The sequence below is a fragment of the Amblyomma mixtum genome, chromosome 1 (assembly GCF_055824585.1).
Source record: "Amblyomma mixtum isolate Tamu chromosome 1, ASM5582458v1, whole genome shotgun sequence".
Taxonomy (NCBI): Eukaryota; Metazoa; Arthropoda; class Arachnida; order Ixodida; family Ixodidae; genus Amblyomma; species Amblyomma mixtum.
In genome coordinates, this window is record NC_143012.1 from 95,139,319 (window position 1) to 95,210,822 (window position 71,504).

At 47.4% G+C, this 71,504-nt stretch overlaps 2 protein-coding genes and 1 pseudogene across 7 annotated transcripts; 1 reads left to right on the forward strand and 2 right to left on the reverse strand.

Moving 5' to 3' along the window:
* Positions 1-2,207: 2,207 nt before the first annotated feature.
* LOC149367255 (uncharacterized) lies at positions 2,208-10,352 on the forward strand. Of its 5 annotated transcripts, XM_089554789.1 has the most exons (12): positions 2,208-2,707; positions 3,511-3,573; positions 3,637-3,705; positions 4,329-4,379; positions 4,465-4,521; positions 4,713-4,766; positions 4,834-4,893; positions 4,974-5,033; positions 5,105-5,149; positions 5,239-5,283; positions 5,347-6,103; positions 6,179-10,352. In XM_089554789.1, exons 1-12 carry the CDS (start codon positions 2,390-2,392, stop codon positions 6,394-6,396), a joined length of 1,797 nt encoding a protein of 598 aa, XP_089410915.1. In that variant the 5' UTR covers positions 2,208-2,389; the 3' UTR covers positions 6,397-10,352. The 5 variants fall into 5 exon arrangements, with proteins under 5 accessions (XP_089410915.1, XP_089410912.1, XP_089410934.1 ...); XM_089554786.1 differs by having other exon boundaries at positions 5,347-10,352; XM_089554808.1 differs by lacking the exon at positions 6,179-10,352 and having other exon boundaries at positions 5,239-5,483.
* On the reverse strand, positions 3,495-9,035 carry LOC149367256 (uncharacterized; annotated as a pseudogene). The gene is made up of 3 exons (XR_016284597.1): positions 8,298-9,035; positions 7,969-8,081; positions 3,495-3,949 (listed from the first exon to the last, which is right to left on the reverse strand). The product of XR_016284597.1 is annotated as an uncharacterized LOC149367256 (transcript).
* Positions 6,564-7,600, reverse strand: LOC149367257 (uncharacterized). The gene has a single exon (XM_089554824.1). The coding sequence runs from the start codon at positions 7,296-7,298 to the stop codon at positions 6,579-6,581; it is 720 nt and encodes a 239-aa protein (XP_089410950.1). The 5' UTR covers positions 7,299-7,600; the 3' UTR covers positions 6,564-6,578.
* Positions 10,353-71,504: the final 61,152 nt, after the last annotated feature.

The following is a 71,504-nucleotide window of genomic DNA, read 5'->3' on the forward strand; positions in this document are numbered from 1 at the left end:
ACAGCTACGTAGTCTGGCGGAAAGCTGCGTCAGCACCGCCTCTATAACCCTGTCTCAAAAAGAGCTGACCTATTTGCGCATGCGTGAAAAATAGCCACGTCTGTGCAGAATGTTTATAAGAGTGAATACTTTCACAATAAAAGCTGTTGTAAGTTCAGCGCACGTCCTTGTCGTCTCGTCTTCTTCTATGTCTTTTTGCGCGGCTTTTTCTGAGGAGCATAGCGGATATCTTTTTTTTTAATTTGGGGTTTTCATCAATGGGGGGATCAATAAAAGCAGACGAAAAGAAATTCAGGGGGGCACTTTGTTGAACTAAAGTGCGGGGAGGCGGAAGCCTTTAGCGCGGTGGTGCGGCTTGTGTCAATAGCCTCGTATACATGATTTTAGTTTCGATACCTGGGCGCCGCCATGTTTGTTTTACTCGAGCGCCGCCTACCGCCGACGCCATCTTGGACTGATAATTTGCAGCCGATGGGCTGCAGACGAAGCAGCGTGCGATCTCTGGAAGTGTCATTCGCCCGTTTTATTCCTGCCAAGCCTAGAAATTTTTGGTAGGCGTTCGCCTCGTGTCCATCCTCGTGTGTGCGATGCCATTAGCACCTGCATTAACCAACTGGGAGCAGGCGACCATTCCTCGACGCAGCGAGCGATCAGCATCGGTGAGTGCCATGCTCGCAGTTCACGCGTGCTTTTTTGTCGCCGGTTGCCTGTAGGGCGAATGCGGCACGGTGTTGCATGTTAGAAAAACGAAAGCAAAATGTGTTGAAACACAAGATCGCAAAGAGCAATGAATATCTAGTTTTTCGTGGAGCGCAGTTTTTCATGAACGCTTTCGCTGCCTGCTTGGACATGGCGAGTGTGACAGTTTAGATGCTTAGCTTGCGACAGAGTACCCCGTTTACAAACTGAACATTTTGGAAACAGCGAGTACATGACCGAAACGAATCCACTTCTGATGATTAGAATGTTTGTTTGCGGAGATACGCGCGATGAAATTGAAATTCGGCCCCTCCTGCCGCTTGCGTATAGGGCTGTTCGTACTACGAGCGATACAAGCCAGTTGACTGAAAGCAATTCGCGTTCTCACCTCCGCTCCCGCCAGTACTCACTGGTGCACGAATACCAGAAAATGTGCAATTACACGATCTGATAGGTTGGTACGCTAATGGAACGCTATTACCACTTACTGACAGACAGAATCGCCGCACCTGTGTTGAGAATTCCAATCTCAATCGGGTCGGGGCACTGCTCAAGTCGCTGCGTTTGTTGTATCTCTGGCACGGTTATGCATAGTGTGGATTTTTTTTTACAGTGCATTCGATGCGATTTCAGTCGAATAATTTATTACAATGCGTGGCAGAGTTTATTACCGTCCTGTGCATGCCGTGTATTTTTCATCTTACGTTGCCATGGCTGCATTTTTCCCCACTTTGCAGTTGGGTAAAAGTTCATGTCGCCGCTTCTATTCATGCCATACTGTGCAAATTAAATTAGTATTTTTGCACTAACGACATGTTTATTTTTTTCAGGTGGCGATCCCCACAGCCTCCCGATATTGACGATCATGTGGGACGGCGAAACGAAGTTGTGGCCACATTTGTGAAGTCCTCACATAAAGTACTGCTGAATTAAAAGAACCCTGCCAAGGCCGTCCAAATACTTGATCTCTTAAAATTGTGCACAGATTATAGTTTGGTAACCCAGGCGCTGCGCTTCGTTCCGCGCCCGATATTAGGCACAGGCAGTGGGTTTGTTTCTGTCTGCATTTCGTTCACAAAGTGCGCTAACGTTTAAGCTTTTTGTTGGCGCAAGTATTTTTTGTTCCACAACTACGCCCACTGCCAATGAAACTCGGGACCGGCGGAAAAGCGGTGAATAAATGGACACCGCAGACGTGCTGAGACCTTCACATAACATGGTGCGCGTACATACTGGCGGCGTTTGTTTTTTTCTACTTTCGTCGACTATTTCCGCAACTGACAATAAAACAATGATGTCTAGAAGACGTTGGTGTTTCGTACAACATTGCTGTTTTTGTTGTACAGACCCAAAGACGCGCTTGACCGGTAGCTAAGCAGCCGCGGCCGTTGCTCCGCGCGCCGGATTATCAGCCCAGGGGAGGACGGCAACAGTGGGGTGTCGCGCAGCGCACGTGTTTGAGAGTATTTCTCCCTCTCCTGCCCGCTCCTCGTAAAATGGTGTATACACCATTTTCCGGGGAGCAGACGGGAGAGAGAGGAATACTCTCGAACACCTGCGTACGCGCGACGCCCCACTGTTGCCATCCTCCCCTGGACTGATAATCCGGCGCGCGGAACAACGTTCTGCCGGTCGTCCGTTTGTTTACTGTGGTGAAATACGTGTTTTCTGTCTTGTGGTGAATGGTAAAATGTCGTACGCAACACCAACTTCATCTGGCCAGCACTGCGCGGTCGTGGGCTGCGGCAATACGCAGCGTAAACGAAAAAACATTGCCAACAGCGTCTGCGCACAGCATGCCACGCCGAAGTCTCAGTGCGGCTGCGATATGTTTATGTTACACCGTTTTCCTGCCGACCCGGACTTGAATCGACAGTGGACAGCACTGGTAAACAGGAAAAGCTTTGTGCCAAAACCGAGCTCACGCGTATGCTCGGTTCACTTCGTGGATGGGAAGCGGACGGAAAGGAACCCGCTGCCTATGCTCAGCCTAGGATACGAACGAAAGGTACGCGCTAGGTTCCCACAATTGCTTTGCTATTTTCCGCGGTAAATCGATGTTGTCGGTGCTTAGACTAATGCACAAATGAGATAGATAGTAGCATGTTAAATGTTAACCATTTCTACAACATCAAGAAGTGTCTGAGCGTGGGACTGATCGTTCACATTATCACATTACCAGCAGTTTATTTCTTAAGCTGCATCTTGGCGCCAACTTTGCAGAGCCTTCGTCTCGTCATCTGGCAGTATCTGCCTGACCGGCTACAAACAGATGGCTAGGCGCGGTTCCTGCGACTCTGGCACACGCACTTCTGTGTTGTGAGGGAGGGTAGGCTCGAGATGCCGCTCGTGCTAGGCCCCTCCCGCAAATTTATCTTGGAGTGAAGTGTGTGAGACCGTGCCCTAGTTTTCAAACGGGTTCAGAGAAAACCCATCTCGACTGTCATATGTACCCCCGCCCCTTTATTTTGCCCTGCCCCCCCCCCACCCCCCCCAAGATTTATTTAAAGGGCCCAGAAGGATGCCTTTACTTGGTGCTAATGTTGCAGAGGAAGCACAAGTAGCCCCCCCCCCCCCCCCCCCCTGCACTGTTGTACCATTGTTGTACATGGCTCAGCATTGTTTGGTTCTGTTTGTGTGATCCCTTAGGGGATATGTATTTTGATGGTACACAGTAAATTTTTCTTTGGTTGTTATTGCGAGGGCTTTTGCACTAATGCATGCCCGTGACTGCTTGACTTTGCCAATGCCTGTTGACTGAAAGCTTGCCTTTTATGGATCGCTTATGACAATGTTTTCATGTGTTTTCAGGTGATCCACGGACGCAGGCGTCTAATGCGCGATGATGGAAATCCACCAGCAGCGAAACGGAAGGTCAGCATATGAAGCATGCAGATGAAAACTTTGTGACTCAAATGAGCTTTATTTCCATTTCAGAAACAACACATGACCAGTGATGCTCAAAATAAAGCATGCGACACAGCGCAGCAAACGCCTCCACATAATGTAAGAATTGTTTGGTTTTATGGTGTTTAGTGTTGCAAAACGGCTCAGGCTATGAGGGACGCTATAGCGGAGTTCTCTGGATAAATTCGACCACCTGTGGTTCTTTAATGTACGCCAGCATCGCACAGTACACACACCTCCAGCATTTCGCCTCCATCGAAATGCGACCTCCGAGGCCAGGATTGAACCCATCCCTTTCGGGTCAGTATCCGAGCACCATAACTACTCAGCCACTGCAACGGCCCTGTAAAGAATTGTATCTAGAGTGCAAAACATGGAGAAAAAGATAGGACAGATATCCTTGTTGCAAATTAGGCTGTGTTACCTAGATAAACATCTTGAGTTAATAAAGCTTGGTCACATAAATCACACCAAAGCCTCCCGCTCTTTGCACGCAAACATTAACATTCTAATTTTGGTGATTTTTCCATACATGTACTGCATTCTAGCTTGCTGGCATGCTACATGCTCATAAAGCAGGCTCATTGTTCTTGCCTTTTGTAAGTTAGCAAGCTGTTCCTCTCTCCCTTCTTTCACTCCTTTCTCAGCACGGTGCAGGTGCCAACCAAGATTAAGGTAGTTACTGTGCCTATCTTTCCCTCATACCCAATTTTTATTTTCAGGAAGCTGCTGGCACTGAGCACCTGACATCCGGCGTGGCCTCCAGTAGTAATGTATGTGCAAGTGCAGGGTGTGCTTGTTGTATTCACATGCAACCATATTATGCTATCTCACTCTTGTTGCATTGCCCTTTTACAGATGTCCTCCAACAGCGAGGACACTGCAGCACATTTGCACTTGATATCTGAGCAAAACGTAAGCATGCATGCTGCTCAATAACCTTGATACACTACAGTGTCTAGTCAAGCTCAAAACTGCGTTGTACGTGTTTCGGCAGGCTGAATTTTGCATGGAAGATTCTTGCAGTCCTGCTCCTATCTGCAATGGAAATGTGTGTGATCATATGCCTTTAAAAGTTTGTCAAGTTGTGTGTTATTTCTTCCCAGGTGACTGAAACACTAAGTGCCTCGAGTACTATCTGTACGAACAGTGAGCCACACGTAAGTATGCACTGATGAAAGCCTTAAGCTAAGTCCACTGACAAGTTTTGTTTATCTTGGCTGACAGGTTGCTGCGTTATGCACTGAAAATGCCAGCCTTGGCCTGCCTGTTAGAAATGCATTGGATGTAAGTGTCCTTACAAACACTGGGCCTGCCAGCATACTGCAAATTAGAAGCCTGGATTCACTGTTTTGCTTTTTCCTTAGGAGGTTCTTCCTTTTCATCAAAATGTTTCAAGTGGCACACTTCTAAGCACTGAACTGAATGTAAGCTCGCATTTTTTTCCTAGCTGCTTGCAGATGAAAGGAAGCTCACTGTTGCTTTTCTCCCATAAAAGGTTGATGATGCTTCTGCTGGCATGCTGCCTTCATGTGAAGATGACGTAAGTGTGCATGCACGTATGTTTATTGAACTTCCCCGCATTCAGGAGGCATCACACTGTATTTTATTATTTTGCTTCTCTGAAAACAGGTGGTTGACCAAGAAAATGATATGTTAATTCCCCATAGAAAGAAGGTACTGCTTTTTTGGAAAAATGGCTTTGAGAATGTGATTTTGACTTAATGTTTTTCATTGCAGGTTGAGACAAAGGACAGCTACACACAGTGGGAGCAGACACCAACAGATCACACATACGCAGTCACACATCACTCAAACACTTCTCCTGCATTGCGATTTACTCACTCCCAATACCTCACGCCACAAGACATACTTTTTTACACAGGGATCCCTGTTCAAGTTTTTAGCAGCCTCGTTTCGAAGCTAAAAGAAATGGAAGCAGAAGTATCAAGTGTTTTAAGCCTCGAAGAACAACTGCTCCTGACTCTAATGAGGCTCAGACTCGGCCTCCTCTGCGCAGACCTTGCAAGAAGGTTCGAGGTATCAGTAGCAAGCGTATCTAAAATATTTGCAAAAATGCTTTGCAACCTGGAAAAAATAATGGAAGACGTTGTCGTTTGGTTGCCACGGACAGCTGTGTATGACAGCATGCCCCGAAGCTTCGTGAAGAGTGGCCACGGTCAAACAACGTGCATCTTCGATTGCACTGAGGCTCAACTGCAAAGACCTAAAAAGCTTCTCGCAAGAGCACAAAGCTACAGTCCTTACAAGGGGTCAAATACTGTAAAATTTCTTACAGTAATAGCTCCCAACGGCCTAATAATGTACGTGTCCGACGTGTATGGTGGCAGGGCCTCGGACAAGTACATCGTTAGAACATGTGGCATAGAGGACTACCTTCTTCCAGGTGATAACATTCTGGCAGACAGAGGCTTCAAGCTAGAACCTCACCTGGCAGCACAAGGCATAAATATGAATACACCAGCCTTCACCAGAGGTGAGCGTTTTTCACTACAGTACAGCATGGCTGCTCTTGTTCTAGAGTACTCAAAAGCATTCTTTTCACTTTTAGGAAAGACTCAACTGTCAGAAGAAGATGTCACAATGACTAGGAGAATCGCATCAGTCCGAATACATGTTGAAAGGGCCATAAATCGTATAAAGACTTATAGGATCTTCAAGCACGCACTGGCGATTAAGTCCAAAAAACATATAAACAGAATTGTCTTTGTATGTGCTGGGCTATGCAACTTGAAAGGTCCTCTAATCAAAAAGAAGTGTGAAGAATAAACGCTTAACTACAGCAGATATATTGCAGTTGTCTGACTTGTATTCAAAGTAAAACATTCAACTTTGAGGTGTGAGAATACATGACCAAGCACATCATACGCAAGATACCTTCAATTGTTTACTTGTAGACTGGCAATTCCCTACTGCCATCACCATGTGCTGCATAACTAGCCAAGCTCCAATCACAGCCGAGGCAGCACTATTTTTGTGAAGAAACTTTCTAGGGCATTTACGTGAGTGTCCATAAAGGCCTCTTCCTTCTCTACTGTAATCATCATCCCTCCCTTGTCTACGTGCAAGTACAGGTAGCACATAGTGCTGCCCACCAGGTTCAAGTGCAGTTGTGCTTGAACCTGGTAGTAGTACTTGTGCGTAACCTTCAATGATCCTGTGGCATCCAAGCAAAAGTCTGCCTTTGCTTGCCCTGCTCTCACCAAATCATCTGGCTGCACATCACGGAGTGTGTACAGACACTTGACCTCGAGCAGCGCTGGAGGATGGCAGTCACAATGAAATGACCCATCTGGACTGCAGCCAAGATACGGATATTTTGGCAGTATCATCAAGCCGCAGTCATCTAGCCTGCCATTTATGTGCTGTGTTTTAAAGGCAGCAAGTGCACGAGCCTTTGCCAGCTCTTCAAACTCTATGCCATACCGGATGGCCGGACTGTTAATTGTTGCAGTATTGAATATTTTAGCCAGCAATGATGAACAATTAAGCTGCTTTGATCGGCACACGTCCTTGAATATAGAAGCAGTTATTCTGCCTTTACGATGAAGAGACCAGGCAGTGCATTCTCTTTGTTTTTTTGTAGCTGCTTCAATATTCAAGGAGGTGGCCATTGTGATTTTTAGCTTTGAAAGCACTTCCGGCTGATTTTCTTTTCCGGCTTTGATCATGTCAGCCAGGTTGAGGTGACAAAGAGGTCTTCCCAGGGTTATTTCAAATTCTGAAACCTGGCGCTCCGGCAAATCTTCTACAGTCCCAGCAGAGGCTGATGCTGGGGCAACCTAAACAGACAAACAAATCACCTTGAATAAACCTCAGTGTGAAAGGGAAGAAAACAGTTTTAAACATGCAAGAAATTACAGAAAGGAACACAAATACTGAGGTTGCTTGCCAATCACTTGTTCAAAATAAAGAGCGCCTGTGTGGCTTTGCTAAGAAGCAGCTAAGCTAAACTCGGCTCAGAAGTGGTTGCTACATTTCGTGCTGCTGCTAACCACCTGTAGCATGTTTTGCAACTTTCCAGCAAGAAACACAGGCAATGTTCACAGAAGCTACAAATTTTCTGCAGCCACTGCAGTATTGGCAACTACTTTGCAGCTAGTCATTTAGCATGACTGAGTCAACTTGTTAATCACCATACCGCAAAATATGAAGCAAGCTTACCTGTGCACTGTAACTCTCTCGAACTATTGGCAATAATGCACTTTACAACTCTTTTTCAGTATTGTTATGCCCTTACTTTTTTGACAGCTAAAACTAAACTGAATTTCCCTCACATCCTTTTTCCCACATGGGCCAGATACAGCTCAAGTAAAAGCCTGTAAATTACTGTTGTTTTACCTTTTCTGCTGGACGTTCAATCTCCTGAGACAGGGTGTCTCCATTTGTCTGGGTGGCCCGCTGGTCCTCCATCTTCCTCCTTGTAGCATGTAATGTAGCTTCAAGGAGGGTGCCTGCATGACACAATAAAACTATGTTACCTGAACATCTACATTGCTTGATTATGTATTCAAGATGTTATTTTCACGTGTAATTCCGTACTGAACAATACTTCACATCAAGTTGCGTCAGTGGGTATCAGCATGCAATTCTATTAACACAAGCTAACATTTCAGTTTTTTGAGGCGACAATGGGCCAGCTCAGCAGAATGCTCCACCTGGGTACCTACCAGGTATGTTGAACAGGTCCCGGAAAGGAGACTTGTTTACATACTCTAAGAGATCCTTTCTGCTGCCAAAATGTTTTATCTTGCGTGTTGGTCATGGCTTTTTTGTGCTGTCAAGATGCTCGGCAGTGCATTGAAGCTTGAACCCAATGTCATCAATGAGGGCAGGCTCCACATTCCTTTTTGTGCCTCTGTTCCAGGCTGCCGCCTCATCTGTGCATGAGCTCCCTGTCAGGCCGCGCTGTACAGCAATCTCCGCCTTCCATAGAAGTGCACCCACATGGCTGCATACACGTGCCTTGCCTGCCATGCAGTTGCAGCCAGCAGTCAGCACTTGTCCGCTTTTCCTGATGCAGGCCCAAGCTTTCCACGGTGCCTTGTTAATGGCCTGAGAGGGCCGCACCTCTGCCTTGAGACACACGATATCCTGGTTCATCTTGTGGCACAATACTTGGCCTACCCAGCCACTCTGCACATAATTGTAAGAGTCTAGGCTCTTGTATGCTTCAGCTTGCTTGAGGTCACAAGCTTTTGTCTTCAGTAAATAACACACAATATGTGCACTTGACAAATCTGGCCAGAGCTTCATGTCGTCTATCCACTGAGTCATCAGCATGGGGTGCACGTAGGTGCCGCCATCTGAAAGAAAAAGGAGTAATAGTAGGGTGACTTGTTAAAAATCCATTTCACCAAAGAGCGAGAAAAAAAACACCGAAGAAATGACGACACAGGCCAGCATTTGCCCACTCTGTGTCATCGTTTCTTTAGTCATTATATTTTTTCCCGCAGTTTGTTGCAATAAAAAGGGACATTCACAGAACATAAAAATAGGAAAATATGCACAGTACGGCATGCATGCAAGCTATGAGTCTTCTGGCTTGTTTCTTTAGGGCCCTTCACATCCAGCACATGCAACAACTAGCAACTAGCCCTGCTGTCTGCCATACATGGTATACATGATTTCGTTTTCGGCACATCAAATGCAATATAAACAGCTTGATCAGCTACAATGCGCACACTACACATAGCAAATGTTACGACGACTCCAGCAGTGCCTTTGCCTTAGATTCTAAAGCGCAACACTGACTCAGCAGCTTGGTTTCTTTTTTACGTTGTAATAACATACCTTTGGCGTATCAATCAACCTCTGATTTTAGTTAATTCAAACTACATTGGTCTTCAAACGATTGGTGCTGGCAACGGCGCAGTAGCTGAGAAGGCAAGTAGTTTTCAATAAAATTAACGTCTCAAAACGACTCGGGCTATGAGCGACGCCGTAGTGAAGGGCTCCGGAAATTTCGACCACCTGGGGTTCTACAACGTGCACTGACATCACACAGTACACGAGCCTCTAGAATTTCGCATCCATCGAAATTCGACCGCCGCGGCCGGGATCGAGTCCGAGTCTTTCAGGTCTGCATCCGAGCACCATAGCGTTACACCGAGCCACCGCGGCGGCCTACTCTCAATAAATTCGCTCGTAGCGGGAGCACTCAAGACGCAAGCAGCAGAAGCGACTGAATTTCATCCGTTTCAACGCGCGTACAACAGCAAACGCCGACATAGCAATGAGTGGCAGCAGTTTCGGCTCGCTGTAGTCGCTCGAGCGTCAGTTTACGAACGAATTTAGTCCATTTTAAATGATGTTTTCGGTTTCTGAACCCTAGCTCTTGGATCGCATTTGCCACTTTCGTTGTCAGCGTACGGCGTGTCACATTTACTATTAAGAAAACCGGCTACAAAAACTACACACGTGAACTGGGAGCACAACACTTACCGATGCTGATTGTTGGCTCCGTCGATGCCTGATCGTCGGCTCCTTGTCGATTGCTGCGGGCACTTGCGGTCGCTAGCGCCATATCACCCACGCAGATGCAATCAATGAATACTCCAAAGGCGTGCAGCGAGCGGATATCGATGAGTAAACAATTCGTTGCTCCGCGAGTATCTCACACACCTGCAGCGACGGTAGAGCGACGGCAGCGTTTATCAGTCCAAAATGGCGTCGGCACTAGACGGCGCTAGGGTCGGGAAAAATGGCGGCGCCCATGTATCGAAACTAAAACCATGTATACATGGAGCCCAACGTTGCGGGTCGGGTCGGGGTGCGCCAGATGTCGGGCTGACCAGCCCGACCCTACCGCGTTTACATGAACCGGTTTTCTGTCGGGCAGAGACCGTCGCTACCCCTAGCGTCGAGCACGCAAACTACACGCATGCTAGAGGAGGAAAGGTGCCCAGACGAAAAGTTCCCTTTCCCGCTGCTGCTCTTTCTGGCCGGTTGGTTCGCCCGTTCACGTGCGCGCTGTCTTCGAGGCCGGCAGCGGCTCGCTTTGATTTCTAATGGGTGTCTCCGCTGCCGGAAAAAAAAATCTCCCAGCACGGCCGGTCTCGACGCGGCCGGTCTCGACGCGCGCGCTTTGTCGCTCTCTTCATACGGCCTGAGCAGGCGCCGAGAGAACAAAGCATGGTGAAAACCACTATCCAAAGCCGGGGTTTCTAGTGATTCCGACGTTTTTTTTTTTGAAAAGGCGGTCAGGTATCTCCCACGATCGAAATTCTCGAAGTCTTGTAACTAATCGTTGAACCACATCTAGAAGATTCACCCATCCTATGCTGCCCGGAATGGGTTGACAGAAGCCACACCAAATGCTTAACACACCTCATTTCTGGGAAGTTTCTCCGAATTCTTCTCGTCAACTACACAAAGAAATTGACAAACCAAAATGACAAGCCGTCTGGTTTCATCCACAAGCCAACGCGAAAGCATTTAAGGCTGTAACTGACATCCCTTGAACTGCGAGCCGCACAACAATGTTGTATAGGTCACTACAAGCAGCGCCTGTTATTGTTTTCAGTCCTTCTAAGTATGTGAAACGATATCGGAGTTCCAAAGAGCAAAGGATCTTTCTGATCTGGTGTGTTTCACGCAGTGAGAACAGATGGCACAGATACTTCGAATGTTTTCAAACGGCAAGTGCTATTATTTTATTCATACATTTCCAAGTATCAACAGAGACTGTGCCAGCCCTGAAGATGAAAATAAATGTTTTCCTAATCGTGGCTTCGCCCTGTAATATCTTGCCTCACTTTTATTCCTGCTAGACGCAAATGATACAGCCCTATTCGCTAATACTATGCGCCATCATTGCATGCCGACTTCAATGTTTTGAGATCCATCTACTAGTTCCCTGCTTTGCGTGCCGATAGCAGTGGCTGCATAAGATATGGTCGTCAAGTTCTTCTTCAGTACTCGGAGCAGCCGTTCAGTAATATGTGCAAAGTAACCGAACCAGCCCCCGGACAGTTGCAGCGATAGATAGCAACTGCCCCTCATGCACAGGCCGTTAAAGGGACCATGAAAAGAATTAAAAGCCGCTTGTAAATGTTAGAAGTGATGCTCAGAAGCATTGACACCAAGTATGAATCTTCGGAACTGAGCCGGCAATTTATTATGAATTTTTAAAAATCGTGTTTTTTAAAATTCGCGGGCCGCTTGGTGTCTTCGTAGGGAGCAATTCTGAAACCAAAATCGGGAAAACAGACGTCACTAGTCCCATGACGTCGCCAGGCCACCACACGCTGTCATTCGCTAGAGCCGCGGCAGCTTCGACGTCACGGGCACACTTCCGGTAGCGGTGAACATCGTCTGCTCGAGCGGCCGCGCGACCCCCTCGGGCAAGCGCGAGCGAGGGCATTGCCTTCGCGCATATGGTTTTAATTTACCTCTGCCGCCTCTTTCTGTCGCGAGTTCGGGAGCCAAGAAAGCGCAGAGACCGGAGAGACGCTGCCGACACACGCTGCTCCTCGGGAGTGGGACAACCGGAAGTCGTAAACCGAACGTCAGCGAATGACGTGTTCATGGGCGGAGCCCAGTCCCGGAGCTGTTTTCTTTATTTTTTTATGGTACCCCGCGCGTACGAGTTGAGGGGGGAGAGGAGGAGCGTGATTTTTAATCGCCTATAACTTCGTTGTTATTGATGCTAGCTCAAAAATTCTTGCGCTGGAGTGACGAGTGATGGATTGCCTATCTTTACGTAATGTCAATAAATTTGTTTCATAGTCCCTTTAAGAAAGCGCGCGCGCCGAGTGCTCCGAGTTCCTGCACAGCGCCAGCCAGACCGGAGAGGAGGCGCTAAGCCTATGCGGCAGCGTATACATGCTCCTTCCAGCCGGGTCGGGCAGAGCCAACCCACCCCCTGCAGTCGGGCTGGCCCAGCTCGACTCGACGGTCCCTTTCCTCGACCCCCTAGCGTATACATGAGCCCGACAACCGGTTCTCGGCCCGACAGCCTGCTTAACCCGACTTTTGTCGGGCTCATGTAAACGCCCAGAATGATGTGTGGTAAAGATGTTAATTAAGTACACAATTGTTTGCGAATCTTAAATGCCGGAGACACTGGTGGGTGTTTGGGAGGCATCCGTCTGATTCGACGTTTTTCTGCAGACACTCTCCAGCGTCCTATAGACAAGGAGAACTACATATGCGTTGAAGAAGTTGTATCCTTTTTCCAGAATCTATCCCAACTGAAGAAGTTGGAATAATCTCTGGAAGCGACGATAGCTGTAGCCATGTAAATAGTCACATATGTTATAATGCACTGTATTCCCACGCCTTTGAAGGCAATAAAGAAAAAAAAAGTTGGCTGGAAGTAGCGTAGCCACTAGCACGCTCGGCTGCGGAACGGAAGGATGGTGGTCCGATCATATCGTGCACGAAGATTTTTTTCTTCCGGTCTGACAAGAAAAGCGTGACACATCTGCTGACAACCTTCTGTCGACAACGATGAGGCATTACAGGCTCTCGCCTTGAAACAATCGCATGCCGCCGATGGGATCGAAAACGACGACCTCCTTAGAGCACCGGACGCGTAATTCAGAGGACGTGGGTTCGGAGCTCATCAGCGGCATGTGGTAGTTTTTTTATTCTGCTTTTATTGATCTCCCATGATCAAAACCACAAGAAACTGAGCGTGCGAGCTAAGCATGGGGCATATGCGCACGAGCCGCCATTCTGTTCTAATGGAGCAATAAACGCCAGGTTCGTTCCTAATGTCTCACAGCTGTCTTCCGAAAGCCTGGAACACTGACTTAACATTTTGTCGACGAGGACTGTTGCAACTGAAGGAAGGCTGGAAAGGAAAGTGCGCGGGCCTGCCCACTGGCTCTAGCTGAGCCACAATCGCTGCCACGTGCAGAAGGAGATCTGTAAGATGTGACTGGAAGAAAAAATTCAGGGGGGTGCTTTGTTGACCTAAGGTGCTGTGAGGCGAAAGCCTTTAGCGCGGTGTTGCTGCTTGTTTCACTGATGTGTGGTTAAGATGTTCAGCTTCGCCTCTAAGAGTGGAACGCGACAGCGTCTTGCAACGCTGCCAGGGAGTCCATAGAACGCCATCGAGCAAGGCGTAGAGCCGAATGGCCCGTTCGGCCATCGCCCGTTCGGCTCTACGCCTTGCTCGACGGCAATAGACGATATGCGAAATTGCTTGGCGGTCTGGCAACACCGCGCCAACAACTTCCGGTTTCCATCTTGGCTCGGTCGAGCTCGTCGAGCTGGTGCATCGTTTGCTATGCGTACTTTCTTCTTGCGAGTGGAATTTCAACAGGCAAGCTTCAGCTGCTGCGTTGTTTTCACAGCTGATCTTTGACCAAATGTAGGTGCTTTCAGTAAGCGCCAGCTTACTCCTACCGCGTCCTCAGCTTCGCTTGAAGTCTTGCCGCTAATGATCGCAATAATCGGCACTCGAAAGTGGATTGGAAAGTCGAACCGTGACCGTGTGCTGTTGTCGTTTTAATTCTCGCATTAAAGCACCAGTTCAAGCATCACGCATTATCATGGCTATATTCCCAGGTGGACGCGAATTCATCTGGTAGGGTAGCGAGCGGTTATTTTGCGATGAGTGCGCACGTGTGTTGAGAAACTTCTGTGACAGTGCGAACTTTCGTTCGCGCCGACGCCAGGAGCTTCGTGCATTGCAGTGTAATCACACAAGACCCTCGACCAGCTGCGTAATTCGATTCCTTTACTGTAATGTGCAATGCGCATCCGCGGTTTTCAACGTCACCGTTTCAGAGCCCGGCGTCGGTTGATTTTCGCCACAATTCGTTGAAACCGCGTCCTGCTTAAGACGCAGTCAGTCGAAATTAACAAGAGGAAAGTAGGCATGCACACATAATTCAAAATATTGTAAGCAAAGACGCAGCTTTTTTTTTTTTTTTTCAGATAAGCACTGAGCCACCGCGGCGGCTTGATTCGAGAAAGATGCTACAGCTGTAGGTGCATGCACGGACTCGATACGCTGGTCAAGCTGTGTGTGCAGGGGCGAAATTAGCATGTTCGGTTGCTTCCGGAGCTTAATTAGCTTACTCCCAAACTTGGACAAATGGCTTTGTTGCGAAGCAAGCTGTTGGAGCTTGCCACAACGATAATAAAATCTGATGGCCTGAAGCGTTTTCAGAACACTGTTGCACGTACTTTCTAGCTTAGAAATGTGTCCCTCCTTCATAATAAAGTAGCTATATTATTCGCTTCTTTTTTTTAGATTTTCGTCGCTGCAGATATCGAAGGTATAGGAATCCTCAAGAAATACGAGGGGGTACCCAAAAGAAACCGGACTAAATTTTTGGGTCGGCAAAGCTTCTGTGGTACCGCGTTTTGCCACTAGGAGAGCATAGAACGAACATTCCAGAGTCAGTAAGCCGAGTGCCGTCGTTGAAGGAGGTCAGACTAGTTTAGGAAGAGTTTTAGAGTGACGACTGTTTTGTGTGAACGTCGTTTTTGCAATGGCTGATTTTCGTGAACAGCGTGCGCCGGTGAAATTCTGATTTTTGCTCGGAAAAAGTAGAATGGAAACTCTTGAAATATTAAGAAAGACGTACAAGGACGATGCTATGGGGACAACTCAAGTGTTCCTGAATCGAATCCTGAATCCAAGCAACAATCATGCCAATGGAAAACTTCAAATTCACCTCGCCTCAAGAAAGCTCGTCAGGTGAAGCCAAACCTCAAAACAATGCTGATTTGTGTTTTCGACGTGAGAGGAGTCGTCCATTGAGAATTTGTTCCGCAGGGTCAGACAGTTAGCCAGGCTTTCTACTTGGATGTTTTGAAAAGATTGGGCAACAGTGTGCGGTGGAAGCGGCCAGATTTGTGGCGGTCGGGTGACTGGTTTTTCCATCATTGCAAGTGGGGAATCATTGCAAGTGGGGAATACTTTGAAGGGGATTGAAGGTCAGTGCTTAAAATGTGAGCAAATAAGTTCAAACAAAAATAAGTCCGGTTTCTTCTGGGTACCCCCTCGTAAAGCATTCGCTCCTCAGTTTTTATACGTAGGGTGTATTGCTTTACAAAGACTCCTTAACGCGCATAACATATGCGTATGGTCCAGAGAGTTTGCTCGCCCTTCTAAAACTAATTGAACACGGGAAAAACTTAACTGAACACGTAGCAAACTAAGCAGTAATCGGCATATGGTTCCTCGAGTGAACTTATTTCGCCACGGCAATAGCGATTAGTCCGGTCAAAAAAATTACCTTCTCTATAACGCTGTTCAAGTATGCGTCTATATATATTCACGCCCGACCGAAGAGTTGATAAATGCACGAAATCGGCTTCTAATTTTGATCAGAGACAACAAAGGCTGTGGTCCCTATCTTAATTTAAACGCAAATCACCTCGAGAGATTTGTCAAAAATCAGCGCAGAAAGCGAAAGCTGCGCAGTGATCCGCGTGCTGACACGATACCTCGCATGGCGTTTTGTGTTACTAATACGTTGGGACGGAGTAAAAAATATAGAAAAGCGAAAAGCTGGAACGCACCTAGTTTTGGCACGCATCGTAGCGTCTTTTCACAGTGGATAGGGTAGCGCAACACTGCATCGGCATTTTACTTTTCAAACGAAGCGCAGCCGTTTTAACCCAACGCTGGGCAGCGGTTTCGTTTTCTGTACCGTGCCAACATGGAGGACTTAGTTCTCGGAGCGCCGAGAGATGGCGCTGCGCATTTCGCATATCGTTTATTGGGGAAAGGAAATGTATCTCTCTCGCGTATCTCGGTGGACACCTGAACCTCGCCGTAAGGGAAGGGATTAAGATGGGAGTGAACGAAGACGTCGTATTAGCTAGACGCGCCTTTGTTCATTCCAAACCACCGAGCCGGCATGGCGGAGTGGTTATTGTGCTCGTCTCGCATTCTGGAGACCCTGGTTCGATTACCGATCTGGACCAATTTCTTACTCGGTTTTATTTATTCATGTGGTCTGACTAGAAAGAATAATTAGGCTAATTGGTCTTTACCATTGTTCTAATGCCATGCATCATGTCCTGTCACTCACCTGTCAAGTGATGGAACCCTCTGAATGTTCGACAGAATGTCTACGAAACGTCTATAAACGTCTAACTATTGATGGCGGTTAATGATAGTTAAGCATGACTTGCACATTTCGTGACACTAGTTAATGTATGGTTAGTGATAGGTGATAGTGAGAAATAATTGAAACCAAAAAATCTCAAGCCTAAAAGACCTCTGTGTAAGTACCCCATCCACAGCCCTTATGGATAAATAATTTCGTTTCCTTGCGTCAGCTCAGCAGTCATGATTCTCTGCTCGTTTCCTGCTGCGATTGTCTGTTTCGTGTCTTATCCTTCTTGTTGTTTTCGATACCTTGTGTATATTTACCGATATGTGAGAGCAATAAAATTTCAGTTGTTAGTCAGCGCCTGTGTCTCGTCTCCCCTTTCTGCGTCCTTTGTGTAGTTGCGCTGTTTTCGTGTCGTAGTGATAGGTAACGTAACCTTAACTAGTACACTGAATAATTAGTGTTAGTTAAGGTACAGGTGCAGTGCACAGTCCCACATGCCACTTCTTAACTGCTACTAATTACCAATTAGTCATTTAGTCATTAAGTACAATGATATAATCATGAAATCTCTTTATATCATCTTCCGATGTCTTTCGATTAGACCCGATGAAGTATCGATTGGCTATTGATTGGTATATGCCCATATAAGGCATGCATCCGAAACGCGGACACATTTGCTAAGACGCCTTGGTCACGACAGTATGAGGCATTAAAGGCTTTCGCCTTAATAGACACTCTTCGCAACAACCGCGTCCGCGGAGGCGTCGACGCCGGCTTTAACAGACACCCCAGTGCGCAACGCAAATTGAGGTCCATTATCTGTCCTTCCGTTGAGAGGAATGCCGAGACGGGCGAAGAAGGATTTCATTGCAGATACGGTGGCTGAGATTGACGTGCTCTTTGGTGTCAAGTCCACAGGGAACCTCGAGTAATAGTCTACGACGACTATATAGTCCGTTCTGTTGCAGTGAAACAGGTCTGTGCCTACCACATTCCATCGACGAGCTGGGTGGGTGGACGAGATAAGAGGCTCGGCTAGTTGCACCCTGGTCTTAGCACACTGCTCACAATGACTAACTAGGTTCTTGATGTCCTCACTAATGCCTGACCACCACACAGAGTCACGAGCCCGATGTGTACACTTGTTCACTCCCTGGTGCCCTTCATGTACGAGGCTGAAAATCCTTTGTCTTAACGGTCACTATGCACATGTGCACGACACCAGAAGAAGATATAGAACACCTTTTAATAGAGGTCATACCTAAGAAGCGCGGGGAGAAGAGCCTATTCGTACTTAACATATATTCACCACCGCGCAAGAAGAGACATGACTTCAAAGAAATCATTAGAGCGGTGATCGGCCTGGTAAAACAAAACCACCTTGTGATTGTAGGAGATTTCAATGCTCCGCAAAAACAGTGGGGCTGCAAGATGAATACAAAGAAAGGAAAAACCATCTTAGATGGAGTGGACACGCACGGACTGGAAATCGTTACCGATCGCAGATACCCTACTAGGGTCGCAAAGAGCGTTTCAAGAGACACTAGCCCTGATTTGACCATCATAGGAAATATCCTAGACTACGAATGGTCTAACACCGGGGAGCAGTTCGGAAGTGACCACTACGTAATTCAAACGCAAATTAAACTCACAAGGTTCAGCACAATCCTGAGAAAGACAAAAATCACAGATTGGAAAAAATTCCGAGAACAGCTGGAGAATGAAGCCGGAGGAACTGCGATAATGGACATTGAAAAGTGGACCAAACGACTACGGGAGGTCTACAGAGACAATACTACGGAGCTAGAGGTTAACGATGAATTTCCACGTGTAGGTAAACGATTGCTACATCTTTGGGAGGCTCGTAGGGGGCTGACGAAAAGATGGAAAAAACAAAAGCATAACAGGAAATTGAGACTCAGAATAGGTCAAATCAATAAGGAGATAGAAGACCACACCGCAAACTTACTTAGAGACAATTGGCACCAAATTGGCAATGAACTAAACGGCAACTTGGGTAGCGCTAAAACATGGGCGCTGCTCAGGCGCCTCATAGACCCGACAAAATCGAAGAGAGAAAACAGCAAAACGATAGAACGTATCATGCACAATTTTCAGGGAACGGACGCCCAGATTACAGATTTTCTTTGGTCCAGGTACAGTCAGGCCGGAATGAAACGCGAACAGCGCATGTCACGAAAACAAAATATTTTATCTGCCTACTTTCAGCTGTAGTGTGCAGCTAGCCTGATTCATGTGTCTGGATAAACGGTCTGCCGAAGGGCATAATCGTAAATGGGTTGTAAAGGAATATTTCGCTGCAAAGTAGAAATGTATGACATATGCGCGTTCGCGTTTCATTCAGGCCTGACTGTACGTCGGAAGCACGCAGGTGCCACCCTGTACCATGGTATTTCAGGGACAAGGAACTCGAAGCTGGATGAACCGATAAAAGAATACGAGGTATACGCGGCTGCCAGGTCATTCACGAGGAACACAACACCGGGAACAGATAAGTAACCAATGCAATGATCAGAAACATCAGTGATGACCCCATTGAAAGCCTGACTGGACTAATCAACGAACACTGGGAAAGGGGCACGGTCCCGGTGGAGTGGAAACACGCTGAGATTATCGTGATACCTAAACCAGGGAAAACACCCAGTTTAGAGAACCTTAGGCCCATATCACTAACTTCATGCCTAGGTAAACTATACGAGAAAGTGGTCAAGACTAGACTGAGCAACTACATGGAGGACAATGGTCTGTTTCCGGATACCATGTTCGGGTTCAGAACGGGACTCTCCACACAAGACGTGATGCTCCAGTTATGAGACACGGTACTAAAACAAATATCGGGAACTCGAGAAGGCGTAATCTTGGTTGTAGACCTCAAGGGGGCCTTCGACAACATCGGCCACAAGGCCATTCTCACAGAACTTTTGGCAACAAACTGTGGCGAGAGGATCTTCGCATACGTAAGGGCCTTCCTGTCTAACAGAACAGCAACGATCGGCATCAACAACATTAGGTCAGAAAAGAAGACGACGCCAAACAGAGGGACACCACAAGGATCCATCATCTCACCTTTGCTCTTTAACATAGCAATGATTGGATTAACTAGGAGACTGAAAAACATCAAAGATGTAGAACATTCAGTTTATGCGGACGACACAACAGTGTGGACGACAAAATGATCGACGGGAAACAAGCAAGAAATACTGCAAAGAGCGGCGGATGAGATCGGTCAATTTGCTTTATTTAGCGGGATGCAGTGCTCCCCAGAAAAATCAGAATTTATTAGACTTCACAAAAATAAGGAGCACAGGGGGACGATAGAATTAGAGATAGATGGACAACCCGTAAGAAGGACAAATAAGCTTCGCATCTTGGGAATGTGGCTGCAGGAGAAAGGCAAACGGGACCATACCATCCAGCTCTTGGAACACTCCACGAAACAGATATGCAGGATGTTAAGCCGGATTACGAACAAGAGAAAAGGGGTGAAGGAGCGAGATGCGTTACGGATCACTTCTGCGCTCATCATACCGAGGATGACGTACGCGCTTCCGTACCTACAACCTAACAAAGAGGAAAAGAGCAAAATGGAAACATGCATCAGAAGGGCGTATAAGCAAGCCTTAGGCGTCATGACCTGCGCCTCGACAGAGAAGCTGATGAACATGGGGGTGTACGGTACCTATGAGGAGCACAGCGAAACCATGCTCAGATTTCAAATGGAAAGACTTAAAAGAACAGCCGCTGGCCGCGCACTACTGGTCAAGCTAGGATACCCGGCAGAAGACGAGGGCGAAGACAAGACAGACATTGACAGCCAAATTAGGAGCACTTACTTGGTTAAACCAGTGCCCAGAAACATGGACCCGATGAACCACGAAGGAAGACGGGCGGCGAGATCATTGGAGTTGGACAGGTTCCTAAAGAAGAAACAGATGGTTCTGTATGTTGACGCGTCCAAGTACAGAACGAAGGAAAACGCTAGGGCGGTAGCAGTAGTGAACGCCAATGGGAATTGCATCAGTGCGCACAAGGACAACACAAGCAGCGGAAGAGATCGCCATAGCTCTAGCCCTGACTGAAGCCAATCGGCACGGACTGAGTTACTGGATAGCCACGGATTCTCAGGCTGCAGCAAGGGCATACAGAGATGGAAGGATCGGCCGAAAAGCCGCGAGTATCCTCGTCCAACAAAAACAACACAGACATGGATCAAACAATACAAACATTCAACACACCATCATTTGGGTCCCTGACACTGGGGTTGAGGGAAATCTCATGGCAGACACCGTTGTCCGAGGGTTCACGAACCGGAGGGCGGGTTTGCCGGTCGAACCCTTGAGCACGCCAGAATCTTACGGGGAGACAATGAAGGCGTTGTTGGGAGCGCGCAAGAAGTACTCGGCTCCGGCGGATATCCTCGACAAAGAGCAGGCCACCACGCTCAGACGACTACAAACAGACACCTACCCAAGCAGAGCCATGTACCACAAAATGTGGCCGAACAGATACGCGAAAGAGTGCGTGTGGTGTGGGGGCTACGCCACAACGTACCACGCCACCTGGGGCTGCGAAAAAAGCCTTTTACTACCAAAGGTAAATAGCCCTAGTCTAGAGCAGTGGGAGGCCCTCCTGGCTGACTCCGACCCGAGCACACAGCTTATGCTGGTGACGAGGGCCAAGGCAGCGGCGGAGGCCAACGGGATCCTGGACTAGGGAAGACCGACCACTGAAGCTCCACATCTATCTATACCCCTCCCCCTACTCCCTAACTCTTCCCTCTGAAAAAAAAAAATAAATAAATGTTTTCACTACTACTCACTACTCAGATTCCTCTTCAGTGAACCTTTAACCACAGCTAAGGCACTGCCAACTTTTAAATTAGAGGCGATGGGCAGAACAGATATTGGCCGATAACTTGTGGGTTCATTTGCGTCGACACCTTTATAGAAGACCGACCATAATGTTCGCTTTAGCAGCGCGGAATTTTTGCTTCTTTTTATTTTTAAGGCGGGTGGAACTTCGCTCCGTAAGTTTATGGTCTGGATACAGGTATTGCTTAGTTCATGAATTCTAAACATTTACCAATTTTGTTCGACAGAACGCGCGCAGAAACCAAAAGTTCTGAAATAGCCGGTAGTTGGAACCGCCTTCACGGAGAGTGTTGTTAGCGGTGCATTCCTTTCCACTGCATACCACGCGGCTAGGAACACGGCTGTAAGAATATTGCCTGCGCGCTTCCACCCTACCGGCTTCCTCGTCTGTCGTACGCAAGTTTATTGTGCGTTGAAGTCCACGTAAGGTAGAGAACAACTTGGGTATGTCAAGGCCTGACTGGACGAGTGTTTTTCTTTCAAACGGCACAAGTCGCAGGTGGTCGAATACAAATATCTCTGGCTGCCGCGGTGGCTCAGTGGTTATGGTGCTCGGTCGCTGACCCGAAAGAAATGGGTGAGGATGTGAGGAGGCTACAAGGAGACGACTCACTCCCACAAGTGACGGACAACAAGTCCCTCTATTGGCACACTAGCACGATCAATACAGCATACACATAGAGGACGCTGCCCTACAGACCAGCGGTGAGAGGTCCTTTAGCTGCCTCTACAATTACCTAGGTGTGTTTGCTTAAACATGCGGACGGACTCTGTTCCTGTTCATAATGCGTACGACTCCTCGCAATATCGCACTTGCACCAGTAATTAACAAGTGAGGGCAAATACCTCACTCATGTTGCCATCAGCTGTGGTATTAGCTCCACTTTTCACATCATACTTGTTTTAAGCGACATCACTCTTAACATATCGTTATGACTAACTTTTATGTGGAAGGAAGACTTAAAGAAATGCCTTATTCCTTATTTCATTTTAGGAGTTCCATACGTTTCATGCCATCATCTGCGCATTCCCTGCTGACAAGAATGTCTCGGCTTAGAAACCGTCGTCACAAGCAAGCCACGACAGCTGCTTAAAAGCTGAGAGCTACATTGCCGAAGCACAGGCGCCTTTCCAAGAGGCTACTGAGCCTCAAGGGGTGCACTGAGAGCATGAAGGCTCGAAATGCCGCAAACAAAGAAGAGGCCTAGGTGGAAGTCATTGCTATGCTGCCTACAAAGCAGCAGTGCGGCACTGCTTTGCAGCCTGCAAAAGAAAGAGTACAGGAGCATGATCATTACTAAGGAATCGGTACTTGAGAGCATTTTAATGCAAAGAAGGAGCCCGAAACTCTACACGCACATCAGGAAGCACAGCGTTCTTGTATTTCCAAGCAACACCACTTTGAAGTACGCTGCAGCTACAAAAGCTTATGGTTTTATGGCTTATGGGGGTTTAACGTCCCAAAGCGACGAGGCTATGTGAGACACCGTAGTGAAGGGCTCCGGAAATTTCGACCACCTGGGGTTCTTTAACGTGCACTGACATCGCACAGTACACGGGCCTCTAGAATTTCGCCTGCATCGGAATTTGACCGCCGCAGCCGGGATCGAACCCGCGTCTTTTGGGTTAGCAGCCGAGCGCCGTAACCACTGAGCCACCGCGGCGGGGCGCAGCTATAAAAGTGGCTTTGGATTTAACAAAAACGTTTTGGTAGCTGTGACAGAAAATGCAAGCAGAATGGACAGATTCAGCCGTCATAGGGGCCTTCTACATGGCGAAATGAAGTTATAAAAACAGTTTTCGACGAAAAAGTCTTTCTTATTCCTAAGTGTCCGCAACCACAAGAGTGCAGCCTGTAGTAGGAATAGCGTACAGTACATTTATGGCCAAGAATATTGATATTGAAATGGCTTTGGCACTCACGTGAATACTTATTTATCGATGAATATTCGAGAATGTGATTCAAATAATCACAAAGAAATAATCAATAAAATTATTTATGTTCCCATTTGAGGGTCAAAACTACAATGAAATGATTTGATTTCAATTTTTCAAAGTTAGATTTGGGCAGAATGGATGGAATGTGACATTTCTTCCATGTGTAGACATAGATAGCGGCATCGCCATCACGTGTGTTATGTCCGTTAAGAAAACAAGGTCTAGGAGGTTTAACGTCCCAAAGCGACTCAGGCTATGAGGGATGCCGTAGTGAAGGGCTCCAGAAATCTGGACCTCCTGGGGTTCTTTAGCCTGCACTGACATCGCACAGTACATGGGCTTCTGTAATTTCGCCGTCATCAAAATTCGACCGCCGTGGCCAGGGCCGAACCCGCGTCTTTCGGGTCAGCAGCCGAGTTTCATAACCCCTGAGCCACCGCGGCGGCTCATTAAGAAAACAAATTGGCAACTTGGAAAATTTACAACCTGGAAACTGCTTCATTGAGCTATAAGATTGCTACCATGTATCAGCAAGCGTAAAAAAAACGGTAAATTCGAATGTGAATTGTTTGAGCAGGAAAACGATTTCATCTTTGTTTCCTGTGGAGCGGGAATTAAAGATGCCAAGCTGCATCACAATTTCCATGTATGAGCTTTATTTCCTGTAGCAGGACGAGTTCTTGGTAAATATTTTATATGTTTAGTTGCTTTTGACCTCGGGGCACCAAGACACCAGGTTTCAGTGCCCAGGTGAGCTACGATTATTGCTTGCTGCACACTCAGCACTGCGGCGGAAGGCGCGGCTCATGTCTATTAGGCAATCGCCTACAATTCTTTTCATGCATAAACCAATTCCTCACACATCGCTTACACTCCGTTATCGTTAACAACTGCTCCTCTAACCGTATACCAGTAATGTCAGGCATAACACAAGGAACCGTCCTTGCCCCCTCTTGTTCCTAACTTATATTAATGATTTACCGCAAAACCTATCATAACTATTGACGAATGGAATGCCGTGTCTCTGCAGGTGATATCGGCTGTTGATTTTGACAATGCACTTTGTGAGCTATTTTAGATTGTATATGTGCTACACTGTTGTGTGAATGTATTTTTCTGCCCTCCCTGCCTAGACCCAAATGAGGGTCTGCAGTATTGTGAAAATAAATAAATAAAAATGTCTAGTGCGTCTATTCGCTGACGATTGCATTATCTATACCACAGTTACTAAAACGATAAAGAATTCCTTCAGGAGAACCTCAACCCCATTCAAGCGTGATGTCATTTCTGGATGATGACCCTAAACCCCACAAAATGCCAGCTCATGTCTTTTCGTCGCCGTCGCAACCCGTATTTAACGACATATACAGTTTTTGATCTTCCTGTCCTACTTGTTCCGTCATATACATACCTAGGCATCATCTTAGACATAACTGCAGCGCAAAAAAACAACCCCATTAATTTCAATCAGAGCAGTGTGCCACGGCTATAGTGCGTCGAGCTTCCACCTGCTCCTGCATCTTGTATGCTGAAGGCCTTTGTAAGTGAGCGTGAGCGGAATAGGGAAGCTCCTCGGCGAAACAGCCTCTCTAGCTGCCATGGACCTCCGCTCCGACAGTTGGCGCGCCACCTACATAAGGGCGGCATTTCTTGACAGAGTGGGCGCCGTCGAATGTGACGTACGCGCCTGAACGAATGCGGCACGCGTTGCATTTATTCAAAAGGCTTCTCCTTTCCGTGTACTTAGGCACACCCGATGTCAGCGCAGCCTCCTCCCCAAACCTTCCCTAGCGTGGCCGTCTGGAAGCGTGTTCGGGAAGCTCTTCCGAGCGAACGCCTTTGGATCCAACCAACCGAAGCGGCGCAGTGGAATCCTGTTTCCCGCGCAATCCTTTCCTCGTTTCGCCTCTATTTTCCTGTTCTTTTCTTTATTTTGATCGCATCAATCGTCGGCGTCCCTGTGTAAAAAAAGGAAACCAAGTAAGCTTCCCTAATACTCTTCTTTCCCGTTTTCTTGAAAAAACAATTCAACACTTGGGAGAGAGCGCTGAAAGAAATGCCAAACCGATCGGTACGTCCCCCGGAATACACACACATGCGTGTGCGTGCTTTAGGCAACAGCGTCGTCGCCGTAGAACACCGATGCATCAGTATAGGTCACCGACCGAAGGATGCACAGAAGCTTGCAGCGCAGGGCGGCATAAGCTATATCATGCTCCGCTAAGCCTCGCGATTGATGTCGGCCCCAACGACTGTCCATTTATCACTCGCAGAGACCCGAGTACATACCAGCATGTGTCTCGTGCCGCGGCGGTGGTGCGCAGTGCCCGCGCTATTTGCCGGTGGCGCGACAGTGATGACGCCTCCCTGGAGAAGCTGATGCGTATCCTCACATGTGTATTCGGGTAGAGACAGAATCTTTATATCTGTCTGTCTTGCTTGATTTTTTCTTTTTTTTATTGCGAAAGCAATACTACTCGCACTTTCAAGCCTTCGCGTGACCCGGCCGCAGTTACGTTTGACCTTTAACGGAGTGAATATGGGGGACGAACTCGCTCCTTCAGACAGCCCGGCTGCAGTTACGCCGCGCCGCGCACCTGTGGCGCTACTGGCGCTGTGACGTCATACCAGCTGTTGATTATGTTTTCTTTCTCTCAGTCGCAACAACATCAAAAACAAAATATAAAAAAAGTACCGAAGACGCTTTGAGTTGTCGCTCAGCAGCGGCCCGTAGCCACGCATGACTTGTAGACGCGGCGCATTGCGTTCGTTCAGTTGGAGGCGCTGCGCTTTTGCTTTCGCAACCTACCAGGCTTAACCAAAGCTAAGCCCCCGCCAATTTTTTTAACTTCCTCATTTCAGTCTTTTTTTCAGTCCTTCGTTCCTACCTTGCTTGCTTTCTCTCTGTCATATTCACGGATCTTTCTAAAAGCTGGCGCTCACTTCTGTAAGTGTCAGAAATATTGCACACTTAGCTCGCGTTTAAAAACGAAATTTATTTCTCATTTTTATGAGTCACAAAACACATTATAAGAAATATGCGCCTCGAAAAGCATTTATATATAGGCCTATATGTATATATAAATGCATCTTGCCCCTACATCAGGAGTCATTATTGCAAACAAGTCAAAATATTGCTTCCCCTTTTCCTGTTTGTTCGACCTCTTCACAAGCTATTTATCGCTCACTGTCGAAGGAAAACGGTAAAGAATTTGCTTTCCCCGTTTCGGTTATGGTCTTCAGTTTTGGCCCTAGATGCCGAGAAGCTGCAGGAGATGAACGGGCCGCATCCCATTTTGTCTCTTCCCCTCCTCCGAGCGTATTTTTTACTCTCTTTTTCGTTTCTAAGGTTTTGAATAAGTTTTTTGCTTTTGACACTCACTTCCAAAAGTCATTTTTCCTTGTTCGATTCATCTCATCTTTCTTTCCAAGTGCACTGCACCCTTGCTGCGAAGACAACCCCTCCAGCCCCGAACCCCCAATCCCCTCCCCCCCCCCCCCCCCCCCCCCCCCCCCCCTCCCAACACCGACTCCGTTTCTACACTTTCATCTACGGTTACGATATGTCGATGTGAGAAAGAAAGGATTCGTGTCGGGTGTTTAATGGCTCGAGGATTATATTCGCACGCATCAACGCCCCCCAACCCTCTAGACGTCGGTGTGGAAGCGTGAACGCTTTTGCGTGGAGGTGACTGGCGCACCCAGAAAGAGAACGCACTTGAAAAAGGGGAGGAAAGGGGGATAGGGAGGGCTTTCCTTTTTATGTTTTCAGTCGGATCTCGCTTTTCTAGCTTATGCAGAACCGACGGTTCCGCTGTTCTGGGAGATGTCAAAATCGGAGCAGCCCATTAGCGCCACCCCGTCTCTGCAGCTCGGGCTGTCGGCTTCCCAAGAGACGGGAGCCGTCCCGAGTCGTGCCTTCAATGGTGAGGATGACACACTCCCTGCAGAAGCTAAAGAATGGTGTTCGCAGGGCGTATGTGCAGCCAGTGCTTGTCCTCCGTTACATGAGTTGGCTCTTTACCTTTACGTGGAAGGATCGAAGGGGGTTATATGAAATCCTTGTTCGTTTAGGAATGTTCGTTGTGTTTGGCTATGGGAATACGGTGATACATTATTGGAAGCCTTTAATGCCTCATGGTTGTCGACAGAAGGTTGTCAGCAGAGGTGTCACGCTTTTCGGTTGGTCGAAATGGTTATGACGTCAGAGTGTGCGGATTCGCAGTAATGAGGTCCCCCACGGATGCCTGAAACTTCCTTTTGGAGCAAACGACAACTAATAAAAAATAGTTGTCCGCTCCGACAGGGGGCGTAAGGCGTCCGTGGGTGACCACATTACATACCTCATTACTACGAACAGAGCCATGGATGCAACCGAACTCATCGAAGCAGAACTCACCGAAGCAGAGAGAGAGTCGTGCTAAAGAAGCAGTCAAAGTCGGCAGTCAAAGTGTGTAGTTGTAATGTGTAGTCAAATAAAGCACTAGTGCAGCACAAACATTGCCAAACAGTGCGCCTGGAAAGGCTTTCACCTTGCAGCAATTTAGAGAGCCAAAGTGCCCCCTGAATTTCTAGCGGAATTTGTACAGCAAGAGTGCATGTAGATGTTAGCTTGGATTACCAGACTTAACGGCGTGAACATTAACGAAACGAGTCAGCTGGTTTTATCAAACGCAACTGACAGTTGTATAGAAGACAGTAGATCAATTGTACGGGGTAGAGACATGGGCGTCCGGAGGGGGGGGGGGGGGGGGGGGGGGGGGCAAGGGGCGGTTGCCCCCCCCCCCCCCCCTTGAATTCCGGATATTATTTATGCACTAGTAGAAAACAACTACACAGCTTGATTAGCACGCTTAGGTGATATTAACTTATCAGATTTTGCTTATCGAGTTCAATCATTTGTTCATTAATGAATTCCAATGTTTTTTCTCCAAGCCTAGCACTAATTTGCTGCTTCTAATTTTTGTTTCATGTGCGCACTGTAGACCACAAATAGTTCTTTTTTGATGCTAACCTACCGCCTCCCCCAAACCCGGCCATCGGGTGTACCCCCTTGGAAAAAGTTCTGCGGACGCCCTTGGGTTGAGAGTTTCTGGAGGAGTGAGACGTGATAAAAGGACAGTTTAGTTCATTGCTATTAATTACAGTAAATTCGGAGTATAATTTCGATGCTGTTAATTTCGGTATTTTATTTATTTCTAAGTCCTGCGTATTACTACTGTAGGTTCTTCATCCTTCTCTTCCTCTGTGGGAGCAGAAAGTGAAGACTGACGCACTAAAAAAAAGTGACTAATTTGGAAGTTGCAATGTGAAGAATGAGATTAATTAACAGTAGTGAATATTATGCAGACAGCTTCGAAAATAATTAAACTCCGCACACAAGATAATCGGCGTCGGATGCTGGCCGGTAAGTCTGTGCATTTCTCGCTTCCAACACACACACACACACACACACTGCGCAAGGGTATAGCCATACTCCAGGAGCGAACACTGGCTATGATGTGCTGATACTGAGTCAATGGCGAGCTGTTCTTGGAATGTAAAGGTGGGTGGTTCGACTCGCATCCCTTCTAAATATTAGGGGGACACACATATGACGCGATAACGTTAGTGAGTACCTTCAGAAAAAATTGGTCCTGCATGAGCTGCATGAGTTAGAAAGGATTAGCCCAGGTACCTGTGTCGAAGACATCACTACCGTAAAAGCAGAGGTTAAACCCAGGTGCCTGTGTAGAAGACACCACTACCGTGAAAGCAGAGGCTAAACAGTGCGTAACCAAAGGATAAAAAGGGACCTTGATAAGACCTATAGCTTCTATAGGTTTCTGGATGGGCGACCATATCGCCGGGCCCTGAGGGCTGAAAGGCAGACTGCTCTTGCAAATGAACTATCGGAAATTCAATGTGGAGGTTGCACGTACAGCGATGCTCCTGGCATTCTTGATGCTTTCTTTGACTATTATTGGAAGATGTTTGGAAGTGGCTGGCAAGAGGGGGGGTGGGGGGGGGGTGGGGGGGGGTCAAAAATGGGAGATAATCTGATTGCAGTTGCTTACTCGAAGCCGTTCCTCGGCTTAACAACGAGCAGCCTGCTGTGGTAGAACCACCTATGAATTCGGACCAAATTAAACGTGCCATTTCTGACCTGCAGGGTCAGAAATCTCCTGGCCCAGATGGCATTACTGGCGTCTTCTATAAAGCATTTTCCCCTTGCCTTGCGCCTGTTTCGATTGAGGTTTTTTCAGGCATTATGATGTTCGTTTTTGCTTCCCATTTTCTATTCCTCTATTCTGGGCCTACCAGCATAATTCCAAAAAGCACAGATAGTAATAGGTTGATAACATTTCAAGGATGTCGTACCATTCCTCTGTATATTTTATGTTAAATTACAACATGAATTTACATTTATCCGCCCACTTCCAATCTTGTGATTTCAAACCAAAGTTTGAGCAAAACTGACGCAATGGAAACACCAATGGAATGACCGAATGGAACAATCTACCACAATCACTACTAAGCAGCATTGATGTCATTGAAGGTTTAAATTGATTACGTCAGACATTTTGTGCATTTTATTACTTCTCATTTTCTATGCTTTTTTGTGTGTGGCAATATTCTGCGTGTAGCTCTCGCGTGCGTTTTCAATTCGTTTTTTACGCATTTCCACGTCCTTTGCTCAGGTACGATCAAAGTTGTGTTACTGTTTTCGCTTTATTCTGTCCCTGGAACAACTGTATTTTCCATGCGTAATTGCCATTTGTATTTGTCAATTGTGCTTGATAACTCTTATGCCCTTCCTGCTTGGGCCGCAAGGCTTGCAGTATTGAATAACTAACTAACTAACTAACTAACTAACTAACTAACTAACTAACTAACTAACTAACTAACTAACTAACTAACTAACTAACTAACTAACTAACTAACTAACTAACTAACTAACTAACTAACTAACTAACTAACTAACTAACTAACTAACTAACTAACTAACTAACTAACTAATTAACTAACTAACTAACTAACTAACTAACTAACTAACTAACTAACTAACCAACCAACCAACCAACTAACTAACTAACTAACTAACTAACCAACCAACCAACTAACTAACTAACTAGCTACATAAATAGAAATTTTAGGCAGGAGCAAGGACGCACTCGCTCGTTAATTACTCGTAGCTTTTTTTGATCAAACGGCTGGTTCCGTCTTGTATCAGTAACACCTCTGGGTCCGTTTTTAGTGGCGGAAGCCGTCTGCTAAGTTTGATTAGATGGCGGTGTTCTATAGTGTGGGTCAGCTGCTTGCCGCCTGGGTGAAGGTGTTTGAATATGTCCACATCGCCAATTTTGACGCACGCGCAGAAAGTTCTCGTTCTTTCTTGTTTCCAGGAAATAAAATGAATTGCAGTCGGCGCCCATCCTGTCATTGTCAGCTGTGTGCTTGCCTTTTTCAGCGTTGTGGAACTCTTCCTTTATTCAGCTTGCCATGACAGTAATAACATTTTCATGATTTTTGATCTCAGGCTTGTGAGTGATGTGGGACAATAGGCGTTACCTCAAGCCTTTGTTGGGCTTTACTTAGTACCTTGACTTCGCAGATTGAAGGAGAATTTTTCTGTTATTTTCGATGTCCTTATGTGTTGCAGTTAACTGAAAAGTTTTTGGTGAATGGACAATTCCCACCAAAAAAAAAAGCTTAATCATCATCCTCGATCTTCCACTCCTCTTCGTTTCATCCCTAAGAGAATACCTTTCGCTATCCATTCAGCCATACAACAGCACCTTAATTTCTTAAGGGTAACCTACGAATTGCACTAAACAACCTGCAAATATTAAAAAAAGTTATGGTGAACTTTTGAGTAAACTTTCTCAACCCACAAATTTCGGCATTTCAGATGTAATAAAATGGCGCGACGAACGAGATTACTTCTTCAAGCAGGTACCAACTAGCCCAAGCAAGAGTTTTACTTCGCCTTTCGGTTCTCTCATTTCCTCTTTTTTATTTTTTGGAGGCGCAAATTTCTTTTTGCTTAAGCAAACAAAGCTCTCTCTGGACATCCAACTTTTTCTTGGACTATTATCTGCGCTATTAACGCGACGTCAGCAAACAATGTCTAACCCATTACCACGCCAAAATAAACAGTCTGTAATGGTCTGTTCTTTTTTTCACGCACAATTGGAGAAGGGAACAAGCAATTGTCCACTGTAATTGCGAACATTGACTTCATTCGCAATATTGAACATTAGCCACTTGTGGATTCAACGTTTCGAAGTTCTGTAAATTGCGCAGATTGACATATTTCTTTTGAAGACTTCATGTTCTTATGACGATGAGATTTCTGTTTTGTGTAACAATTCCTTTGAAATCCTACTGAGACCTATTTTAATCGCCACTTTTTTTACGTTTCGTTGCACATTCATCTCTATGGACACATCTCTATGGACACATCAGAGCCGCACGAGTGCAGCGCCTACGCGCCCAGCGCCGCGCCGCGACAAGCGTCGAAAAACATGCGCAACTAAATGGTCTGTCGCCTCATGTAGCACGTACTCGCGCTCAGCTCAGCTCAGCGAAGAAAGCGGCGCGAGGGGCCGTACCGGATGCCTAGAGAACTGCTCTCTCTCATTGGTTGCACCGACCGCAGACCAGTGAGCCACTTCAGGCGCCGGCGCGAGCAAGGCGCGAATATCTGACATGGACAGATATTTGGCAAGCGCCAGCGGCAGCTCGCGTCTGCGCCTCGCGCATGCGCAGACCACCTCTGGCGTACGCTGGTAAGCGTAGGCGCTGCGCTCTTGCGTTTCGGATGGGTCCATGGAGATGGGCCTTTAGGCATTTGTTAAAGGAGAAAATGAAATATTATAATCACAATCATCAGCCTAACCGCGTTCACGGCAGGGCAAATGCCACTCCAATTACCCCTGTCCTTGCGGTCATCTTGCCTTCGCGTTACGTGCCCTGCCCGCGCCCATTTCTTCCTCTTGATTTCGACTAGGATGTTAATAACCCCCGCATTTGTTCATAAGGGGAGAGCAAGTAAGGGGACAGAAAATACACCGAATTCTGGCGCCTGCATCTTAGATTTGTTTTCCTTTTTTTTGCCAAGCGGTGTACCCGTTCTGTCCTTCTGTTCTATTAAGTGCTGTCCCGGTACTTCCTGGACTCTGAGCTTCTGGACTTCCTGGACTCTGAGCTTCTGAAAATAACGACTACAACCCCATGCCCCTGTCCTTTCCTTCCGCAAAATAATCCTCAACAGCTCCGAAAGGCCAAGATTTCTTACAAATGAATGCCGTTGCATTTGCTAGGAACGAAGTGAATACATCAAATCCAGCTAGGCATATAAAGAGAAAAACCCACTCCCGATTGCGAGGAACCACGCTAATACTAAAGACGAGAGGATGTATTAGGATGTTGAAATAAGAATACAATAAAAATAAAATGGCCTTAACCCTAAGAGAGCGGAAGCGGTGTGAGGGAAAAACAAGAGCCTAAAGGCCCTGGAAAGCCTGATGAAGAGGAAAACGTGCGAGCCATAAATGGGAGATGAGCATCGGGAAGCCGCCACATTTGCGGAGTGCTCGCCGCGCCCTCCAGCGGCCGCTAATTGCACCCGAGGCGCTTTAAGGGGCTTCAGTGCCATCGAGCGCACGCGCTCTATACGAGTTCCTCACCCACACGCACCTCACTCTCTTCCCTTCTCCTGTCTGGCAAGCGCAGAACACGGGTGGCGACGGCGGCCGCTGCCGCTATAAATTGCATCGCCAATGGAAAGTCGCTTTGCGTGGCACGCGCTCGGCACGCCCGCAGAGGGGCGCTGCGGGCTTCGGGACACGTGACGCGCCTCATAAAAAGCGCATCGGAGATCGCCCGCGGCACACGACGGAGCAACCCTGCGACATTGAGGGTAAGGGAGCACTAGCGGCGGCGCTGGCGGCAACAGCTCCCGTTCGGACCTCGACGGCGAAGGATGACGATACTATCCGATCATCTTCGAACGGCAGCTCGCCTTGCGCTGTGGCTTGGCAGTGCAGCTTCAAGCGCCTCCACGCACGGCCGGTTGAGAATGAGGAGGGGGTGGAACCTTGGGAGGAGAGGGAAATCGAGGCAAAAGGCTTTTCCCGCAAGGCAGGCACGTCCACTCTCTCTCGCTTCGCGTTTCTTTGGGGCGCCCGCAAGAAACGCTGCCGGCTGCCCCATTAAAAAGGGCTCGGCCGCGAAACGACGCTTTGAAGAGCACCGAATCTGTGCCCGGTCGCGCGAGCGTGCGCGGGCTCTCTGGAACCCCTCGACGAGCGCGCGTCAAAGGTTAGGAACCCAGTGGGTAGACCGGGGTCTTCGCCTCGAAAGAGAACGGGGAAGGGGGGGGGGGGGGGGCAGGAGAGGGAAGTGAGGCGACGGTGCAGTACGAGACCACCATTCCACACCCTGCTCCCATAGCCCCCGTCACTTCGTGGCCGGAGTCACAAGGCATTGCTCGTTGATTCGAAATCTTGTGCAGCTGCAGCTTCTTGTGCAAGTATTGCTTTCTGCTACTGCAGGCCGTGCACTTGGGAAGGGGAGGTCAGAAGCGGAAAATAGCCAGCCAGAGAAGTTCGCGGAGCTGCGTAGAGAACGGAACGGGGAGGGGACGTTCAGCGAAAGTTGGCAGAGGGAAGAAACGCAAGCCAGCGCGGAAGAGGCCATATTTTTTTCTCTCCCGAGGTTGGAAGCCACCGCACAGAGTGACAGATTGCGTGGGGTCACGCTGGGACAAGCCGCACCCCGGACACGTTCGTCGCCGCCTTCGACTGCCGAGAAACCTGCTGGCCCCGGGGTCCGAGGTTTTCCGGCTCTGCGGTCAGTCTCCTGCCGTGGAAAGAGGCTAATCGCGGGAATCCATCAGCCTGTCAGCGGCGCTGACTCAGCGCGCCGCCGAGGCTGCCTCTGTTCTTACACAAAGAGAAAGGGAGAAACAGAGTGGCGGATGGAAGAGGAGGTCAGATCGCTGTAGCAAAAGGAAGAGTAGAGGCGAGGCAAGAACCCGGCTTTCGCTCGTTGGAGCGTGTTTGACGCTCTTGGGTGCTCATTCCGAAGTCCGCGCACGTCCTCACCCGGACTCGGCGGTCGGTTCTTCGGGGAGGTCGTAACCGCGGCCTGACGCCGCTGCAGTCTACACGTCCTTCTCGCGGTCTGAAGCATCACTGGCGGCGTCGAGGTCGTTCTGAGAAAAAAAAAGCCCCGTACCGACCCAGCGACCGATAGGTGGCGTCGTATGTAGCAGATGCGGCTACTGAGCTAGCAGCCCTCCCGGCTCATTATTATACGCCACGGCTATCCTCCTGCAGGGGACACGGCTTTGGCCGGAGCCAGCTAACCGCACCGGTTCAGAGAAACACTCCATAATCCTCAGGCGGCCCCTCAGCAACGCTGTGCCCTACGAAGAACGGCTCCACGAAACAAACGCGTCATCGCGTTGCAAACTACCCGCTTTTCGGCTCCGTCTCCCGCTATCAGCCGATATTTTTGCCCCCGCAGGCCTGATTTTTTGTCAGCTTTTCGGTGTTTTCTTTGTAATAGGGATCTGCTTCGCTCCTCTCACCCCCCCCCCCTTTCCCGACTTATTATGACGCGAGGGGTCTACCTCCTATGATGGATGGCGACGTGGCGATTATATTGTTGGTGGTCTCGGTAACAGCGGTTAACAAGCGGCCGATACCTTCTGCGCCTTCGCGCCGCAACCCCCGGCTTTGAGTCACGAGGCAACTATGCGCCTGCGACCCCACCAGCCCACTACTGGAATGGCGAGAACTGCGAACGCCGCGGCGGCGGGGTGGTCGGCGCTGGCCAATATGTTCTTCCTTTTATGGCCGCCCGCCCTTTTCAGCGACTCTACGTGGCAGTCCCTTCTCCCCGGTCCTCTCTGGAAGCGGCCAGCACGGCAGAAAGCGACGTGCGTGTGTTGTGTGGGGAAGCGATCCCCTCTACCACTTGTCTCGCCCGTAGCTTAATTAACGACCTCTCTTTTTTTTTTGTACTCTTGACTCGTATGCACTTGGTATAGAGCTCTTAAATGTAGACCCTTCGGCAGCACCAAGTGAGTAGATTGCAAATGGGCACGATATTCTTTTTGTTTTACCTCTCTCTGTTGTCCCCTACGAAAGTTTTGTTGGCTTTGTTGCACTAGCGCAAATTTTGCGGCAGAGCACGCTTTACAGGAGTGTCTCAACGTTGCGCGCTATTTTACCGAACATTAGATGCAATGGGAGGTGCAACAATTGTCGCTGACTCTGCTTATTTTATCGTCCATTATAATCGGGGCACTCATTAATCAATGCTGCATTGTTTTTACCCTTTGTTCAGTTTATCATAATGAGCTACGACACGGTGCAGGTGAAAAAGTGTGTGACCAGCGCGATTCCGGAAGGCGGTCACGCTCAGGAATTTTTTTTAAGTTAACGGACGATCAGAAACTGGAGAGGACAATTAAGCTCCAACCTAAGGGTGTGACGTGATAGCGGTGATGGGTTAATGCTCATATGTACGGAACTGGTCATTCTCGACTTCCGGCGCAGTGGTGCAGGGGTTAAGCCATGTGCCACTGCCGTGCAATGGCATGTGCTACCACCGTTGGGGCTAGTACGAACCAGGTTGCTCTTCCCGAGCAATCTCTCGGGACTAATTATTAATTTAACTGCCGCCTGCCAAGGTGGTAAATTTTCTACCAATCCGATGGGCGGGTTGTGATGACTTCACAAGGTCACGTGACCAAGGTGGCCCACTTAGGCTGCTTCTCCGGGGATTTTTTTTGCTCACAACGCCGACAAAGACACCGCATTTCCTGCAGAACTCGAGGCTCAAAGCTGTCTCATTAAAATTCCTATTCACTCAGCGTTATTTAAAAACACTGTATTGAAATTCTCTCTTGGAAGTACAGTTCAGTTCTAGAGCTGTGATTCCAGTTTTTTTTTTCCTCTTGCGTGTGACGCCCTCTTCGAGTACATTGATGTTTCCGTGCCCTGGAAAGGGGTAACATTTAGTGCAATGGTCTCAAACTTATATCGCCGCGTGGGTCGCATTGGGAAAAAGGAAAAGAACAGCGTACTGCTCAAGGATTCGCAAAGTACATACAGCAACTGGCTTACAAAATTAGGCAAGCTTTAGGACCGGGCAGTGTCAAACCATGCTGAGCGATAAAGAATGTAGTGTGCGTGGAAAAGAAACCATGATGTTCAAAAGATAAAATATTAAGTCCCCGTGGGCTGCATGCTACCCGCGGGCCGCGCGTTTTGTAGCACTGATTTTGAGCGTATTGTGCTTTCTAATGAAATTAGGACGTCCGTTTTCGTTCTTTCATGCTTAAGTTCCGCGTTCGGTCGTGGTGCATCGATCTAACAGTGAGTAACAGAGGTAAACACTTTCGGTGGCGTTCGTTCACTGCGCCTTGGCTATGCAGACACTGGCTTATACTGAATGCTTGAGAGTCAGCAGTTTCAGCGTACCTGTGTAGCCTACATTTCGCTTCCCTTAGCTCCCGCCACATTGAAGGTTTGGTAACATAACCAATATTCAAGGGCAATGCTCTATTTTATGTACTTTTTGTCATCTTCACTGGTTCTGACCCCATGCAGGTAATTTTTTTTTTGGTGACGTTCCTTGTCGTGTCTTGCGAGGGGAAACGACACTGTAGCCGAGTTGCAACAAGAACTCGGGTTTATTGTCAGCCGGCCGTCAGACCGCGCGTCCCGCTGGTCGACGACTGCCCGTGCAAACCAACACGCATGTGCTTATATCGAGATAGAGACAGGCAAGGGGGCAGTGCCCAATTACCGGCACGTGGCCGTGAGTTCGCCGTTTGCTTATCGTGATACAAACACTACATTCCTTATGATGCAATCAATTGCTGCCCTGTAGATATGCAGTGATTAGACGGATTCATAAGCGCTATACTGACACTACTTGCAACATAGAAATTTGGGGCAAAGGAACAAAATTGTTTACCAGTGAGCTGATGGACGAAACACGTAGAGATCCACATTAGTCATGTAAAAAACTAGCCCTCCCCCGAAGTCCTTAGTGTGCAGGACTAGTGTACTTAAGTACCACGGACTGTTAACAGAGCCCGCGAGGGTTATGCTTAGCACAGTTTGTCAGATACTACAGGGCTATAAATTCTATACCAATTTAAACGCAACCATGTTTTGTTGAATGCCTTCTTGATTGTTTTACTTTTGTTTTGCTTTAGTCGAGAGGCCCTAAGTTGTATGCTGGATTGATGGCGATAAAAATTAATAGATTTCTTTAAATAATTCAAGCTTCTCAGTGCAGGAAACAAAAAATAAGAAATAAGGAAAATAACTTCCTTCAACAACATAAACAGACTTTATTTTAAGGAATTTAATCGTGTATATACAAGCACTGCTTGTTCAAACCTACCACTCTAAAAGTCACTACCTACTGTTTAACTTGTTCTTCTGATAACAAAAATAAAACTGAAAAAAAGAGTTCTCATTGCTGTCATTAAGAGAAATGCGGCCTGCACAAGCGCTCGGTCTTTGGCATCTTATTGAAAGCCTACTTATGCCCTGCAGGTGCCAGTTTCCTTTATACGGATTGTAAAGTTCAACTAATACAAACAAAGAGCATTGTAATTTCTGTTTGTTAAAGTGCAACTATCACGCTGTAATTGTGATAACAGCTACCTTAGAACTATTTTCCTTTGCTATCAGGACTTATGTACCGTTAATCAATAATAGCTGTGAACAAAGCTGTGATCAGAGCTTCCTATGTACGCTTGAACTACTGTCGACACCTAAACGTTCTACAAACATAAAAACTGCGCAAAGGACGGGGCACAGAAAAGAAGCACACAGGACGAGCGCTGACTACTAACAAGAATATTAGCATAAAAGTTAGTCTGCACTCGTCCTGTGTGCTTCTTTTCTGTGTCGCGTTCAAAGCGCAGTTTTTATGTATATGGAATGTCGTGCCAACTAGCGCCCACCGCACTCTTCTGGACTTGACTTAAACATGTTGCAGGATGTAGAAAAGGTTACAATTAAGCAAAAACCGACAATTACACTTTTTTTCTGCTACAAAGGTAATTGTCTGAAAACGATTCTAACAATTACTAAACAGGACACTAAGCAGGCGCTCGGCTGCTGACCCGAAAGACGCAGGTTCGATCCCGGCTGCGGCGGCTGAATTTCGATGAAGGCGAAATTCTAGAGGCCAGTGTGCTGTGCGATGTCAGTGGACGTTAAAGAACCCCGGGTGGTCGAAATTTCCGGAGCCCTTCACTACGGCGTCCCTCATAGCCTGAGTTGCTTTGGCACGTTCAACCCCAATAAACCAAACCAAACCACTAAGTTTAAACAGTTTTTCCAAAGCTGTGTTTCGTTTACACGAAAACTGACTTTCATAAGCGGAACATCTCAACAACGGTCGATAGAAATGTTTCGCATGAGCGCAGAGATTTGTTTTGTGTATTCATTAATTCGTGAGCATTAGAGACGTATCACGAAAAAAGTGAAGCCCTAAGAGTGAAGCCCTGCCCACCGGATAGTGAACAAACTGCCCCACCGTGGCAGGTGGGGCAGTTAAATCAATGCTTGATAGTGAGAGGTTGCTGGCGAAGAGCAACCTTGGTCACACAAGCCCCACCGATGGAAGCATCTGCCGTCGCAGGGCAGTGGTGCATCGTTTGACTGCTTTTACACCGCTTTTACAAGAGAAAAGTATAGAACAGCTGTATCCTACCGGTACTCACCTATGGGGCAGAAACGTGGAGGCTAACAAAGAGGGTTCAGCTTAAGTTAAGAACAACGCAGCGACCTATGGAAAGGAAAATGATAGGTGTAACGTTAAGAGATCGGAAGAGGGCGGAGTGGGTGAGGGAACAAACGCGGGTTAATGACATCTTAGTTGAGATCAAGAGGAAGAAGTGGGCTTGGGCAGGGCATGTAATGCGAAGGCAAGACAACCGCTGATCCTTAAGGGTAACGGAGTGGACTCCAAGAGAAAGCAAACGTAGCAGGGGATGGCAGAAAGTTAAGTGGGTGGATGAGATTAAGAAGTTTGCGGGGATACGGTGCCGCAGCTGGCAAAGGACAGGGTTAATTGGAGAGACATGGGAGAGGCATTTGCCCTGCAGTGGGTGTAGTCAGGCTGATGATGATGATGACACCACTCCAGGAGTGGTATGAGGGCTGCCAGGTATCTATGAATGTAAAGCAGATATGACCGATGTCGTGGGGTTAAAACATGACGAGAACGAAGAGACCAAAAACAAAAAATAAGAGAAATTAAAAATAGATCCGTGTGGGGTCAGTGAGCGTAGTTCGTAACTGCAGCCATTCACGCCTCTTCGTCCTGTCGCCCAAGTGAACGTCACTGATGTTTAGTTTTTTTTTTGTTATCCATGCCCTTTTCTAAAAAAAGTCCACAGCTATGGCCCGTGATCGCCAGCCTGTGCTTTATTCGCTTTTTTTGTCTTTTTTTTTATTTACGAGCCTGCGTCATAACACAAGCAACGAAAAGCGCAGAAACCTGAACAAGATAAAGCCAACAGTACAATCTTCGCCCCCAAGCACCGCGACAACAACCGGCACGAGATTTGTGGGCGGCGACCGCTCGGCCGCTCGGCACATTTAAGTCGCCCTCCACCCCGCGTAGCCAGATCGTTGCGCGTGGACTCGCGGCAGTAAATTGTCGATGCTGGGACGATGTATGGCGACGACGCGTTCTGCAGGGAACGCGTTTTGATGGGTGTACGGTGGAGATGAGGGAGAAATGCTCCGACAGGAGCAAAGGAGCGGAGCTTCGTGTATGAACGACCGATATACCACGCTGCTGAAACGTCGTGCCGAGGAGGACGCGGGTTTTTATTTGTTGAAGACGGGGTCCTCGATGCCCTGCAGTCATTGACGAGAGGTCGTTTTCGCTGTCAATATAGGATGTGCGTGGGACATTCGACAGAGGACAGCCGTCCTTCAGCACTGCGGGCCTTAGTTTGCCCTGATGTAAACGTCTTATAACAGCAAAAGCGTGTTTTTCTCTCCTTCTTTAAAAAGATTTCATTTCTTTTACTCACTTTTTGTACTGTCGTCGCTCTAACGTCCGTGCTTCTTACTGGTCTTTTTGTCGGCTAAAGTACGCCTTTTTTCCCCTCTATGATATACTAAGAATCTGTGTGTTCGATACATCGGTGAATGCCGCCTCGCTATGCTGTAACTTTCGCCACGCGAGACAAATTAGCTATGACTCCGACCGTCATTGCATGTATCACGGTTTATATTTTCATATATATTTTTAATGATCGCTGTCGTGGCATTTAGTCTCATCTGCTTGATGCTGGCGTTTATTTTGTCACTTTGTCGGTCTATGTTCGTGTTCTTTAGGACAAGCAGCTATGTTTTCTTAATCAACTTGCCTTTGCGTAACTGTAAAAAATAACTTTAACGTACCATTTTTTCTAAGCGTAACATCACATCACGGTTTGCTTTTCACTTGTATACAGGAGTCCGTAGGACTTCCCTAGAAATCAAAATCTCTTCAAAGCAGACAGCACTGGTTCTTCTTGCTTCTTGCTCTGTAGAGGATTGGGGTCAACAAGGTGGCATAAGTGCCTTATTATACGAATGCGAACCAAACCATGCATTCTGGTTAATAAAGACATAAACCGTATCTCCTGTCACAGCCCCCAGAAGATCAATCTTGACTGAACCAATCTTGGCTGTTAAACTCACCTTAGCAATTGTTCAAGAACAATGTATCCACTCCTTATCTGACTGCCAAGAGGCAGCTGGCAGTATTTGATAAATAAATAAAATAAATAAATAACCTTCAGATGCATTAGGATAAAGAGCAGGCTTGCTACCGCACGCCTCTCAATTAGTTGGCCTTCAGGGAAAACAACGAGAACAATGCGTTTCAATTTTCTCGTCAGGCTGCGCAGCCCTCTGTCACTCTATTTACAAAAACATTGGCACAATGGGGAAAAAAAACTACAGGAGACATGAATGTATGAATTCCCATATATGCGAAATTGGTCGTTCTGTACATTACAGTAAAGATCGCTGGGAGTCCTCATTCTGCTCCTGCCGCAGTGGTGCAGCGGTTAAGCGTTGATCCAGTGCTCCGCGATGGCAGGTGCTGCCACCAGTAGGGCTTGTGGGACCAAGGTTACTTTTCCCGATGAACCTATCACGACCATTCGTTAATTTAACTGCCATCTTCCATCCAGTTAGGGAAAGAAAAATGGTAGGCGTGACGTTAAGAGACCGGACGCGGGCAGTCTAGGTGAGTGAACAAGCACGGGTTAATGACATCTTAGTTGAAATCAAGAGGAAGAAATGGGCATGGGCAGGGAATGTAATGCGAAAGTAAGATAACTGCTAGTCCGTAAGAGTAGCGGGATTGGATTCCAAGTGGAGGCAAGCGCAGCATGGGGCGGCAGAAAGCTAGGTGCACAGATGAGATTAAGAAGTGCTCGGGGACACGGTGGCTACAACTGGCAAAGGACAGGGTTATTAATTGGAGAGAGATGGGAGAGGCCTTTGCCCTGCAGTGGGCGTAGTCAGGCTGATGATGATGGTGCCATGGTGGTCAGTCTGCTCACAATCCTATGCGCAGGTTGCGATGACGCCTGAATATCACGTCACTTAGGGGGCCCGCCTAGGCTGCCGGAGCAACCGGTCACGTGATATTGAGGCGTTATCCTCCGACCGCAATGGCTGCGAGGCTTCAAAATGTTCGCCGACGCCGGCCAATTTTTTCCGACCTAGCGCTACTACCGCTCTTACGCTAAATGTGGTGGACAACACGCAAATCTTCTGCTGTCAAGTGCAGGGACGATGATGCTCACTGGTCTTTGTGCTGCCATGCCTGTTTCGCAGACGTTCAGAAAGAGCAACCTTCTCTCGCGGAAGACAGTGTGTATCAAAAAGGAAATTCAGAGTTGGTGAAAGCCAGAAAAAGTGGTGTGCCACAAGCAGCTTTCCGAAATTCTTTTTAGAACTGCCAGGGATGCTACTTGTGACCGAGTTTCGCGCGGAAAGCAGAGCGATGGTAGCAAGTCATCGGGAGCAAAAATTGCATGAAAATCACGAAGTTCCCTGAGCCTCACAGAAGGTATAACTGTCATTGATGTCGTTGTTGGTGAGTGGCCATGAGTCCTTGTGCAGAAGAGAACTATAAGTCTTGAGTGTACATTTGTTCGCTTTCTTTGCTCGTTACAGGAGAGTATACTCACAGCCAAGAATGTCGGTGTCGGTTTGCTATCAAAACGAGCAATTACTGAAAAATGGCCGTAGCAGCTGTGTTACTGTCCTAGCCAATCCGTCAGTATTATGTGAGTTCTACCACACATTATATACGTTCACTTCCCTTATTGCTTTTTTGGTTATTGCTGCTGTTTTACCGTGAAATACCCTTCTCGAAAGGGAGGCTCACACAACATCATAGGGTCAACTCTTCCTTTTCATACAGCCATTTTCGTTCCGCAACACTCCTCCAATACACAGTGATGCTGCCCCCGGCGTCTATAAGGCCTCGATCGCTCTTAATACCTCGAAGCCGCACGAGCACTTTAGTGCCGCCCGCTACTTTGGCCTCTCTGTGGGGACGCCTGAATGAGCGATGTCGGTGGCGGAATCGCGCGTCGTCCTTTTCAACGCCACTTGCGCCCGCAACAGGCCGATCGGAAGCCTCCCTTTCCCTCTTCCTTTCATCCCCTCCCTCCACGCGTCATAAGCCGAAGACGCAGAGGGCAGTGCATCGCACACTGGGTACAAGAAGCAAAAAATCAAGAAAGCGCAATCAAGCACTAGGAATCCCTGCTTCTCCTACGTCCTCAACAGTTGCTTATATCTATTGGATCTCTCCCGCCTTTCTTTCGATGCAGCGGACCTAACAGACCGAGAAAGCGTGCGGGAGGAAATGCACGGAGAGCGGACATGGTGGAAGGGGGGGAAGGGGGGGGGGGGTTGTAACTGAACAGCCTACGTGTTTCACTCCCCCCCAAAGCGCCTGCGCGACCACGAACGGTGCCTAAAGCGACGACGACGACGCACAAAAGACGCGTCCGGCTCGCGCACCAAGCAAAACCGAGCCAATGGAGAAGTGTTGGTGGCTGAGGACGGCTATAAAAGCGGCCTTATGGGGGACGCAACCGCGTCAAGATAGATGCTCAAGAAAAACACTCCAGGCTTCTCTTCTGCGTATGACCGCACAGTATTGCCGACGCTTGCTTATGTCCAAAATGCCGTCCCTATAATACGCAGCCGATGCCTTTGGTACACTTTGTGGCCTGTATGCAGTGTGCCTTTTTTTGTCGTCCTCCTCCTTTCCATGCACTCCTCAGTTCCCCGGTTCCCTTAGCGGTCTGGAACCCCAGTTTCCTGCACGTTTCCATCCTCAGAGTTACTCGGTAGTTCCGATCTTGTAGGCTGCTTTATAAGCTCTGATGTGTCATCGACGTATAGAGCTTTGAATAAGTACGCTGTCTTTCGTCTGCGGCTTCACTGATCTACGTCATCGAGCGAGCTGCATTAGTCTCCCTGATCTTGATGTGTCGCAGAACGTATGTTATGATGCCGGACACGTTAGGGCGCCGAGAACTGCTAGTGGCCTCGCATGTCATTTGGATGCAATATGGATGCATTAGGGCCCGTGCTCACCAACTGAAAATTTCGAACTTCGTGGCGTATACTAATGAGTTGCGCAGTATTGATTCACATACCTTTTAAAACTTAAAAGGCGCACTAAAGGGAAATACAAGCCAAGCTAGACTGATAGGCTAGCGTCACCTGATAGCAAATTTTCACCGAAAACAATGCTTTTATAAGCGACAAAACGGCGCAGAAATGAACTACATGTGGCGCCATCACTTGCGGGTTTCCACAACTGCGGCTGGCGACGTATTTACGCATTTTCTCCAGGAACGCTATTCCGCCGACAGTAAGAAATTACCGTCGAAATACGAGGAAAGCAGCGTGACGAGCGTAGCCAAGAATGCTAATAGTCTCTTAATTAAGACAGCGAAAAACACACAGCAGAGAGAAAGCATAGACGCAAACATGAGTGCTGAATATTTCGCCTCACAATCTGTGCACTGAGGCTGCGTGTGGCCGTTGGACGCAGCAAGTTGAGAACCGCAAGCTCTCAGCGGCATTCACATTCTCTTGTACTTGCTACGCTGCCGGTGAAGCGGTTTCGTTTTCCAGCCGTTCAATCGGCTACTTTGTGGAAACTGCGGGCGTTCTGAAATTGCAGTGTTTATTTTTTTTAGTACGCGCACATGCAGATACACGCATGCATGCATGTCGTCACCATGTGAAGCGCGATGCGAGAGCGCGGTCTTCTATGTCTTTCTTTGAAATTATTACTCGTGAACTCTGCCATGAGGCATAAGTTGAGAAAGGGGTAACAGTATGCAGGAGCTAGAAAGTTAAAAGCAAGAGTGAAGTCCAGTCTTGCTGAGGTAGTCGCAGAGATTGCCGGTGTAGTGATTGTCCATTGTTCACTTCTCATAGTCACAATCGAGGTTCCACCACACGCCCACCTTCCTGAGGAGCCGTTTTCTAGCAGGAGCCGTTGCTGGTCAGTGCAAAGGCGAATATTTATTTATTTAGTTTTAATTATTTCATACTGCAGATTATGTTACAGATCCAACAGAACAAGTACAGATTTAGTTATTACAGATCCAAGGGCAACAAGTAAAAATAACAACAAAAAAGAAAGCATGCAGAATGGCTATTCGCCGACAGTCATTGAGTCAGTGAATTCCAGTCGCTTATGGTACGCGGGAAAGTAGAGGGAAGAATCAAGCACCAATTTGTTATTTATGAGCAAGGACAGAAATTCTCGACGAATACTTTTACTTCTTGCCTCAAGAGGTTGGGTACAGTTTGAGAGAGTCAGTGAAAATTTAACGGAGAGTGAAACAGTAAAAATTTAGAATAAATATATATCTTATCGCTTTTCTTTTGGATTCTATCAAGGTTCTTAATATTGGTTCAAGTAAAAGAATCCCACACCACGCATGCATATTCGAGCTTAGGCCTGATTAATGAGTTATACGCGAGTAGTTTAACCTTAGCGGAGGCTTTATTTAGGGTTTAACGTCCCAAAGCACCTCAGGCTATGAGAGACGCCGTAGTGAAGGGCTCCGGAAATTTCGACCACCTGGGGTTCTTTAACGTGCACTGACATCGCACAGTACACGGGCCTCTAGAATTTCGCCTCCATCGAAATTCGACCGCCGCGGCCGTGGTCGAACCCGCGTCTTTCGGGTCAGCAGCCGAGCGCCATAGCCACTGAGCCACCGCGGCGGCTGATCGGAGGCTTCGAAAAGTTTATTAAGGCGGAAGCCTTTAATGTCTCATCGTTGTAAGCAGCAGTGGTCGACAGAAAATGTCACACTTTTCAATTGGTGGAAACGGTCGTGACGTCACAGTGCGGGAATTTCAAACGGGGCCAATTGTACTTTGGCTAGTAACCATGCAACCAATTGAAGGGATCGTAATAGTGATGCTCTAAGTGGGACTGAGCTTAGTTAATTGCTTAATTTCCCAATTAGCCTAAGTAGCTTTACTAGTCAGGCCATATAAATAAATAAAACCGATTAAGAAATTGGTCGAGCTCAGGAATCGAACCCCGGTCTTCGGCGTGAGAGACGAGCATGCTATCCACTCCGCCATGCCAGCTCGATGGTTTGAAATGAACAAAGGCGCGTCTAGTGAATACGGTGTCTTCACTCACTCTCATCCTCCTCCATTCCCTTCCGGCGAGGTTTAGGTGTCCACCGACAAATGAGAGACAGATACATTTCCTTTCCTCAAAAACAAATTTACCGACGAGCGAGGCGCAGAACCGAATGGGCGATGGCGTTCTATGGACTCCTTGGCAGCGTTGCAAGACGCTGTCGCGTTCCACTCTTAGGGGCGAAGCTTAACATCTTAACCGCACCTCAGTGACCACACTTTAGGTCAAAAAAGTGCCCCCCTGAATTTTGTGAGACAGTTACTGCGTAATTTCCTTTCCTCAAATACAATTTTCATTTTCTTCATTACGGCTCCTCTTTATCTATCTTCTTTCACTCCCACTTCCTCCCTTCCTCTACGGTGCGGTTCAGGTGTGCACCGAGATGACAGAGATTTACTGCTCCATTTCCTTTCCTCAAAAAGCGTTGCGTTCAAAGGGCAAGGCATCGCGCCGAACAGGTGGTGGCGTTCCGTGGACTCCCTGGCAGCGCTACAACACGCTATCGCGTTCCACTCCTAAAGGCGAAGCTTAAGCGTCATTAATGAGCAGTTAATTAGTACTCAGGCATTAATCAGTAATTAACCATTAATTAGTGATTTGTCATCACTTAGTAATTAGTACTCAATTATATGTGACGCCACCAGTGCCACAGAAACAGCGAAGGTGGTGCGGAAAACGCTTCCGCCTCTACCCACTTTAGACAGTCAAAGTGTCCCCTGAATTTTTTCGTAAACAATATAGTTTACGAAAGCGGACGAGAAGATATTATCCACATGTGAATTCCAGGAAAGATTATTAGTTAATGTTAGACCTAGGTATTTAAAGGTGGAGGTTTCATGTAATGGTGTTTGTCCAAGGTGATACGTGTGATCAAGAATATTTTTTTACGTGTCACGCAGAGGGAGTTTTTTTTCTTTGTTTAGGGCCATGTTCCGTTCCCTGCTGAAAAAAAGTTGTGTGATGCAATAACATCATAGAGACTTCCTCCTAGGAATATCACACAATTTGTATGATATTTTAGGACATCTGGATGATGACTGCATGATTTTTCAGAAATGTACAACATTTGTGTGATACTTCTGTGAGATTTTTATGAGAATTGTATAATATTTGTATGACAAACTGTATGACTTTATTGCATCATAAAATTTTTTTCAGCAGGGCTCCGGGCACCTTGCAAGGATGTTAGTGAGATATTTAGGTCAATTTGGTATTAGAACATGTAATGTCACGGTGCAGCAAGCAATCATCCGCAAAGAAACGAATCTCTACGCCAGGAACAGTTGCGTCGACGATGTCATTAATATACAGCAGAAATAATAAATGTCCGAGTACCCTCCGCTGCTTTTAGACATTTTGAAAAATATCTCAGAAGAACCAAATGCATGCACCGTCACCTGTTATTTGACTCATCAGACAAAAATTTTCGTAGTGCGGGTCACAGAACGTGAGGCTGCGGTACGCAAGGCCGGACATTAGCGCCTTGCATCCCAGTGTTCGCTCTCTACACCGAATCTGTAGCATACAGGTGCGATTTGCAGGTGAATCGGTGTTAACGGTACACGCGCTTCCGCGAGAAAAACGTTCAGCCAGCTTATGTGGGTTCTTCAAGACTCTACGCGCCTTCCTTCAGCTACAGCCGGCAGGCAGCCGATTACTGCAGTCGGCCAGAACGTACCCGGCTTCATTCGTAATTACAATCGACTTACAATCGCACTTACAGAATCAATCGTACTTACAGAAGGCAGAATCAAACACAGCAGCCGTCTGCGTCTCAGCAGTCGTACTTACCACGTACAGTCTTGGTCAAAAGTCTTGAGGCCAAAGGCTTTTCGCTTCAGCCCTATAATACGCCATTACGGTAGCATTAAACACCGAAGGACCTTGAAATGCTAGCAGACGGTTTCTTTTTGCGGTAGAAAAGCTTCCTGCTTGATTTGTGTTTTGATTCGCTACAGGGAGCATTCTAGGGAAATTCATTTAGCTGCAAGTGAAAGCTTTTATTCAAAAAATCTATAAACATAGCGTCCACCGGGATATCGATATCAAGGGTGCAGGAAATGTCGTGCGAAAACTAAACTAATTACATTGCAGTGCTGAAACATTTTTCAAAATTAAAAAGCATATTAGACTCCAGAAATTAAAATATGTCTGTGAATTATGCGTTCCAACATCTTACCTGAAGATGATATTAATGCAATAGATATGCAGTTAGATAAAGGGTGTTTGTTACTTTACTTGAATAATGTAACACTTGGGGATTAATTAGTTCCTATACACAGGGCAGAACATATATGAGCGACGTTTTGCGTTAGGATAATTTTGGCGGCACGAGATACTCCAGTTATGCACACCCGCGGAAGACACGCGGTGTTCAGCTAAGGTAGCTTGTGTAAGCGCCGTCTGGCGGTGACATCAGTGTGTACATGCCGAAAAGTAATCGAATGTGCGTTCATGGCCTTCAAACATTTTAGCTTTAACTACTCGCCTCTTTTACATTCAGAGCTGTTAGTGTGTGAAAGACCGGGAGCGCATCAGTGTCATCCGCGGAATGAATGAATGAATGAATGAATGAATGAATGAATGAATGAATGAATGAATGAACGAAGGAGAGGAGGAACGGAGAAAGGAGGAATAGTCCTACAAAGGTACCTTCGATTGGTTGTTTCTATCTTGTGAGTCAGGGCGAGCAGATCGAGGCGTGGGCGAGCTCTCAATCCGAGTCTGAAGAGGCGCCATCCAGCCGAACATGCACGGCGCTCTGGCAGCTGAAGGAGACAGCAAAGAAGTAAGGATGCGGAAGAAGAAGCTCGCCATCTTCACGCTAACGCACCAGCCTCTGGTCGACTCAAGCCGCCGTGGTGGCTCAGTGGTTATGGCGCTCGGCTGCTGACCTGAAAGACGCGGGTTCGATCCCGGCCGCTGCGGTCGAATTTCGATGGAGGCGAAATTCTAGAGGCCCGTGTGCTGTGCGATGTCAGTGCACGTTAAAGAACCCCAGGCGGTCGAAATTTCCGGAGCCCTCCACTACGGCGTCTCTCATAGCCTGAGTCGCTTTGGGACGTTCAACTCCCAAAACCAAACCAAACCATCATGTCGACTCACCCCCGTAAATAAACTGCAACAATATATGTGATGTGACCGCGAGTAAAACTTGGCCTAACGAGTGGCCTGTCTTGCGTGTGCGCGCACGCCCATGTTCGCGAGAAAAGCTAGCTTTAGGAGAGATAGCGGTTGCATTGTGGGGCTGGTCGTCGCTTCGTTGTGGTGTACGCGAGATAATGGTCGCTGCTGCTGCTAAGCACAACGAAGAAACCTTTCGCTGCTGCGGCACGTACTGCCCAACTTCGTTGGCTTGAAGTTTGTGCATAGCTCAAGATCTAGAACATAAGAACATATCCGTTTCGCCACCCGCCACCTGACGACCACGGCGTCGAATATCGCCGTCGTGTCGGTGCCGCGCTGAGATTGGTGGGAATTACCCACGTGACCCAGAGTTCCCAAATGCTCTAAGGAGAAAGTCGGAGTGCCTCAAGGCGCTCAGATCGGAAGGCGAGCGATCGGAGAAAGAGAGACTTATGTTGTCAAAGTGCCCGATGTTCACCGGCCTAATGTGCAGTCGCCTCTCTCAGAGCTCTGAAACGACCGACCGACGTTGCTGTAAGGTAGAGCAGGCGAGCACCTTAACCACTGAGCCACCGCGGCGGCTAAGTAAGCAAGATGGCATGGCTCAAACATGAATTATTTTCCAGCTGAAACATTCGTAAATGCAACGGACTTCTTCGCGTTTTGGTTATAATTATTATTAGTATCGTAACGACCAAAACGGTACAGTCAGAGACACAGGCACACAGGGACAGGTACCCGCTAGCTAGAAGACACTAACGCACCAAACCCAACATGCGCTTCTATGTCCACGTCTTCGTCCCAGCTTCCGTAGTCGTCGTCGTCACGTCTGTAACGATATTATTATTACTATTTTTTACGCAGCCGCTGTTTCAGTGTTCACTGCCATTATTGTACATCGCAGTTCTTTCAAATACCACTGTACCACATACTTTTTTTTTTCGTGCCTTCCATGCCCCGCGAAAAATATTAAAACAAAAAATAATTTCAAAATTCTTCCTTTTTTCCTCCGATTCACCCCATCCCTAATTTTAACCCTACAGAGTAATGCGTTCAGTGGGTCAAAGGATCGGATGAGTAGGCAGACCCATCCCATGACTGCTATCTTGTATTCGCTGGAATCGTCACACGAATAGCAAAAGGCTTGCTTCGTGTTGGAAACGTTGGCGCCGTCCCAAAGACAGCTGGAGAAGAGCCGATGCCGTCTGTTTGGGGGCAATCAACAAAGCACACGGCCGCACAGATCTCTCAAAGGAACACCGCGCTATTCCTCTCACCGCAGACCCCAGTTCCTGGAGAGGAAAGGGAAGGAAGAGGAGGAAAAGAAACAAGCACCGGAGTGAAATGGGAGCAGAGGGCCCGATAAACAAACGAACAAGCGGTGGAGGGCCTGCCCTCTGGTGGTCTTCACCGCCGCGGGCGCTGATTTAATAACGGCCGGCTGACAAACGCGAGGCAATTTGCGACCTCCCCCTCCTCCCACCAGTCGGCGCTCGCAGCGCTTTCCGCGTTCCGTGGAGGAGGCTTATTTCCACGCCGGCCCGCCACCGCGACGAGCGCCGCGCGGCTGTTTCCGGCTGCTGCCGTCAGAGAGCGCTCGCTACGCCGCCTACTTTAGACTGCTGCAAACGCTCTCGCGCTGGCACCCGGACGCGCGCTTTCAGGAGCCTGCTCGAGAAGAGAGCCAGATTTGATGCACGTTGATTTCTTTCGGCTTTCGCATTCCCGTTATGTCCGCTTTTTTTTTTCTTCTTTCCTTGCATGTTTCTTCGTGGAGCACCCTCCATCGAAAAGCGCGCGCTCACGCGTCCGAAATGCGACCGTCATGCCGCCGTTTCCTCTCGCGGCGTGACCCGAATGCGCTCGCCATCTAGCGGTAGGCGCGATGCTCCTTGCAAGCTGTGGGTGGTGCGGACTGTAGCTGCTGTGCGACGATAAGCGGGAACGAGCGAATGAGACAGGCCAGGGACCTCCGTCGCTCCAGGGCAGACCGAATGCCTGGTAACCATTCTGGATTATTATGTTGCCCTAAGAGAACCGTTATTACGCAGAGTAATTAGGTAATAGTGCACCGTGATTGACATGTATATTTTCTTTGTACTGAAAAGGGAACAAATATCCCATCCATCACCATGGTGGCCACAAAACGCTATCTATGCTTTTATCTTCATTTGGAGAGTATTGGCCGCTGTGAAAGACGGCGAGCGCTCACCCCTCCACTACGCTGCCGAAGAGGTTATATACAACAGCGTTGTATTCATGCAGATTTATTATCGAGAGCGAAAGTGGTGTTCCTAACAAGCAATTAAATCACTCAGTGCTTTTGTGATGCCTTTCGCCAAGCAGCAGCTCCACTGGTTGAAAGCAACAAACTTACAATGTCTATTGATATCTTCCTTGCCTGTCTCGACAGTAGCCGCTACCCGGAAATAGAGCGGCACGGAATTAGGACCACTTTTACTCTCGACAGTACGTGGCATCGTACGTGGTAGTCTGGCAGCAAGCCGGCAACCCTGAAGACCTGTACTCGGGAAGAGTAGGACGGTAACCTGAAATCTTAGTTGCAAAGTACGTCGACGCAACAGGTTGAACAACACCAGGAAGAGTAAGACGGTAACATGAAATCTTGGTTGCAAAGTACGTCGACGAAACAGATTAAACACCACCGTTATCACTGTCTTTGCAGGACAAAGGTAATCAGCTCCAACTAGTTTCAAGGTGCTCCAGCAGCGGGTAGCCTATCCTAGATGATATCTCGTGGCCCACATATCCGCAGGTTCCGCTGATATCAGATATCCGCTGATAGACTGACAGAAGAGATACCTAGTAGATATATCTTAATCTCATTTCCGCACGAGACTTTCTGCGACCCCGCGCGACGATTGTTTTTCACGAAGATCCACTCTGTTACCGGAACAGCCCGTCGGCTAACACTAGAGGAGGTTTACGGAAAAACGAAGGGGCCCAATGCCGTAGACGTCATTTACAGTCTATCTGCAATGCCGGTTATCCCGCTACTACGAACGCGCGAAACGACAGACGGGTGACAACAGCCAAAGAAAAACTTGCGGTAAACAACGCTAGGTGGCGACTCCAGTTGGGCTCGGCGGCTGTAACCTCGGCTCGAAGCCGAACGCTGCGCGAGTAGACGGACGCTAAAAGGCCGAGCTGCATTATTCATGGAGAGCGCGCCAGCACAGAACGAGATCTCTTATTCCGCGACCCTACCCTCCTCGACGTCTCCTTTCACTCTTCACTTGGCTTCGGCCGGCTTTGGCTCGAGGACGGCCCTATCGACGTGCCGGCGCGGGACGGCCGCGGTCAGCCGACGACCGCGGCAATTGCAGCGCCCCGTCACTAGGGGACGCCTAATGGGGCGCGAACTTGATCCCTTCTCTCCTCCTCCTCCTCTCTCTTCCTCCTTTCCGTTCCCCCTCCCCAGTGGTCACAGATGCCATTTTGCGCCCTCTCGGGCCACGGGTACAGGAGCGTGTCAAGGCACGCCCCCTCGACCTTTTCTTCTAAGCGTGTACCAACCCCGAGCTCTAGCATTTCCCGCCCACCACATTCGTCCTACGAAACTGGCCTCGTCCAATTTGTCACCGTTTTTCTCTTCACCGCTCCTTGCTTCCTTTGCTCGCTGTTGAATGTGATTCCTTGGAAAGAGCAGACACATCTTCAATCTTATGAGCCTTCCTTCGTATTCCTAGCTGGTCTAGGTCCGCACTGGGGCCTATGCCAGCACAATTAAGACGAAAGCCTTTAATGCCTCATACTGTCGTCAGCAGCAGTGTCGGCAGATGTGTCCGCGTTTCGGTTACGTGCCTTATATGGGCATATGCCAATAATTACTCAATCGATGGCATTCGAATGATATCGGAATGATAATTGCATGATAATTAATGACTAACTGAGTAATAGTAGTTAAGCAATTAGCCTAGTTAACCTTTTTAGTCAGACCGGATAAATAAATAAAACCGAGTAGGAAATTGGTCGATTTGGGGAATCGAACTAGGGTCTCCGGAGTGCGAGGCGAGCACGCTAACCACTCCGCCATGCCAGCTCGCGCTTAAGGCGCGGTGTTGCTCACCGCACTTTAGATCATTAATGTGCCCCCCTGAATTTTATTCTAAACCCGCACGCAGGGGAATTTTCGCGACCGGGTGCGACAAGCAATCTGGTTAACAAAAAATATGATTAGATCTAAGCTTACCGGTTTGGCGCATTTAAAAGCGAAAGCTGATTGGCATTAGCGGCATTAGGTCTTGAGTGGCAGGCTCATTTTGACAATTACGAGAGTGCCCTGTTGGGATATAACGAAAGAATGACGGTTCCCTTTCGAAGCTTGGCCAACATGGGCTATAACGAAGCTACGGCTGTAATGAAGTAATCAGAAGTTCGTTCAACTTCGCAATGACGAGAATCAACTGTAGTGACTTCAAAATATAAGTTCTTGAATTTCGCTCAATCGGGGGAATTTCAGGGAGCCGCTCTGCCTTCGTCTGAACATTTTCGTTCGGCGCAAGTTCGAGTTCGTAAGCGGGAACCGCGTAAAACGTGCGCCAACGGAAATCTACCCCTTTTATGCTATATTGCAGACTGCTATATCGCATAGAGGCGAAGGTGCCATCCCGGCCGTGGACTTCGTATTTCGATGGAGGCGACATGCAAGAGACCCGTGTACTGTGCGATGTGAGTGCACGTTAAAGAACCCCAGGCTTTCAAAATTACCCGGAACCCTCCTTACGGCGTCCAGCATAGTTCTTGGACGTTAAAACCCACAAACCAACCAAACTAGAGATTTGAACACCGCAAATGTGAGCATCGTTTGGACGACCCTGCAATTTCAGGGTAACCGAAATAAACAATAATTCACGTTTCATTTCGGCGCTGTAGAGGGCTCTGTAGTCACTCATATCTTCTTGGCTTTTGGTGTTTAAACCACCCCCAGTAAAATAACAATCAGACTGAGTTCGTTTCAAAAGCGAGCGTTCGCGAAGCAAATAAAAGACGAATTTTTGCGGCACCCGACTGTTGAACGGCCACTGAACCAACACCGAGTACGCAGCGGTAGTTTGAAGTAGAGCACTGCACGGGCCTCATTCTGAGGCCCAAGCCCGGCCCGGGCCCGCGACCTGAAGCCCGAGCCCGGCCCAGGCCCACGGCTTCAAGTCCGGGCCCGGCCCAGGCCCGCTAAATTATCGCTGTAGCGAGCCCGGCCCGGCCCGTGAATCCCAGAGTGAAGCCCAGCCCGGGCCCGGCCCGGCCCGTTTCACAGTAACGCTTGAGGTATACCGCTCACTCTGAGCAAGTTGACTGCTACTGGACCGATAAGAAACTGGCCGACAAAGGTTCTGAAACCACAGTTTCGCTTGCAGAAAGTTGGTTCTTTTTAACCCATAAGGAAGTGATTAAGAGTTGTGCTCGGCAGGCCCGTCTTTTGGACAGTGATCTCATGTAGGTGCGCAATGATAAACTCGGGGAGTTCGGAGAGCCAAACAAAAAGAGCTGCATACGCGCGCAGTAGACTACTTTGCATTCCCCCATGATTTTAATCAGTTATATTTTGCCGCCCGGACGTATAAACAATAAAGCTGCCTAGCAAGCAGTGGTATGACATTTTCTTAGTGGACGCGATCTCAGAGGTTGAACTCATAGCCGAACTGGTCGCCTTTCAGCAGAAACAAAAAGCTGAAAGGCTTGAGTATTTCACGGTGTGTGTTTTGAAGACCGTAAGCGTCCTAAAGTAATATGTTCTTCCCGAATGCATTTTAATAGTGTATAGGTATGATTTGGGATGACGAACGATCAATTTCCAATTAAGACCGGTTGAATTTTACTCTTATTGGTGGAGCAGAAGATAACGCGCGAAGCGCGTGATAACACTTGTCATGACAATGAGGATGAAGAAGCGAAGAGGGGTAGACTTATGAGATGAGATTTACAAACTCTCACGAGATTTTGTGGCTATTTTATTTACGAGACGTTCCGGTCAGCTGATCAAAAAGAAAACCAAACGCGCTTTAGTTCTTGAATTTTACCACATAAGAAAAATAAAGCTATAAAATAAAAGCTATTTTTTTGGTGCTTAAGGGCCCAAGGGGAGTCAGGCTGTGAGAGACACCGAAGCAGAGAGCTCCGTATCATTTCCACCACCTGAATTTCTTCAACGAGCAATGATACTACAAAATACATGGCTGTCATGCTTGCAGCCTAAATAGAAATACGGCCGCCGAGGTTAGGAGCAAACCGTGGTTCCCCGGCTCAGTAATCAAGCGCCTTGACCACTAAGCCACCGCGGCGTGGAAATAAGGAAATAGATAAGTCAATGAATAAAGCTTAGTTTTTTTCTCAGCGCGTACCATGGCCCATAGCTCATCCGTGTCGCTGCTCCAGTGCCGCAGTTGTGTACTTCACTGTGCAATAGTGAGTGACTAGTTGGACACTAGCCGTTTCTGTATGGACCCAAGCCTGACTCGGGTCCGCAGCTTTAAGCCCGAGCCCGACCCGGGCCCGCAACTTCAGGCCCGGGCCCGGCCCAGGCCCTGCAAAACAAATCATGTCCCGGCCCGGGCTTTCGGGCCGGCCCGAGCCCGTGCAGTGCACTAGTTTGAAGTCCCACTGCATGCGGGAAGCGGCAGAAAAAAAAAAGCGAACCAGAAAACAGGAACCCGACACTTACCTGCCAGAGAGCAACCTAAACAATATTCGCCCAACAGAGTCCGCACTATTTGAGTTCGATTTCCTTCAAGCAGTGCTCAAAGCGAACTGCGAAAAGTTTCACGACCAAGCCACCCCCTGGCGACGTCACTCGAAAACGCAAATGTAAACATTACATAGCGCACGTGAAGGGCAGAATTAATCGCTCAAGTTACACAACTGTGCTTCGTGGTGTAGTCTTTGGGAACAATTAGTTGTTCGAAATAAACAGGTGAAGTAGTCGTCGGCGATTTTAAAGAGAAGTATTCAAAACATAAAGGATAATAATTGGAGTAGAAAAGTTCTTTCTTATTATTACCAATTGATATCGATACACCTCCTACTCTCACATTTGTTGCTTCACCCGCGCTCTTCGAACACGCTTGGCGCGGGAAATCTCTCAATTGCAGTGAACTAGACTATCAAACTGCTGAACACCACTCCCTCGAGAGCCAACTTCCGCGCTCACCGCGGGAACCGATCGATGTGCACGAACGGAGCGCACTGATGAGACCTTTAAGGCGAATTCCTTTAATGGCTCATACTGTCGTCCGTTGACAAAGTGTGTCACACGCGTTTAACTCGCGAAGTAAAAGAGATAGGAGAAAACCAGTGGTTGCTTCAGATAGAACAGGAAAAAATTAACCTAGAAGAAAAGTTTGATGACTGTACGTTGATGAGTTAATTATTTATAGCCAAAAAATGTCGAAATTGCGTCGCAATAGCGCGGACGTCGATATAGACCAGATTTTTGAGCCTCTCCTGTGCGCGGCCATTTTGCACCGACTGGCGCGCCGCCGCGGTGCGGGCGTTTCTTTGGGGGCTGCGGGGCTGCGGCAGTTCCGCGGCCGCGCCTGCATATAGCCGCGCTTCGGGCGCTAAAAAAACATTGTTGAGCATACTTCCGCTGCGTGGCTGTGTTGCAGGAAGTATTTACGTTATCAAAGCGATAACATTGACGCGTTTTAATGACATTTAGTTTGACATTCAGGTTAATTGTGCCGGCGCTTAGAACGCGCTCGTGCTTATATCGAATTCCGTCTTGGTGCTCCACCGCAAAGAAACTTTTTATTCAATATCAAGAATTAGGTGTGCGGCTAGTATGCAGTTCCAATTCCCATGCACTCTTATTCCTTCCTGCCAGCCATAAAGCCCCCCCCCCCCCCCCTTCCACAAACGGCTTTCTTGTCGCCGCGCCAGTTTATCAACAAATTACCGCTACTGAGTCGCAGCGCCAACAGAAAACAAATTTTGTCATGGTTTATGCAACCTGGTGCATAAAAACGTACTTTCGCTTAATTTATAAAAGCTTGAATAGATATGAGCAGCTAATCCAGCTTTCACTAATTCTGAGGTCCGAAGTCGCGTTATGTTATTCAGGAGCTCTCGCCGCGTGTGAGTGCGTTGCGTAGGCGTTTGGCTAAGTGTGGAAAATGTAATGAAATCGCGCATATTTTCCTATGAATAATGTAGATACCGCACCGCTGCGGTGGCTCAGTGGTTACGGCTCTCTGCTCTGGCCCAAAAGACGCGGGTTCGATCCCGGCCGCGGCGGCCGAATTTCGAAGGAGGCGAAATTCTAGAGGCGCGTGTACTGTGCGATGTCAGTGCACGTTAAAGAACCCCAGGTGGTCGAAATTTCCGGAGCCCTTCACTACGGCGTCCCTCATAGCCTGAGTCGCTCTGGAACGTAAAACCTTAATAAACCAAACCAAGCTAAGGTAGATACCAACAGCAGAAAGATACTATAGATAAACATTTACCCCCCAGATACCTCTGACATGTGTGCGGAAAAAGCAGCTGAAATCGGTAGCGGTCGTGCTTACAATCCTGTGCATGAAATGTTCTGAATGGGAACAAGAGCAAGCTCAGCGCAAGGATGCTGAACACGTACTGGTGATCGAAAACACGCGCTCCGTCGGGACAACCTTCAGTCTGCAGCTCGCCTATCCAGTGACTACTCCACTGAGTTAAGTCAATAGATCTACATTCTGATGCATAAAATTATCATAGATGATATCGCACGTAAAAGGCGACAACAAACGACACGACAGCGCAGAAATCTGCTTCGAAGTGCCGGTTTCCAGTCCGTACACTACCTGGTCGACTACCCTCGCATGTCACGTTAACGAGTAACTGCGCACAAGATAACCGCAGCACTGTCTGGAAGAGGGCAAATGTGAGTAGTGACGCACAGCACACACCCTCATACGTTAGCTGATGGAGCACAAAACGGCAGAAGCGAACACGTAAACATGCGTTCTATGCGCGGCGCCGGCGCGACCCGCAGTCCCTCGGGCCGCGCGCGCCGACAGATGGCGACTGGCGTCGAGAGTAGGCGCGCGTCCGCAGCCTGCGTGCGAGGGTAAAAAAATCTGGTCTATAGCCACGGGAACAATGTGACGTCACATCCGCCGTAAGTCTTCACGGCATAGGGAAAATTTTCACAGAATGGTCGGAAAAACGTCGGATCTGTGTCATATTAGATGGAAAAATGTGTAGTTAAGCGTAAGTAACACTTAAAATCCCCGATAAGATGTATAATTTGAGTATTGATATAGCCACGGGAATATCCACCAGAAGTCGTCACGGCATAGTGTCCTCGACTTTCACCTGTCAACACTTTAGCTGCCAAAGTGTCCTCGCAATTTTTTCATCGGCATGAAAAGTTTTAATAGAACAAAAACGTATGCTAGCATTATGTTCGGCGGACCACCTCCTCTTCTCTGCAGTAAATAATTTTTAGGAACAATAATCAGACCACTCCTAATTAGTGAACTTATAAAACCCGAAACGAAGTTTTTCTGCAAAGGTTAGGAACCCATTTCACTTGAAAGCAGTCGGGGCCCTCTTGTAAAAGACAAAACACAACGAAGATGACAGAGCGTGCTGAAAAACTCATGTTATTACTTGGCAAGAAGGGATATAAATTGCTCAGAAGAATTAAACGGTTCGCGTGCATAGGTATAGATAAAGAAGAGACAATACGCACATAAACGGCCTTAGTCAGACTACAGGCTGTAGAATGAGAGAAAATGTATTGATAAACTTTCAGCTAGGTGATAACTGAAAAGTGCTCGTGTACCTGAGCGCAAATATTAAAGAACGCGTAAAAGTTACGGCATTAAATGTCACCATGGCGAATGTCGCGTGGGCTACTCTTTTCCTCAAATATGCCTGTACTCAGTAATTTATTCAGAAAACGTGGAAGAGCAACGAGCAACCTCGAACGGGCATGCTCTGTGCGGCAGACGGCAATGCGCCAGAATGATTAATTGTGAAATTCATATGCCGGAATCGGTGCTTGGGTGCCGAATAGTTCCAGAAACATATTTTGGTAATAACGAATTTATTTTTTTATATCGCATTGCTAAGTAGTATTCTTATAGGTCAAGAGCTGGTGTGATGTGCAGACGACTATAACAATTAATGCCTGTGTGCGCGGTAATTGAAATATGCTCTCTAACGGACAGCTTTCTTTTGCAGCATGTATATTTTTGCAGGCTCGCGTTGCATTACCCACTTCAAGAAACAGTGCTTTAAATCAGGAATAGACAGCATGTTGTAAACTGTCATATTGTAGACGTTGAAAGAACATTCCACATTTTACAAAACGACATAAAACTGCACCAACCTGCGCGTTCCAGATAAAATTCTTGCTACATATACCCTAAGTGTTTTGAATGTATCTACACGTTATGTGAGCTAATTTTCTATGTTCAACTGAAATTCTGAAATGATGGTCGCATGTAGCATGTGGAAAATATCTTTTTTTTGTTTTTCGCGTTTAAAATAGGGGAGCTTTCTTCGCTTGAGAATTTCAGGCCATCTAACTTTCCGTTATTGTTTGGGACTAAGGATTCAATAGCACTGCCCTCAAAAAGGGGATTAGTGTCGTCAGCACAAATTATAAATTGTCGCTTATCACCTATATTGATGAAAATAATGTAGATGGTAAAAATCTTTTCTTATTTCTAACCATTCAAACCGGTGTTGGAGGTAAAATTCCAGATGTAGATCAGCACATTTGTGTGAAGTCTTTCGTTTATTTCTTAGCAATGTGAGGAGGATAACCATTTCTTGAACAAATAACATGTCCTGTCCTGTCGTGCATTTCAACTGAACGTGTTAAACCCACTCAAGCGCACAAACAAAAGCCCAGAAATGCCGGCTGCGCGAATTTTCACCTTTCTCTTGAGCCTCTTTGTCGTCACGGTCTCTGTGAAGTGTCTGAAGTGTCCTGTAGAGCTTCTCGCTCTTAAAGAGATGCGCTCATTACGATGTGTTTCTTCAAGAAGCATTTGCTTGTAGTGTTTTAAATAATTCTATTCTTGTATGGGAAGTACTGCCGTAGCCGTTGAAAAAGTTCGCCCTACACAGACAGCAATGCAGTCGGTCTAAAATGTTCAAACCAAAACGCGAGACCAACGCGAGGGGATCTTCCCGTCGCTTCCACCAAAGAACTCTGCTCGGAGATAGGAAGTCCTCTTGAAAACCGATCTGCCGTGTCCCACAGCGTCGCGTCCGGTGAGACTGGCGGCGTGCGCTGAAACAGCTTCAATCGCAGTCTCCAAACAGGCACCCTGTTGGCAACTTACGCAGCAACGACGAAAATTGGTCTCGGCGTGAGCAGGATTCGGTTTCGTTCGAAGCCGGCAGCAATCTGGTTCCTTCTCTGCTTTGTTTCCTTCCCAAACTGAGCAAACCGAGCACAAGGCAAGCAAATCGTAATTCCTGTTTGTTTTCTTTGAGCGCTTTCAGCCTTGTTTTTCTTGGAATTTCAGCCCTGAAAGAGGGAAGGAAAAAAAAGAGAGGATGTGCGGAAAAGAAGGCTTACGTGGAACTAACACAAAGGATCCGGATTCAAGGAAGTGCTCGGACCGGTGCGATGCCCACGAGTAATCGAAGCACGGCTTCTCTGCATTATTCTTTGTTTTCTTTTTTACCACCCCCACTGTTTACACTCTTGTGCTCGCTCGAGCTTAGAGGAATGCTACCTCGGCCACGTTCCGTTGGTATTGCATTCGCGTCGAGTTCGCCTCCCCCTCCCCCCCCACCCACTCTCCCCTTCCCCCCCGACATCGGATATCTTGATGGCAGCGTCGAATTTTCCTTTCCGCATGAAATGTCGTGCGTTCAGCCCATTGATGTAAACAAGGAGAGACGACTTGTAGGTTTGCCGACTTTCACATCGCCGACCACCGGATTGCCCGCTACTGCTGGAAACCCTGTGACTAACAGGCCGCTTTCCACGTTTCCTTCTCTGCACTTACTACCGCTGAACTTTTACGCGCGCACGCGTCCGCCGTCGTATTGCCTCTTGAAACCGAGAATGAGAACCAACCACATGTTCGCGACGCGTTGCGTTTGGTTTTTTATTTCTGAAGCACCGCTGAGGCACTATGACATTTTAAGTGTCGCTCCAGAGTACTGTCTCAAACATTTGGGGGCATACAAACTATGTCGCGAAATATTACACCAGTAGAAACTAGAGAAAATAACCTTCGAGACCGCCTATCACACTAAACTTAGCACATACGAACTTCCGAAACAATGTACGGAAACACGTCGTGTACGCACAAGTTATGGTTTTCAGAGGTTAGGATGACAAATTCCTGACTTAAATAATCAATACCCAATTATTATGGATACTGCACGCAGCACCTCCTCTATACGTAAATACAAAATGTTAATTAAAGCAATTCTCATAAATGAACATTAAAGATGAAATCTAAACGTTTGTCTCTCACTTGTATATGTTTTGTAAATATTGCTATGGTAGAATTGTGGTTAAAGTATGCTGTTTGTTTTCGCCGAAAGCCAGTGTTTTCTATGGATGTCTTAATATATTGTGTAAAAATAATGAATGTATGTTCTATCATGTAATGCTTTTGTTGATTTTTGTAGCCTGTGGTGCCGCCTGTCATCCGGGTGGCGTGGCCTCTTCAGGCAATGTATGCCTTTTGCCACGTTACCTGCATGGACAACCTCTCCGTTGTATGAAATAAATTCAGAATGAATGAAAAATGAATATTCTATGCGAGTGGTATTTTATAGAATCTCCCTCCCAAACTGAAACTGTTTTTATTGCCCCATGGAATGGAAAGCGGTTGCCTTCAAATACTGGCTGGGAATGTCGTCTTTCCCAGCACGACGTCACGTGAATGTACACTTCCCATACCGCAGGAAGTGCGCTTCTACAGCAAGTACAATATGCAATGCATGAAGCCGCAGAATAATGAATGCCGATTTTGATGGCAAAAGTGGAGCACGTCACCTGAGCAGTGCAGATAATTTAGTGTTCCGGGGGCGGCAGTTGTTCAGCACCGGTGCTCCAGTGGAAGAGGAGATGGCAGCCTTTTATTTGATTCGAACGTTCTCGGTTTCGTCCCTACAAGAGCATAGTTACAGTTCAGAACGAATATCACATTGATTCTTCTTCGTAACAGTTCCTTTCTTTCTTTCTTTCTTTCTTTCTTTCTTTCTTTCTTTCTTTCTTTCTTTCTTTCTTTCTTTCTTTCTTTCTTTCTTTCTTTCTTTCTTTCTTTCTTTCTTTCTTTCTTTCTTTCTTTCTTTCTTTCTTTCTTTCTTTCTTTCTTTCTTTCTTTCTTTCTTTCTTTCTTTCTTCCTTTCTCTCTTTCTTTCTTTCTTTCTTTCTCTCTTTCTTTCTTCCTTTCTTTCTTTCTTTCTTTCCTTCCTTCTTTCTGTCTTTCTTTCTCTATCTCTTCCTTTGTTACTTTCTCTCTCTCTTTCTTTCTTTGTTTCTTCCTTTGTTTCTTTATTTATCTCTTTCTTTCTTCTTTTCTTCCTTTCCTTCTTTCTTTCTTTCCTTCCTTCTTTATTTATTTATTACCAACTCTAGGTACATCTCCAATACACAAAGCTGAGCGGATCCATAGCCAAGGGCTAGTAACGCATCCATACACATAAGTATGGAAAAGTGAGGCGGAAGACTGCACGCACGAACACAAAACCACACACTAACCATGAAAAACAAATTATTATACATCTCTTTCAACTATATCACAAAAGTGAACTAATCACTTGTTCACAGCAAAACTGCATTATTAACATGGTTATGCAGGCAAGCAGATGCAAGATTATAAGGTAAATAAATATGCACTTCACACGCCGCCAACAAAGTACACTGTACAATCCACATTGCACACTTGTTAACCTTTACGGATAAAGCATTCATCACTTTCTCACTGGCAGTGGACGAACACTTCTGCGCAGCTTTTTCTAATGCGACTGAAGAACGAGTTCGTTTTCAGAGCTAAGAAATACCAACACGCTTTTGGATTGATCTAACTTCTATAGTTAATGGAACTGAACATTCGTAAATGCAAAATAATGTATGTTTCTCGCATACCTACCTGTCCGATCTCTTAACCTGTCCGCTATTCGACTCTAGAATCAGTTTATTCATATTTTTACCCTGTCGTCCGCATCACATCTTCTCATGCTTGGTCAGCGCACATTAATGAACTAGCTAGCAGCGCTAACCGTAGGCTTGAATACTGCGCCCTAAACTTGCTAAAGCGCCCGTGTCACAAAAAGTACTATCGCACTATCGCTAATCTTCAGCAAATTTGAATACGCCGCGTCAATTTAAGACCACTGCTGTGACAAGTTTATTTGCTCTTTTGCATTAATTCAGAACAGTTCCATTCGTTTACATCTCCATGATTACGGGGCACCGCGATTGTAACTTCAAAGAAAAATTCGTTGCAGCTAATATCCTTCGCCTCTGGTCGTCTCCTTTTCTTAGCTCTGTTTGTTGCACAAAATATGTTGCACTGTCATTTCCTTAATGACGCTCTCCTCCCCCCTTTGTATATTGGCACATGGTAGTGATGACAGTTGGGCAGCGAGAAAACCACGAATGGGAATAACTGTTTATAGGGCGAATTTGTGACTTGCAAAGAACGAACTTGGCGGGGGCGATAGGGACAAGTGCTGGGTGGTCGCTGACGATCAGAGTAATGATCGCATTCGGCCGCACTCAATTTAAAGGAGAAAGAACTTTAGAGGTGAAGCGTGGAAAAACAACCTCAAACATCCAAGGAGTATGCTGCCCGTGTCTAGAACTGGATTTGAAGCATTGGCAGTTGTTTACTGTGAACAGGGGACCCGTTGGGTTCCTGAAAGGCAATATTTGTTTTAAAACGTTTTCTATTTGGCCACTGTGTGTTTTCTTCAGCCACTTTGTTCTCGAGAGTTGTTGCAAAACTGTACAACTGTCTGCTCGGGCTAAATATAGGTTAGTTTGAATAGAACGGTCTCCTAATGCCATATATGTTTCTTTTTGTCCCATGACAGTCGACATTTTCTGTCAAGTGGATGGGAGTGTCACCGACACATTTCTCCCCTCCTTTCACGATATGGAATGCCTCAATAATCTCTCTTGCACGCTGATTGTGTGCTTTGCCAAGTACAAAAGTTTTATCAGAAAGGTCTTATAAAAAAATGAGATTGTTTGCCTAGAATCAGTTCTTAAGTAGCATTGCACGTGTTTTATGTTTATTGAGACTGGCTTTTATGCCAGATCTTTTGCCACTTTATCTAATTTTCATTGTGTTTTTTCTGTTTCCCTTCTTCCTCCTTCCCATCTTCTTTTTCCATGGTATATATTTTGTTAACCCTTCCAATAAAAATTCAATTCTTAGAAAGCGCTCATGTCGTGTCTCTGCCTTCTTATGTGTGCTCGTTTTTTCGCTCTGAGTTTCGAAAAATTAACTACTGGGTGTTGCGATCACTTATAGCTTGCAGTTAATCGGGTGACGAGAGCAAACATTTTTTTCTCTCCCAGGAGTGATGATGAGTTTTACCGCTTTTATGTTCATTTATATCATTTATGGCATTAAGTGCAAGTACTATGATCGAGCGGGCCTAGGTATGATTCCAGCAATACTTTGATTTGAGCTAGTCGGTTGTAGCATGGCATGTTTACGCGAAAAAAGCGTACTGGCGCTAAGAGACGGAGACAACACACACAAGACTGGACTGGATACGACTGGACAGTCCTGTGTTGTGTGTGTTGTCTCCGTCTTTTAGCGTAAACATGTCATGCTAGGTATGGGGTGAATTTTAAGTAGCAGAAAAACTGTACCTAGCCTTTCTGTTGTGTGATCACCGTCTCCGCCTGATGTCGTTTAATGTTCTCAGTTTCCCTGCTTATGACAGCCAGTCTTCAGAGAAAGAATCCTCTTTCGCAGCAAATGTCGCACTTGATCAAAACTGGTCCATTTCAATTTGTCCTTAGTCGCTTTAAAGCTGCCTGCATAGTCTTCAATCTGCTCTTTCTTCCACACCTTTCCACAATGTTACGAGTGCTGTGCAAATATACACATGCAACATTTCAATCGGCAGGCGTCGATGGAGCCATTCACCAAGCGCCTTTTCACATGAATAGTGCGAACAATTCATTTTGAACCTTCTGGGTTGCCCCCACTCCACTTGCTCATATTGTTCGACATCAGCTTTGTCCTGCGGTAAATTCAAACACCAGAACTTAGGAAATCAAACAAACACTTCTCACATGGGTGGCTGAAGTCGAGTGGTGTTCCAAGATCACCACAGGGCGTGCACGGTCGTTGCTTTCACTCCAAAGACGTGCGCAAAAGAGTATTTCCTTTCCACCCCTTTTGTGTTCCCGTTGTATGGCGTACACGCACAGAGACGTGCCCGAACGTTATTCAGAAGAAAATACTTGCAAGATGCCTACCCTCCTCGCCTACGTTGTCGCGTTCGGTCGAGCGGATGCCGCCAAAGGCCTCGTTTAACACTCGACTTCACCCCGTCAATCCCCGCACACGCTTCAGAGAACGTGTAGAAAGCGGAAGCCAGCTTCAAGAGGGCACCTCTACTTTCCTTCAGTCCCACGGTACTGGCCACTTGGGGAGCTGACAAGCTAGTGCCTGCAGCCTTCAGCCGTCGTCAGTGAAACTTACGCTAGGCTTAGCGAATTCTGTGAAATGACGCAGGAATTGAGCGGAGGCTTTTTTTTTTTCTGCACTGCCAGCTGCCAGGGGTAGAGCCAGCTAACTCTGCATGGCCCTACTCAGCCGCCGCCGCACCCCTTCTGGAAGCACTGGACGCCTTACCGCGGCCTGCACTCCACCTTAAGGATATGACGTAATAGCATTAGTGCATTAATGTCCACATATGCCAGATCCCATATATATGCCCATATCTTTGTAGTTTGTGATCCTTAGCTGTGTTCTTTGTCTACAAATGTATGTATTGTGTCTTAATTTGGTATCATCTTTCATTCTTGAAATGCTGCGCATTGTTTACTTAACTCAATGTTATATGAACAGGAGGTCCCCTTTCAGTCATTCGACTATGGGACCTCCTTCTGCATATCAACGTATACTGATCAAATGATTGACCAATAAAAAATTCTGATTCTGGTTCTAACAGGCATATCAGATATAAGCTCGCATCAGTTGTCTTCATTACTGCTGGAATTCAATGTTCGTTGTGTTTCGCTGACTACGCCACTCACATGATGGCTGCCTTCAATTCCCTCTAAGACATGAATACGTAGAGTACGCGTGCTTACTGTTTACGCTGTAAGCATTTTTTATGTTTAAGTAAAGCCCAAAAGCACAGAACCCTGCCACAAACAGAATGACGACCTGGCCGGTTCTATACGGCTTAAATCTCAGACCACTCAACTTCTCGTCCCTCCCCCAAACCAAGCCGCGGAGTGTGCGGCCAGAGCGTTGAACAACACCAAAAAGCGCCGCTCTTTTGTTCCTGTTGGCATTCTTTCGCAAGCTAAACATCGCTCGCCCTTTAGCTACTTTCATTCTCACACTCTGAATACAGTCAACACGATCCTGGCTTCTAAAGCACTTGAATGTTCCTCTTCACAAACCCTTTGACGTCTCCTGCTCTAAAAGCCAAAATGTTTTCACGCCACTGGCTTCCAGTGGAAACGCGCACGTCTCTACAGCCATTTTGTGATACCCGCAAGCACATACACGTTAGAAACTGCCGTGCGACAGCTACTGCGCTCACTTTCTGCTGCTAGCATAACACACTGCTCTCCAACCGACGCACCATTGAAAGCCGACCTTCCAGGCCCCGGAAAGCCAGCTGCGGCGCTGTTATTCCTTCGCCCTAGCAAGTCGCGCGTGTGTGCGGTCGAGTGGGCAGCGGCAAAGGCCTCGTTTGGCGCTCAACTGCCTCGCCCAAAGCGGTGCCCCTCTTTTCGTGCACAGTACATAGAGCCGTGTAGTAGTAAAACGCCCCGCCTGCGCAGTCAACCTCTAAACTACCTTTCAGTCCCACGCTCCCTACAGCTACTCAAGGGGCGCTGCTTCATATTGTAGCGCTGCCGCGTCGTGTACGCCGTGTATAGTCACACATGGAGAAAGAGGCAGCGAATAGGAGGGGCTGGTAATTAAGTGTTCAGTTGTAACTCTTGGGTAAGCTTAGCTAGTTAGCTCGTATGCGATCGAGAGCGTCAGAACTATATTGGAATGTTAATGCCAAGCTTCACTTCGAGTTTCATTTATGATGTTTTTTGTATCTCTCGTGTACGAGGGGGTACCCAAAAGAAACCGGACTTATTTTTGTTTGAACTTATTTGTTCACATTTTAAGCACAGACTTTCAATCTCCTTCAAAGTATCCCCCCCTTGCAATGATACGCTTGTCGAATCTTTCATTTCATTTTTCAAAACATTGTTTAAATTCATCTTTTGTGATGCTTGACAGTGCCTCCGTCGTTTTTTTCTTCACCTCAGCAACATCAGCGAAAAGCTTTCCATTCACCTATTTTTTCATTCTAGGAAAGAAAGAAAGTAGCACGGGGCAAGGTCGGGGAGTATGAGGGTTGAGGAATAGGGATCATGCCATTTTTGGTCCAAAATTGTCGTAGAGAGAGGGCTGTGTGAGCAGGGGCATTGCCATGGTGGAAAAACCAGTCACCCGACCGCCACAAATCTGGTCGCTTCCACCGCACACTGTTGCCAAATATTTTCAAAACATCATACTAGAAAGCCTGGCTAACTGTCTGACCCTGCGGAATAAATTCTCAATGGACGACTCCTCTCACGTCGTAAAAACAAATCAGCATTGTTTTGAGGTTTGGTTTCACCTGACGAGCTTTCTTGAGGCGAGGCGAATTTGAAGTTTTCCATTGACATGATTGTTGCTTTGATTCAGGATTCCATTCAGGAACACTTGAGTTGTCCCCATAGCATCGTCCTTGTACGTCTTTCTTAATATTTCGAGAGTTTCCATTCAACTTTTTCCGAGCAAAAATCAGAATTTCACCGGCGCACGCTGTTCACGAAAATCAGCCATTGCAAAAACGACATTCACACAAAGCAGTCGTCACTCTAAAACTCTGCCTAAACTAGTCTGACCTCCTTCAACGACGGCACTCGGCTTACTGACTCTGGAATGTTCGTTCTATGCGCTCCTAGTGGCAAAAAGCGGTACCACAGAAGCTTTTCCGACCAAAAAATTTAGTCCGGTTTCTTTTGGGTACCCCCTCGTACATGCTGTACTACGCTGAGAAGCGCTCTCTGTAGTTGAGTAGTTCAGGCGAGTGAATCTGTCGGAAAGCTTTAACTTAATCTTGGTCGGAACGTCGGCACACTTAAGCTTTTTTGTAACTGCGTCCTTGCTGAGTTATATCGAGATGATTAGAGCGAAACAAAACTGCGCGAAGAAGACGGGACAAAAGAAAGGCACGAATACACACACACAAAGCGCAGTTTCCCGTCTTCTTCGCGCAGTTTTGTTTCGCTCTAACCATGAACCGACTAGCCCAACATCATGTCTTACATCGAGATGATGATGTGCAGAATAAAATTTCTCGCGTACGAGCTAGTTTACGCTTTATGGGCAGAAATGCAGGTTCTTGGAACTGCAGCAACTTTTTCTGTATTCCCAGAATAATAAGTGCGTAGATTGTTTCAACACTTTTCATGTCACCGCGCGAAGCGCCATTGAGCCAGTCCAGTCAGAAAGTCAATCCGCCGCAAGGAAGCTGCTTACTGTACACTCTTCCGTTATTTCCTTCCGATTATACCTCTACTACGTCACTCCAGCCTTGTTCTTGCACACTTAGAAGTTTTCTCTTACGTACCCCGCGATGATGCTGAAAATCTTCGCTTACCGAAGTCAACCCACAGATTGTGACATCCGCTATAGCGAAATCTCCCCAGAAAGAAATTTGAGGGCGGGTGGAGCACATAATGGCTACAAAGTGTCTTTGTCGCCGCGGCCATGTACACAGATCGGCGTGCTCTTTTGATCCCTTTATGCACGTCTTCAATTCAGACACTTCTGCCGCAGGAGCACGCACGCGTGCGCACACACTTACACACACAGTACGGACGGAACGAGCTCGGCGACACTGCCATTCCCCTCCTCACTAGACGAGGCTGTGAGAAAGAGTTCGGCGGCCCTTTCTGCGGCTAGGCCCTTGCGGCAAGCCGCGCAGCAAATGGCGGCAGCTGTTGTGAGCGCGCGAAGAGCCTAGCTCGACGGCGCGTTCGGTCGAGCGGAGATCGCCAAAGGAGTCATTTGGCGCTCGACTGAGCGCGTCCCATGCCTGCCGCGCCGCGCCTCGGGAAAAAAGGCGTCACGCTTTCCGCTCTCGTTTCGCCGGCCGACGCCGCCGGAACACCCTTGGTTTGGCGCGGAAAGCGACCGCATTGTCAGCGCGCCAGAAAGAGGGAGGGAGGGTTGAAGAGGCTGAGATTGGGGAGAGAGGGAGACACGGGATCGGAGTGGGCCGATGAATCGCACGCGATGGATGGGGAGAGGGTGAAAGAGAGGCCTAGGAAGAGCGAGGGTGCGAATAGGGAAAGAGCGGGAAAAGAGGACGGGAGCAGGCGCGACGGGAAAAAGGGCGCGAACAAAAGCGCGCGCGAATCGTGGCGATAGGCGAGAGCAGTCCGCTCACGGTTCCCGCACATGCACAAACGCGCGCTCGAGGTCTCGTCGATCTAAAGGCACACACGGACGTGCGCGCGGCTCACGTGACACAGTTTTTGAGAGAGAACGGCGGCTGCATGTGTCGATTAGGTGGCGGTATGGAGCCACACTGCCTGCTTTATGCGTTTGCCTACGCAGCCTTTTCAAGCCGCGCCCGGCCCTGGAGAGTCTGTTGCCGCAGGTCGCCTTCGTTGCGAAACGGACTTTGGGAAAGTCAGGAGTCGTTCGTCGAGGTTTCCGCTCCGTGAAAGCGGTGGGGATGAAGAGGGTGCCTTTGTTGCGGAATGAATATACACCGGGACCGACGATGCGGAAAAGTACTCTATAGTACAGGCTGAGCGTTTTGTTTGTTGTCGTTCCTTGTGCCTGTTTGCCGTCACCATCGCCGCCGCGTTGCTGTCGATTCGTGGTTTGGTGGAGTAGCTAACAGCCATGTTAGCTGACAAATTGCCGCCATGAGTGGCTGTTCGCGTTCAGTGTGGAGAAGTTTTGGTTACACTTTTTAGCGGCCGCGGATTCAAGTCCTGCAAAATATACGCTACATCGAAGACCGGAACACTGAAAAGTCTGTTGATAATATCTGCAAAGAGCCTTAACGACTTGTAACTGTTTGTGTGGAGCAACTCTGCTTCAGTGCAAGTTTTTTTTCTTACTTTCTTTAAGGCAATTATAAGTAAGGACCTGTTGCTCCCTTATTGCTAAATGTCTGGACGGAAGACATGAAACAACACTAAATATTGGTGATGGCTTCCATTTGTGCATCATTTGTTTGAACGGGATGTCAGGACTTTTATTAGCCCAACTTGGGATGAAAATATATCAGCGACAGCACCACAGATTGCATCTTGACAGTGAAAGCGCTCAAAAAGACAAGGACGACAGAAAAGGAAAGACATACAAAGCGCTTTGTATGTCTTTCCTTTTCTGTCGTCCTTGTCTTTTTGAGCGCTTTCACTGTCAAGATGGAAAACCAACTCGCCCACTCAATTTCATTACACAGATTGCGTTTCTCTGTTAGGACGGAGCGGAAGACTGTTGAGCTCAACGAGTCAACATGGTCTCTGCAGCAATTGAAGATTTTACCAACTGCGTAGATCATGCGCGCAGAGCGACTGGAAGCGTTTTAAAAACTCAGCGCTTTGTTTTTGCTGCTCTTGGCCCTTTTTCTTGCGTGGTTCTGTTTTCGTTTTGTTTCTTATGTTCCGGAATGTATCGTATAGGGCGCTGTGTTGATGCCCTGAGACTTTCTTCTCTATGCGGAGCTAATTAAGTTTCGCGTGAACCTGTGCGAAATTTCACATAAGCAATACGACAACCGATATAAGGTTCTGCTGAACGCTGAAGTTTATTTTGCCAAAGAATGTAGCAATTTAGAGCACGCATGATCAGAGTACCACCTCGGTATTATACACTTATGTATTCGTAAGAAGTCATAAGTAATTGGTGGTGCCTAGATACAGGGGGGGGGGGGGGGGGGGGGTTAAAATGCT

Coding starts and splice junctions, on each gene's coding strand:
- LOC149367255 (XM_089554786.1), top strand. CDS start 2,390: ATGTCGTACGCAACACCAACTTCATCTGGCCAGCACTGCGCGGTCGTG. Junction 4,894..4,973: donor CTGTTAGAAATGCATTGGAT/GTAAGTGTCCTT, acceptor CTTTTTCCTTAG/GAGGTTCTTCCTTTTCATCA. Junction 5,284..5,346: donor TAATTCCCCATAGAAAGAAG/GTACTGCTTTTT, acceptor TTTTCATTGCAG/GTTGAGACAAAGGACAGCTA.
- LOC149367257 (XM_089554824.1), bottom strand. CDS start 7,298: ATGATCAAAGCCGGAAAAGAAAATCAGCCGGAAGTGCTTTCAAAGCTA.